Source organism: Columba livia, unplaced genomic scaffold (genome assembly GCF_036013475.1).
Source record: "Columba livia isolate bColLiv1 breed racing homer unplaced genomic scaffold, bColLiv1.pat.W.v2 Scaffold_107, whole genome shotgun sequence".
NCBI classification, from domain to species: domain Eukaryota; kingdom Metazoa; phylum Chordata; class Aves; order Columbiformes; family Columbidae; genus Columba; species Columba livia.
In genome coordinates this window covers 492,212-563,417 of record NW_027043012.1, presented here as the reverse complement: position 1 = coordinate 563,417, position 71,206 = coordinate 492,212, and positions in this window count along the sequence as shown.

The window sequence follows — 71,206 nt, the reverse complement described above, 5'->3', positions numbered from 1 at the left end:
CAGGAGAGTGAGAGAAAAGGAAAGAAGAGACATGCAGCCAGACGAGGGGTTGGTGAGAGAGGATGGGACAGAGAACAGGATGAGAAGGACATAAGGCAAGGCTGTGACAGGCAAGGACAGGCAAGGCAAGGCTAGGCTGCAGGACATGTTTTTGCTTCATAGTTTCTAGCACATTCGTCTTCAGACGAGGAGGAATGCCATAAGACCGTATGGATTAGGCCCAAGCAAAAACCCCAGCTACTTGAGACACTTAGACTAAGCCTAAAATACCAAGATCTCTCCATAAGGATGGTTTTTATACTGTACTTCCACAATCTGCTGGCAGTACAAAAAAATAAGCTGCAGATCTCCTTAGGCTGAGTCATGGTGCTTTGGGGCAGGGACCATGCATATCATGGGAATATTTCACAGTTTCTGCTCTGTTTTCAGTGTGTGACACCAAAACACCCACGTGATGACATCCTTTCAAGAGCAAAGGCAGCAATTTGCAGAATTCCGCTTCTTAGGGGAAGTGAGAAATTGCTGAGCTGACACCAAGTCCTGCAGTGTCCCTGTCACCTGCAGAGTCACCGCATCCTCGCGACGGTAGCGGGCATTGTGACAAAGGTTCTATGTCAGCTGGGTGTGGCAGCCATGCGCCCCCTATGGAATGGGGAGCCTGTTAGCCCCGGGCCTGTCACTGCCTGGTGTCCCTGCTGCCACCAGCCAATCCTCTGAAAACTTGTCAAACCATGCCCAGACTTGGGGCCAGTTTGGCCCAAAGTCTGCAAGAGACAAGTCGGGAAGAAAGATATGGGACAGAGGGAGAAAGCGAAGGGAGCAGGAGAAAGGGAAGGAAGAATAAAAAGTAGTGTTGGGCTGCAGGAGTGAGATGGAGGAATTGCAAGAAAAGAGGCAGGAAGCTGGAGAGTGAGAGAAAAGGAAAGAAGAGACATGCAGCCAGACGAGGGCTTAGTGAGAGAGGATGGGATAGAGAACAGGATGAAAAGGAAATAAGGCAAGGCTAGGACAAGCAAGGACAGGCAAGGCAAGGCTAGGCTGCCGGACATGTTTTTGCTTTATAGTTTCTAGCACATTCGTCTTCAGACTAGGAGGAAAGCCATAAGACCGTATGGATTAGGCCCAAGCAAAAACCCCAGCTACTTGAGACACTTAGACTAGGCCTAAAATACCAAGATCTCTCCATAAGGATGGCTTTTATACTGTACTTCCACAATCTGCTGGCAGTACAAAAAAATAAGCTGCAGATCTCCTTAGGCTGAGTCATGGTGCTTTGGGGCAGGGACCATGCCTTTCATGGGAATATTTCACAGTTTCTGGTCTGTTTTCAGTGTGTGACACCAAAACACCCACGTGATGACATCCTTTCAAGAGCAAAGGCAGCAATTTGCAGAATTCCGCTTCTTAGGGGAAGTGAGAAATTGCTGAGCTGACACCAAGTCCTGCAGTGTCCCTGTCACCTGCAGAGTCACCGCATCCTCGCGACGGTAGCGGGCATTGTGACAAAGGTTCTATGTCAGCTGGGTGTGGCAGCCATGCGCCCCCTAGGGAATGGGGAGCCTGTCAGCCCCGGGCCTGTCACTGCCTGGTGTCCCTGCTGCCACCAGCCAGGCCTCTGAAAACTTGTCAAACCATGCCCAGACTTGGGGCCAGTTTGGCCCAAAGTCTGCAAGAGACAAGTCTGCAAAGTCTGCAAGAGACAAGTCGGGAAGAAAGATATGGGACAGAGGGAGAAAGCGAAGGGAGCAGGAGAAAGGGAAATAAGAATAAAAAGTAGTGTTGGGCTGCAGGAGTGAGATGGAGGAATTGCAAGAAAAGAGGCAGGAAGCAGGAGAGTGAGAGAAAAGGAAAGAAGAGACATGCAGCCAGACGAGGGGTTGGTGAGAGAGGATGGGACAGAGAACAGGATGAGAAGGACATAAGGCAAGGCTGTGACAGGCAAGGACAGGCAAGGCAAGGCTAGGCTGCAGGACATGTTTTTGCTTCATAGTTTCTAGCACATTCGTCTTCAGACGAGGAGGAAAGCCATAAGACCGTATGGATTAGGCCCAAGCAAAAACCCCAGCTACTTGAGACACTTAGACTAAGCCTAAAATACCAAGATCTCTCCATAAGGATGGTTTTTATACTGTACTTCCACAATCTGCTGGCAGTACAAAAAAATAAGCTGCAGATCTCCTTAGGCTGAGTCATGGTGCTTTGGGGCAGGGACCATGCATATCATGGGAATATTTCACAGTTTCTGCTCTGTTTTCAGTGTGTGACACCAAAACACCCACGTGATGACATCCTTTCAAGAGCAAAGGCAGCAATTTGCAGAATTCCGCTTCTTAGGGGAAGTGAGAAATTGCTGAGCTGACACCAAGTCCTGCAGTGTCCCTGTCACCTGCAGAGTCACCGCATCCTCGAGACGGTAGCGGGCATTGTGACAAAGGTTCTATGTCAGCTGGGTGTGGCAGCCATGCGCCCCCTAGGGAATGGGGAGCCTCTTAGCCCCGGGCCTGTCACTGCCTGGTGTCCCTGCTGCCACCAGCCAGGCCTCTGAAAACTTGTCAAACCATGCCCAGACTTGGGGCCAGTTTGGCCCAAAGTCTGCAAGAGACAAGTCGGGAAGAAAGATATGGGACAGAGGGAGAAAGCGAAGGGAGCAGGAGAAAGGGAAGGAAGAATAAAAAGTAGTGTTGGGCTGCAGGAGTGAGATGGAGGAATTGCAAGAAAAGAGGCAGGAAGCTGGAGAGTGAGAGAAAAGGAAAGAAGAGACATGCAGCCAGACGAGGGCTTAGTGAGAGAGGATGGGATAGAGAACAGGATGAAAAGGAAATAAGGCAAGGCTAGGACAAGCAAGGACAGGCAAGGCAAGGCTAGGCTGCCGGACATGTTTTTGCTTTATAGTTTCTAGCACATTCGTCTTCAGACTAGGAGGAAAGCCATAAGACCGTATGGATTAGGCCCAAGCAAAAACCCCAGCTACTTGAGACACTTAGACTAGGCCTAAAATACCAAGATCTCTCCATAAGGATGGCTTTTATACTGTACTTCCACAATCTGCTGGCAGTACAAAAAAATAAGCTGCAGATCTCCTTAGGCTGAGTCATGGTGCTTTGGGGCAGGGACCATGCCTTTCATGGGAATATTTCACAGTTTCTGGTCTGTTTTCAGTGTGTGACACCAAAACACCCACGTGATGACATCCTTTCAAGAGCAAAGGCAGCAATTTGCAGAATTCCGCTTCTTAGGGGAAATGAGAAATTGCTGAGCTGACACCAAGTCCTGCAGTGTCCCTGTCACCTGCAGAGTCACCGCATCCTCGCGACGGTAGCGGGCATTGTGACAAAGGTTCTATGTCAGCTGGGTGTGGCAGCCATGCGCCCCCTAGGGAATGGGGAGCCTGTCAGCCCCGGGCCTGTCACTGCCTGGTGTCCCTGCTGCCACCAGCCAGGCCTCTGAAAACTTGTCAAACCATGCCCAGACTTGGGGCCAGTTTGGCCCAAAGTCTGCAAGAGACAAGTCTGCAAAGTCTGCAAGAGACAAGTCGGGAAGAAAGATATGGGACAGAGGGAGAAAGCGAAGGGAGCAGGAGAAAGGGAAATAAGAATAAAAAGTAGTGTTGGGCTGCAGGAGTGAGATGGAGGAATTGCAAGAAAAGAGGCAGGAAGCAGGAGAGTGAGAGAAAAGGAAAGAAGAGACATGCAGCCAGACGAGGGGTTGGTGAGAGAGGATGGGACAGAGAACAGGATGAGAAGGACATAAGGCAAGGCTGTGACAGGCAAGGACAGGCAAGGAAAGGCTAGGCTGCAGGACATGTTTTTGCTTCATAGTTTCTAGCACATTCGTCTTCAGACGAGGAGGAATGCCATAAGACCGTATGGATTAGGCCCAAGCAAAAACCCCAGCTACTTGAGACACTTAGACTAAGCCTAAAATACCAAGATCTCTCCATAAGGATGGTTTTTATACTGTACTTCCACAATCTGCTGGCAGTACAAAAAAATAAGCTGCAGATCTCCTTAGGCTGAGTCATGGTGCTTTGGGGCAGGGACCATGCATATCATGGGAATATTTCACAGTTTCTGCTCTGTTTTCAGTGTATGACACCAAAACACTCACCTGATGACATCCTATCAAGAGCAAAGGCAGCAATTTGCAGAATTCCGCTTCTTAGGGGAAGTGAGAAATTGCTGAGCTGACACCAAGTCCTGCAGTGTCCCTGTCACCTGCAGAGCCACCGCATCCTCGCCACGGTAGCGGGCATTGTGACAAAGGTTCTATGTCAGCTGGGTGTGGCAGCCAGGCGCCCCCTAGGGGATGGGGAGCCTGTCAGCCCCGGGCCTGTCACTGCCTGGTGTCCCTGCTGCCACCAGCCAGGCCTCTGAAAACTTGTCAAACCATGCCCAGACTTGGGGCCAGTTTGGCCCAAAGTCTGCAAGAGACAAGTCTGCAAAGTCTGCAAGAGACAAGTCGGGAAGAAAGATATCTGACAGAGGGAGAAAGCGAAGGGAGCAGGAGAAAGGGAAATAAGAATAAAAAGTAGTGTTGGGCTGCAGGAGTGAGATGGAGGAATTGCAAGAAAAGAGGCAGGAAGCAGGAGAGTGAGAGAAAAGGAAAGAAGAGACATGCAGCCAGACGAGGGGTTGGTGAGAGAGGATGGGACAGAGAACAGGATGAGAAGGACATAAGGCAAGGCTAGGACAGGCAAGGACAGGCAAGGCAAGGCTAGGCTGCAGGATATGTTTTTGCTTCATAGTTTCTAGCACATTCGTCTTCAGACGAGGAGGAATGCCATAAGACCGTGTGGATTAGGCCCAAGCAAAAACCCCAGCTACTTGAGACACTTAGACTAAGCCTAAAATACCAAGATCTCTCCATAAGGATGGTTTTTATACTGTACTTCCACAATCTGCTGGCAGTACAAAAAAATAAGCTGCAGATCTCCTTAGGCTGAGTCATGGTGCTTTGGGGCAGGGACCATGCATATCATGGGAGTATTTCACAGTTTCTGCTCTGTTTTCAGTGTATGACACCAAAACACCCACGTGATGACATCCTTTCAAGAGCAAAGGCAGCAATTTGCAGAATCCCGCTTCTTAGGGGAAGTGAGAAATTGCTGAGCTGACACCAAGTCCTGCAGTGTCCCTGTCACCTGCAGAGCCACCGCATCCTCTCCACGGTAGCGGGCATTGTGACAAAGGTTCTATGTCTGCAGGGTGTGGCAGCCAGGCGCCCCCTAGGGGATGGGGAGCCTGTCAGCCCCGGGCCTGTCACTGCCTGGTGTCCCTGCTGCCACCAGCCAGGCCTCTGAAAACTTGTCAAACCATGCCCAGACTTGGGGCCAGTTTGGCCCAAAGTCTGCAAGAGACAAGTCGGGAAGAAAGATATGGGACAGAGGGAGAAAGCGAAGGGAGCAGGAGAAAGGGAAGGAAGAATAAAAAGTAGTGTTGGGCTGCAGGAGTGAGATGGAGGAATTGCAAGAAAAGAGGCAGGAAGCAGGAGAGTGAGAGAAAAGGAAAGAAGAGACATGCAGCCAGACGAGGGCTTAGTGAGAGAGGATGGGACAGAGAACAGGATGAAAAGGAAATAAGGCAAGGCTAGGACAAGCAAGGACAGGCAAGGCAAGGCTAGGCTGCAGGACATGTTTTTGCTTTATAGTTTCTAGCACATTCGTCTTCAGACTAGGAGGAAAGCCATAAGACCGTATGGATTAGGCCCAAGCAAAAACCCCAGCTACTTGAGACACTTAGACTAGGCCTAAAATACCAAGATCTCTCCATAAGGATGGCTTTTATACTGTACTTCCACAATCTGCTGGCAGTACAAAAAAATAAGCTGCAGATCTCCTTAGGCTGAGTCATGGTGCTTTGGGGCAGGGACCATGCATATCATGGGAATATTTCACAGTTTCTGCTCTGTTTTCAGTGTATGACACCAAAACACCCACCTGATGACATCCTTTCAAGAGCAAAGGCAGCAATTTGCAGAATTCCGCTTCTTAGGGGAAGTGAGAAATTGCTGAGCTGACACCAAGTCCTGCAGTGTCCCTGTCACCTGCAGAGCCACCGCATCCTCTCCACGGTAGCGGGCATTGTGACAAAGGTTCTATGTCTGCAGGGTGTGGCAGCCAGGCGCCCCCTAGGGGATGGGGAGCCTGTTAGCCCCGGGCCTGTCACTGCCTGGTGTCCCTGCTGCCACCAGCCAGGCCTCTGAAAACTTGTCAAACCATGCCCAGACTTGGGGCCAGTTTGGCCCAAAGTCTGCAAGAGACAAGTCGGGAAGAAAGATATGGGACAGAGGGAGAAAGCGAAGGGAGCAGGAGAAAGGGAAGGAAGAATAAAAAGTAGTGTTGGGCTGCAGGAGTGAGATGGAGGAATTGCAAGAAAAGAGGCAGGAAGCTGGAGAGTGAGAGAAAAGGAAAGAAGAGACATGCAGCCAGACGAGGGCTTAGTGAGAGAGGATGGGATAGAGAACAGGATGAAAAGGAAATAAGGCAAGGCTAGGACAAGCAAGGACAGGCAAGGCAAGGCTAGGCTGCCGGACATGTTTTTGCTTTATAGTTTCTAGCACATTCGTCTTCAGACTAGGAGGAAAGCCATAAGACCGTATGGATTAGGCCCAAGCAAAAACCCCAGCTACTTGAGACACTTAGACTAGGCCTAAAATACCAAGATCTCTCCATAAGGATGGCTTTTATACTGTACTTCCACAATCTGCTGGCAGTACAAAAAAATAAGCTGCAGATCTCCTTAGGCTGAGTCATGGTGCTTTGGGGCAGGGACCATGCATATCATGGGAATATTTCACAGTTTCTGCTCTGTTTTCAGTGTATGACACCAAAACACCCACCTGATGACATCCTTTCAAGAGCAAAGGCAGCAATTTGCAGAATTCCGCTTCTTAGGGGAAGTGAGAAATTGCTGAGCTGACACCAAGTCCTGCAGTGTCCCTGTCACCTGCAGAGCCACCGCATCCTCGCCACGGTAGCGGGCATTGTGACAAGGGTTCTATGTCAGCTGGGTGTGGCAGCCAGGCGCCCCCTAGGGGATGGGGAGCCTGTCAGCCCCGGGCCTGTCACTGCCTGGTGTCCCTGCTGCCACCAGCCAGGCCTCTGAAAACTTGTCAAACCATGCCCAGACTTGGGGCCAGTTTGGCCCAAAGTCTGCAAGAGACAAGTCGGGAAGAAAGATATGGGACAGAGGGAGAAAGCGAAGGGAGCAGGAGAAAGGGAAGGAAGAATAAAAAGTAGTGTTGGGCTGCAGGAGTGAGATGGAGGAATTGCAAGAAAAGAGGCAGGAAGCAGGAGAGTGAGAGAAAAGGAAAGAAGAGACATGCAGCCAGACGAGGGCTTAGTGAGAGAGGATGGGACAGAGAACAGGATGAAAAGGAAATAAGGCAAGGCTAGGACAAGCAAGGACAGGCAAGGCAAGGCTAGGCTGCAGGACATGTTTTTGCTTTATAGTTTCTAGCACATTCGTCTTCAGACTAGGAGGAAAGCCATAAGACCGTATGGATTAGGCCCAAGCAAAAACCCCAGCTACTTGAGACACTTAGACTAGGCCTAAAATACCAAGATCTCTCCATAAGGATGGTTTTTATACTGTACTTCCACAATCTGCTGGCAGTACAAAAAAATAGGCTGCAGATCTCCTTAGGCTGAGTCATGCTGCTTTGAGGCAGGGACCATGCATATCATGGGAATATTTCACAGTTTCTGCTCTGTTTTCAGTGTATGACACCAAAACACCCACCTGATGACATCCTTTCAAGAGCAAAGGCAGCAATTTGCAGAATTCCGCTTCTTAGGGGAAGTGAGAAATTGCTGAGCTGACACCAAGTCCTGCAGTGTCCCTGTCACCTGCAGAGCCACCGCATCCTCGCCACGGTAGCGGGCATTGTGACAAAGGTTCTATGTCTGCAGGGTGTGGCAGCCAGGCGCCCCCTAGGGGATGGGGAGCCTGTCAGCCCCGGGCCTGTCACTGCCTGGTGTCCCTGCTGCCACCAGCCAGACCTCTGAAAACTTGTCAAACCATGCCCAGACTTGGGGCCAGTTTGGCCCAAAGTCTGCAAGAGACAAGTCGGGAAGAAAGATATGGGACAGAGGGAGAAAGCGAAGGGAGCAGGAGAAAGGGAAGGAAGAATAAAAAGTAGTGTTGGGCTGCAGGAGTGAGATGGAGGAATTGCAAGAAAAGAGGCAGGAAGCAGGAGAGTGAGAGAAAAGGAAAGAAGAGACATGCAGCCAGACGAGGGCTTAGTGAGAGAGGATGGGACAGAGAACAGGATGAAAAGGAAATAAGGCAAGGCTAGGACAAGCAAGGACAGGCAAGGCAAGGCTAGGCTGCAGGACATGTTTTTGCTTTATAGTTTCTAGCACATTCGTCTTCAGACTAGGAGGAAAGCCATAAGACCGTATGGATTAGGCCCAAGCAAAAACCCCAGCTACTTGAGACACTTAGACTAGGCCTAAAATACCAAGATCTCTCCATAAGGATGGCTTTTATACTGTACTTCCACAATCTGCTGGCAGTACAAAAAAATAAGCTGCAGATCTCCTTAGGCTGAGTCATGGTGCTTTGGGGCAGGGACCATGCATATCATGGGAATATTTCACAGTTTCTGCTCTGTTTTCAGTGTATGACACCAAAACACCCACCTGATGACATCCTTTCAAGAGCAAAGGCAGCAATTTGCAGAATTCCGCTTCTTAGGGGAAGTGAGAAATTGCTGAGCTGACACCAAGTCCTGCAGTGTCCCTGTCACCTGCAGAGCCACCGCATCCTCGCCACGGTAGCGGGCATTGTGACAAAGGTTCTATGTCAGCTGGGTGTGGCAGCCAGGCGCCCCCTAGGGGATGGGGAGCCTGTCAGCCCCGGGCCTGTCACTGCCTGGTGTCCCTGCTGCCACCAGCCAGGCCTCTGAAAACTTGTCAAACCATGCCCAGACTTGGGGCCAGTTTGGCCCAAAGTCTGCAAGAGACAAGTCGGGAAGAAAGATATGGGACAGAGGGAGAAAGCGAAGGGAGCAGGAGAAAGGGAAGGAAGAATAAAAAGTAGTGTTGGGCTGCAGGAGTGAGATGGAGGAATTGCAAGAAAAGAGGCAGGAAGCAGGAGAGTGAGAGAAAAGGAAAGAAGAGACATGCAGCCAGACGAGGGCTTAGTGAGAGAGGATGGGACAGAGAACAGGATGAAAAGGAAATAAGGCAAGGCTAGGACAAGCAAGGACAGGCAAGGCAAGGCTAGGCTGCAGGACATGTTTTTGCTTTATAGTTTCTAGCACATTCGTCTTCAGACTAGGAGGAAAGCCATAAGACCGTATGGATTAGGCCCAAGCAAAAACCCCAGCTACTTGAGACACTTAGACTAGGCCTAAAATACCAAGATCTCTCCATAAGGATGGTTTTTATACTGTACTTCCACAATCTGCTGGCAGTACAAAAAAATAAGCTGCAGATCTCCTTAGGCTGAGTCATGGTGCTTTGGGGCAGGGACCATGCATATCATGGGAATATTTCACAGTTTCTGCTCTGTTTTCAGTGTATGACACCAAAACACCCACCTGATGACATCCTTTCAAGAGCAAAGGCAGCAATTTGCAGAATTCCGCTTCTTAGGGGAAGTGAGAAATTGCTGAGCTGACACCAAGTCCTGCAGTGTCCCTGTCACCTGCAGAGCCACCGTATCCTCGCCACGGTAGTGGGCATTGTGGCAAAGGTTCTATGTCAGCTGGGTGTGGCAGCCAGGCGTGCCCTGGGGGATGGGGAGCCTGTCAGCCCCGGGCCTGTCACTGCCTGGTGTCCCTGCTGCCAGCAGCCAGGCCTCTGAAAACTTGTCAAACCATGCCCAGACTTGGGGCCAGTTTGGCCCAAAGTCTGCAAGAGACAAGTCGGGAAGAAAGATATGGGACAGAGGGAGAAAGCGAAGGGAGCAGGAGAAAGGGAAGGAAGAATAAAAAGTAGTGTTGGGCTGCAGGAGTGAGATGGAGGAATTGCAAGAAAAGAGGCAGGAAGCAGGAGAGTGAGAGAAAAGGAAAGAAGAGACATGCAGCCAGGTGAGGGCTTAGTGAGAGAGGATGGGACAGAGAACAGGATGAGAAGGAAATAAGGCAAGGCTAGGACAGGCAAGGACAGGCAAGGCAAGGCTAGGCTGCAGGACATGTTTTTGCCTTATAGTTTCTAGCACATTCGTCTTCAGACTAGCAGGAAAGCCATAAGACCGTATGGATTAGGCCCAAGCAAAAACCCCAGCTACTTGAGACACTTAGACTAAGCCTAAAATACCAAGATCTCTCCATAAGGATGGTTTTTATACTGTACTTCCACAATCTGATGGCAGTACAAAAAAATAAGCTGCAGATCTCCTTAGGCTGAGTCATGGTGCTTTGGGGCAGGGACCATGCATATCATGGGAATATTTCACAGTTTCTGCTCTGTTTTCAGTGTATGACACCAAAACACCCACCTGATGACATCCTTTCAAGAGCAAAGGCAGCAATTTGCAGAATTCCGCTTCTTAGGGGAAGTGAGAAATTGCTGAGCTGACACCAAGTCCTGCAGTGTCCCTGTCACCTGCAGAGCCACCGCATCCTCTCCACGGTAGCGGGCATTGTGACAAAGGTTCTATGTCTGCAGGGTGTGGCAGCCAGGCACCCCCTAGGGGATGGGGAGCCTGTCAGCCCCGGGCCTGTCACTGCCTGGTGTCCCTGCTGCCACCAGCCAGGCCTCTGAAAACTTGTCAAACCATGCCCAGACTTGGGGCCAGTTTGTCCCAAAGTCTGCAAGAGACAAGTCGGGAAGAAAGATATGGGACAGAGGGAGAAAGCGAAGGGAGCAGGAGAAAGGGAAGGAAGAATAAAAAGTAGTGTTGGGCTGCAGGAGTGAGATGGAGCAATTGCAAGAAAAGAGGCAGGAAGCAGGAGAGTGAGAGAAAAGGAAAGAAGAGACATGCAGCCAGACAAGGGGTTAGTGAGAGAGGATGGGACAGAGAACAGGATGAGAAGGACATAAGGCAAGGCTAGGACAAGCAAGGACAGGCAAGGCAAGGCTAGGCTGCAGGACATGTTTTTGCTTTATAGTTTCTAGCACATTCGTCTTCAGACTAGGAGGAAAGCCATAAGACCGTATGGATTAGGCCCAAGCAAAAACCCCAGCTACTTGAGACACTTAGACTAAGCCTAAAATACCAACATCTCTCCATAAGGATGGTTTTTATACTGTACTTCCACAATCTGATGGCAGTACAAAAAAAGAAGCTGCAGATCTCCTTAGGCTGAGTCATGGTGCTTTGGGGCAGGGACCATGCATATCATGGGAATATTTCACAGTTTCTGCTCTGTTTTAAGTGTGTGACACCAAAACACCCACGTGATGACATCCTTTCAAGAGCAAAGGCAGCAATTTGCAGAATTCCGCTTCTTAGGGGAAGTGAGAAATTGCTGAGCTGACACCAAGTCCTGCAGTGTCCCTGTCACCTGCAGAGCCACCGCATCCTCGCGACGGTAGCGGGCATTGTGACAAAGGTTCTATGTCAGCTGGGTGTGGCAGCCATGCGCCCCCTAGGGAATGGGGAGCCTGTTAGCCCCGGGCCTGTCACTGCCTGGTGTCCCTGCTGCCACCAGCCAGGCCTCTGAAAACTTGTCAAACCATGCCCAGACTTGGGGCCAGTTTGGCCCAAAGTCTGCAAGAGACAAGTCGGGAAGAAAGATATGGGACAGAGGGAGAAAGCGAAGGGAGCAGGAGAAAGGGAAGGAAGAATAAAAAGTAGTGTTGGGCTGCAGGAGTGAGATGGAGGAATTGCAAGAAAAGAGGCAGGAAGCTGGAGAGTGAGAGAAAAGGAAAGAAGAGACATGCAGCCAGACGAGGGCTTAGTGAGAGAGGATGGGATAGAGAACAGGATGAAAAGGAAATAAGGCAAGGCTAGGACAAGCAAGGACAGGCAAGGCAAGGCTAGGCTGCCGGACATGTTTTTGCTTTATAGTTTCTAGCACATTCGTCTTCAGACTAGGAGGAAAGCCATAAGACCGTATGGATTAGGCCCAAGCAAAAACCCCAGCTACTTGAGACACTTAGACTAGGCCTAAAATACCAAGATCTCTCCATAAGGATGGCTTTTATACTGTACTTCCACAATCTGCTGGCAGTACAAAAAAATAAGCTGCAGATCTCCTTAGGCTGAGTCATGGTGCTTTGGGGCAGGGACCATGCCTTTCATGGGAATATTTCACAGTTTCTGGTCTGTTTTCAGTGTGTGACACCAAAACACCCACGTGATGACATCCTTTCAAGAGCAAAGGCAGCAATTTGCAGAATTCCGCTTCTTAGGGGAAGTGAGAAATTGCTGAGCTGACACCAAGTCCTGCAGTGTCCCTGTCACCTGCAGAGTCACCGCATCCTCGCGACGGTAGCGGGCATTGTGACAAAGGTTCTATGTCAGCTGGGTGTGGCAGCCATGCGCCCCCTAGGGAATGGGGAGCCTGTCAGCCCCGGGCCTGTCACTGCCTGGTGTCCCTGCTGCCACCAGCCAGGCCTCTGAAAACTTGTCAAACCATGCCCAGACATGGGGCCAGTTTGGCCCAAAGTCTGCAAGAGACAAGTCTGCAAAGTCTGCAAGAGACAAGTCGGGAAGAAAGATATGGGACAGAGGGAGAAAGCGAAGGGAGCAGGAGAAAGGGAAATAAGAATAAAAAGTAGTGTTGGGCTGCAGGAGTGAGATGGAGGAATTGCAAGAAAAGAGGCAGGAAGCAGGAGAGTGAGAGAAAAGGAAAGAAGAGACATGCAGCCAGGCGAGGGCTTAGTGAGAGACGATGGGACAGAGAACAGGATGAGAAGGAAATAAGGCAAGGCTAGGACAGGCAAGGACAGGCAAGGCAAGGCTAGGCTGCAGGACATGTTTTTGCCTTATAGTTTCTAGCACATTCGTCTTCAGACTAGGAGGAAAGCCATAAGACCGTATGGATTAGGCCCAAGCAAAAACCCCAGCTACTTGAGACACTTAGACTAGGCCTAAAATACCAAGATCTCTCCATAAGGATGGCTTTTATACTGTACTTCCACAATCTGCTGGCAGTACAAAAAAATAAGCTGCAGATCTCCTTAGGCTGAGTCATGGTGCTTTGGGGCAGGGACCATGCATATCATGGGAATATTTCACAGTTTCTGCTCTGTTTTCAGTGTATGACACCAAAACACCCACCTGATGACATCCTTTCAAGAGCAAAGGCAGCAATTTGCAGAATTCCGCTTCTTAGGGGAAGTGAGAAATTGCTGAGCTGACACCAAGTCCTGCAGTGTCCCTGTCACCTGCAGAGCCACCACATCCTCGCCACGGTAGCGGGCATTGTGACAAGGGTTCTATGTCAGCTGGGTGTGGCAGCCAGGCGCCCCCTAGGGGATGGGGAGCCTGTCAGCCCAGGGCCTGTCACTGCCTGCTGTCCCTGCTGCCACCAGCCAGGCCTCTGAAAACTTGTCAAACCATGCCCAGACTTGGGGCCAGTTTGGCCCAAAGTCTGCAAGAGACAAGTCGGGAAGAAAGATATGGGACAGAGGGAGAAAGCGAAGGGAGCAGGAGAAAGGGAAGGAAGAATAAAAAGTAGTGTTGGGCTGCAGGAGTGAGATGGAGGAATTGCAAGAAAAGAGGCAGGAAGCAGGAGAGTGAGAGAAAAGGAAAGAAGAGACATGCAGCCAGACGAGGGCTTAGTGAGAGAGGATGGGACAGAGAACAGGATGAAAAGGAAATAAGGCAAGGCTAGGACAAGCAAGGACAGGCAAGGCAAGGCTAGGCTGCAGGACATGTTTTTGCTTTATAGTTTCTAGCACATTCGTCTTCAGACTAGGAGGAAAGCCATAAGACCGTATGGATTAGGCCCAAGCAAAAACCCCAGCTACTTGAGACACTTAGACTAAGCCTAAAATACCAAGATCTCTCCATAAGGATGGTTTTTATACTGTACTTCCACAATCTGCTGGCAGTACAAAAAAATAGGCTGCAGATCTCCTTAGGCTGAGTCATGCTGCTTTGAGGCAGGGACCATGCATATCATGGGAATATTTCACAGTTTCTGCTCTGTTTTCAGTGTATGACACCAAAACACCCACCTGATGACATCCTTTCAAGAGCAAAGGCAGCAATTTGCAGAATTCCGCTTCTTAGGGGAAGTGAGAAATTGCTGAGCTGACACCAAGTCCTGCAGTGTCCCTGTCACCTGCAGAGCCACCGCATCCTCGCCACGGTAGCGGGCATTGTGACAAAGGTTCTATGTCTGCAGGGTGTGGCAGCCAGGCGCCCCCTAGGGGATGGGGAGCCTGTCAGCCCCGGGCCTGTCACTGCCTGGTGTCCCTGCTGCCACCAGCCAGACCTCTGAAAACTTGTCAAACCATGCCCAGACTTGGGGCCAGTTTGGCCCAAAGTCTGCAAGAGACAAGTCGGGAAGAAAGATATGGGACAGAGGGAGAAAGCGAAGGGAGCAGGAGAAAGGGAAGGAAGAATAAAAAGTAGTGTTGGGCTGCAGGAGTGAGATGGAGGAATTGCAAGAAAAGAGGCAGGAAGCAGGAGAGTGAGAGAAAAGGAAAGAAGAGACATGCAGCCAGACGAGGGCTTAGTGAGAGAGGATGGGACAGAGAACAGGATGAAAAGGAAATAAGGCAAGGCTAGGACAAGCAAGGACAGGCAAGGCAAGGCTAGGCTGCAGGACATGTTTTTGCTTTATAGTTTCTAGCACATTCGTCTTCAGACTAGGAGGAAAGCCATAAGACCGTATGGATTAGGCCCAAGCAAAAACCCCAGCTACTTGAGACACTTAGACTAGGCCTAAAATACCAAGATCTCTCCATAAGGATGGTTTTTATACTGTACTTCCACAATCTGCTGGCAGTACAAAAAAATAAGCTGCAGATCTCCTTAGGCTGAGTCATGGTGCTTTGGGGCAGGGACCATGCATATCATGGGAATATTTCACAGTTTCTGCTCTGTTTTCAGTGTATGACACCAAAACACCCACCTGATGATATCCTTTCAAGAGCAAAGGCAGCAATTTGCAGAATTCCGCTTCTTAGGGGAAGTGAGAAATTGCTGAGCTGACACCAAGTCCTGCAGTGTCCCTGTCACCTGCAGAGCCACCGCATCCTCGCCACGGTAGCGGGCATTGTGACAAAGGTTCTATGTCAGCTGGGTGTGGCAGCCAGGCGCCCCCTAGGGGATGGGGAGCCTGTCAGCCCCGGGCCTGTCACTGCCTGGTGTCCCTGCTGCCACCAGCCAGGCCTCTGAAAACTTGTCAAACCATGCCCAGACTTGGGGCCAGTTTGGCCCAAAGTCTGCAAGAGACAAGTCGGGAAGAAAGATATGGGACAGAGGGAGAAAGCGAAGGGAGCAGGAGAAAGGGAAGGAAGAATAAAAAGTAGTGTTGGGCTGCAGGAGTGAGATGGAGCAATTGCAAGAAAAGAGGCAGGAAGCAGGAGAGTGAGAGAAAAGGAAAGAAGAGACATGCAGCCAGACAAGGGGTTAGTGAGAGAGGATGGGACAGAGAACAGGATGAGAAGGACATAAGGCAAGGCTAGGACAAGCAAGGACAGGCAAGGCAAGGCTAGGCTGCAGGACATGTTTTTGCTTTATAGTTTCTAGCACATTCGTCTTCAGACGATGAGGAAAGCCATAAGACCGTATGGATTAGGCCCAAGCAAAAACCCCAGCTACTTGAGACACTTAGACTAAGCCTAAAATACCAAGATCTCTCCATAAGGATGGTTTTTATACTGTACTTCCACAATCTGCTGGCAGTACAAAAAAATAAGCTGCAGATCTCCTTAGGCTGAGTCATGGTGCTTTGGGGCAGGGACCATGCATATCATGGGAATATTTCACAGTTTCTGCTCTGTTTTCAGTGTATGACACCAAAACACCCACGTGATGACATCCTTTCAAGAGCAAAGGCAGCAATTTGCAGAATTCCGCTTCTTAGGGGAAGTGAGAAATTGCTGAGCTGACACCAAGTCCTGCAGTGTCCCTGTCACCTGCAGAGCCACCGCATCCTCGCCACGGTAGCGGGCATTGTGACAAAGGTTCTATGTCTGCAGGGTGTGGCAGCCAGGCACCCCCTAGGGGATGGGGAGCTGTCAGCCCCGGGCCTGTCACTGCCTGCTGTCCCTGCTGCCACCAGCCAGGCCTCTGAAAACTTGTCAAACCATGCCCAGACTTGGGGCCAGTTTGGCCCAAAGACTCCAAGAGACAAGTCGGGAAGAAAGATATGGGACAGAGGGAGAAAGCGAAGGGAGCAGGAGAAAGGGAAGGAAGAATAAAAAGTAGTGTTGGGCTGCAGGAGTGAGATGGAGGAATTGCAAGAAAAGAGGCAGGAAGCAGGAGAGTGAGAGAAAAGGAAAGAAGAGACATGCAGCCAGGCGAGGGCTTAGTGAGAGAGGATGGGACAGAGAACAGGATGAGAAGGAAATAAGGCAAGGCTAGGACAGGCAAGGACAGGCAAGGCAAGGCTAGGCTGCAGGACATGTTTTTGCCTTATAGTTTCTAGCACATTCGTCTTCAGACTAGCAGGAAAGCCATAAGACAGTTTGGATTAGGCCCAAGCAAAAACCCCAGCTACTTGAGACACTTAGACTAAGCCTAAAATACCAAGATCTCTCCATAAGGATGGTTTTTATACTGTACTTCCACAATCTGCTGGCAGTACAAAAAAATAAGCTGCAGATCTCCTTAGGCTGAGTCATGGTGCTTTGGGGCAGGGACCATGCATATCATGGGAATATTTCACAGTTTCTGCTCTGTTTTCAGTGTATGACACCAAAACACCCACCTGATGACATCCTTTCAAGAGCAAAGGCAGCAATTTGCAGAATTCCGCTTCTTAGGGGAAGTGAGAAATTGCTGAGCTGACACCAAGTCCTGCAGTGTCCCTGTCACCTGCAGAGCCACCGTATCCTCGCCACGGTAGCGGGCATTGTGGCAAAGGTTCTATGTCAGCTGGGTGTGGCAGCCAGGCGTGCCCTGGGGGATGGGGAGCCTGTCAGCCCCGGGCCTGTCACTGCCTGGTGTCCCTGCTGCCAGCAGCCAGGCCTCTGAAAACTAGTCAAACCATGCCCAGACTTGGGGCCAGTTTGGCCCAAAGTCTGCAAGAGACAAGTCGGGAAGAAAGATATGGGACAGAGGGAGAAAGCGAAGGGAGCAGGAGAAAGGGAAGGAAGAATAAAAAGTAGTGTTGGGCTGCAGGAGTGAGATGGAGGAATTGCAAGAAAAGAGGCAGGAAGCAGGAGAGTGAGAGAAAAGGAAAGAAGAGACATGCAGCCAGGCGAGGTCTTAGTGAGAGACGATGGGACAGAGAACAGGATGAGAAGGAAATAAGGCAAGGCTAGGACAGGCAAGGACAGGCAAGGCAAGGCTAGGCTGCAGGACATGTTTTTGCCTTATAGTTTCTAGCACATTCGTCTTCAGACTAGCAGGAAAGCCATAAGACAGTTTGGATTAGGCCCAAGCAAAAACCCCAGCTACTTGAGACACTTAGACTAAGCCTAAAATACCAAGATCTCTCCATAAGGATGGTTTTTATACTGTACTTCCACAATCTGCTGGCAGTACAAAAAAATAAGCTGCAGATCTCCTTAGGCTGAGTCATGGTGCTTTGGGGCAGGGACCATGCATATCATGGGAATATTTCACAGTTTCTGCTCTGTTTTCAGTGTATGAGACCAAAACACTCACCTGATGACATCCTTTCAAGAGCAAAGGCAGCAATTTGCAGAATTCCGCTTCTTAGGGGAAGTGAGAAATTGCTGAGCTGACACCAAGTCCTGCAGTGTCCCTGTCACCTGCAGAGCCACCGTATCCTCGCCACGGTAGCGGGCATTGTGGCAAAGGTTCTATGTCAGCTGGGTGTGGCAGCCAGGCGTGCCCTGGGGGATGGGGAGCCTGTCAGCCCCGGGCCTGTCACTGCCTGCTGTCCCTGCTGCCAGCAGCCAGGCCTCTGAAAACTTGTCAAACCATGCCCAGACTTGGGGCCAGTTTGGCCCAAAGTCTGCAAGAGACAAGTCGGGAAGAAAGATATGGGACAGAGGGAGAAAGCGAAGGGAGCAGGAGAAAGGGAAGGAAGAATAAAAAGTAGTGTTGGGCTGCAGGAGTGAGATGGAGGAATTGCAAGAAAAGAGGCAGGAAGCTGGAGAGTGAGAGAAAAGGAAAGAAGAGACATGCAGCCAGACGAGGGCTTGGTGAGAGAGGATGGGACAGAGAACAGGATGAAAAGGAAATAAGGCATATCTAGGACAAGCAAGGACAGGCAAGGCAAGGCTAGGCTGCAGGACATGTTTTTGCTTTATAGTTTCTAGCACATTCGTCTTCAGACTAGGAGGAAAGCCATAAGACCGTATGGATTAGGCCCAAGCAAAAACCCCAGCTACTTGAGACACTTAGACTAGGCCTAAAATACCAAGATCTCTCCATAAGGATGGCTTTTATACTGTACTTCCACAATCTGCTGGCAGTACAAAAAAAGAAGCTGCAGATCTCCTTAGGCTGAGTCATGGTGCTTTGGGGCAGGGACCATGCATATCATGGGAATATTTCACAGTTTCTGCTCTGTTTTCAGTGTATGACACCAAAACACCCACCTGATGACATCCTTTCAAGAGCAAAGGCAGCAATTTGCAGAATTCCGCTTCTTAGGGGAAGTGAGAAATTGCTGAGCTGACACCAAGTCCTGCAGTGTCCCTGTCACCTGCAGAGCCACCGTATCCTCGCCACGGTAGCGGGCATTGTGGCAAAGTTTCTATGTCAGCTGGGTGTGGCAGCCAGGCGTGCCCTGGGGGATGGGGAGCCTGTCAGCCCCGGGCCTGTCACTGCCTGGTGTCCCTGCTGCCAGCAGCCAGGCCTCTGAAAACTTGTCAAACCATGCCCAGACTTGGGGCCAGTTTGGCCCAAAGTCTGCAAGAGACAAGTCGGGAAGAAAGATATGGGACAGAGGGAGAAAGCGAAGGGAGCAGGAGAAAGGGAAGGAAGAATAAAAAGTAGTTTTGGGCTGCAGGAGTGAGATGGAGCAATTGCAAGAAAAGAGGCAGGAAGCAGGAGAGTGAGAGAAAAGGAAAGAAGAGACATGCAGCCAGGTGAGGGCTTAGTGAGAGAGGATGGGACAGAGAACAGGATGAGAAGGAAATAAGGCAAGGCTAGGACAGGCAAGGACAGGCAAGGCAAGGCTAGGCTGCAGGACATGTTTTTGCCTTATAGTTTCTAGCACATTCGTCTTCAGACTAGCAGGAAAGCCATAAGACCGTATGGATTAGGCCCAAGCAAAAACCCCAGCTACTTGAGACACTTAGACTAAGCCTAAAATACCAAGATCTCTCCATAAGGATGGTTTTTATACTGTACTTCCACAATCTGATGGCAGTACAAAAAAATAAGCTGCAGATCTCCTTAGGCTGAGTCATGGTGCTTTGGGGCATGGACCATGCATATCATGGGAATATTTCACAGTTTCTGCTCTGTTTTCAGTGTATGACACCAAAACACCCACCTGATGACATCCTTTCAAGAGCAAAGGCAGCAATTTGCAGAATTCCGCTTCTTAGGGGAAGTGAGAAATTGCTGAGCTGACACCAAGTCCTGCAGTGTCCCTGTCACCTGCAGAGCCACCGCATCCTCTCCACGGTAGCGGGCATTGTGACAAAGGTTCTATGTCTGCAGGGTGTGGCAGCCAGGCGCCCCCTAGGGGATGGGGAGCCTGTCAGCCCTGGGACTGTCACTGCCTGGTGTCCCTGCTGCCACCAGCCAGGCCTCTGAAAACTTGTAAAACCATGCCCAGACTTGGGGCCAGTTTGGCCCAAAGTCTGCAAGAGACAAGTCGGGAAGAAAGATATGGGACAGAGGGAGAAAGCGAAGGGAGCAGGAGAAAGGGAAGGAAGAATAAAAAGTAGTTTTGGGCTGCAGGAGTGAGATGGAGCAATTGCAAGAAAAGAGGCAGGAAGCAGGAGAGTGAGAGAAAAGGAAAGAAGAGACATGCAGCCAGACGAGGGCTTAGTGAGAGAGGATGGGACAGAGAACAGGATGAAAAGGAAATAAGGCAAGGCTAGGACAAGCAAGGACAGGCAAGGCAAGGCTAGGCTGCAGGACATGTTTTTGCTTTATAGTTTCTAGCACATTCGTCTTCAGACTAGGAGGAAAGCCATAAGACCGTATGGATTAGGCCCAAGCAAAAACCCCAGCTACTTGAGACACTTAGACTAGGCCTAAAATACCAAGATCTCTCCATAAGGATGGCTTTTATACTGTACTTCCACAATCTGCTGGCAGTACAAAAAAAGAAGCTGCAGATCTCCTTAGGCTGAGTCATGGTGCTTTGGGGCAGGGACCATGCATATCATGGGAATATTTCACAGTTTCTGCTCTGTTTTCAGTGTATGACACCAAAACACCCACCTGATGACATCCTTTCAAGAGCAAAGGCAGCAATTTGCAGAATTCCGCTTCTTAGGGGAAGTGAGAAATTGCTGAGCTGACACCAAGTCCTGCAGTGTCCCTGTCACCTGCAGAGCCACCGTATCCTCGCCACGGTAGCGGGCATTGTGGCAAAGTTTCTATGTCAGCTGGGTGTGGCAGCCAGGCGTGCCCTGGGGGATGGGGAGCCTGTCAGCCCCGGGCCTGTCACTGCCTGGTGTCCCTGCTGCCAGCAGCCAGGCCTCTGAAAACTTGTCAAACCATGCCCAGACTTGGGGCCAGTTTGGCCCAAAGTCTGCAAGAGACAAGTCGGGAAGAAAGATATGGGACAGAGGGAGAAAGCGAAGGGAGCAGGAGAAAGGGAAGGAAGAATAAAAAGTAGTTTTGGGCTGCAGGAGTGAGATGGAGCAATTGCAAGAAAAGAGGCAGGAAGCAGGAGAGTGAGAGAAAAGGAAAGAAGAGACATGCAGCCAGGTGAGGGCTTAGTGAGAGAGGATGGGACAGAGAACAGGATGAGAAGGAAATAAGGCAAGGCTAGGACAGGCAAGGACAGGCAAGGCAAGGCTAGGCTGCAGGACATGTTTTTGCCTTATAGTTTCTAGCACATTCGTCTTCAGACTAGCAGGAAAGCCATAAGACCGTATGGATTAGGCCCAAGCAAAAACCCCAGCTACTTGAGACACTTAGACTAAGCCTAAAATACCAAGATCTCTCCATAAGGATGGTTTTTATACTGTACTTCCACAATCTGATGGCAGTACAAAAAAATAAGCTGCAGATCTCCTTAGGCTGAGTCATGGTGCTTTGGGGCATGGACCATGCATATCATGGGAATATTTCACAGTTTCTGCTCTGTTTTCAGTGTATGACACCAAAACACCCACCTGATGACATCCTTTCAAGAGCAAAGGCAGCAATTTGCAGAATTCCGCTTCTTAGGGGAAGTGAGAAATTGCTGAGCTGACACCAAGTCCTGCAGTGTCCCTGTCACCTGCAGAGCCACCGCATCCTCTCCACGGTAGCGGGCATTGTGACAAAGGTTCTATGTCTGCAGGGTGTGGCAGCCAGGCGCCCCCTAGGGGATGGGGAGCCTGTCAGCCCTGGGACTGTCACTGCCTGGTGTCCCTGCTGCCACCAGCCAGGCCTCTGAAAACTTGTAAAACCATGCCCAGACTTGGGGCCAGTTTGGCCCAAAGTCTGCAAGAGACAAGTCGGGAAGAAAGATATGGGACAGAGGGAGAAAGCGAAGGGAGCAGGAGAAAGGGAAGGAAGAATAAAAAGTAGTTTTGGGCTGCAGGAGTGAGATGGAGCAATTGCAAGAAAAGAGGCAGGAAGCAGGAGAGTGAGAGAAAAGGAAAGAAGAGACATGCAGCCAGACGAGGGCTTAGTGAGAGAGGATGGGACAGAGAACAGGATGAAAAGGAAATAAGGCAAGGCTAGGACAAGCAAGGACAGGCAAGGCAAGGCTAGGCTGCAGGACATGTTTTTGCTTTATAGTTTCTAGCACATTCGTCTTCAGACTAGGAGGAAAGCCATAAGACCGTATGGATTAGGCCCAAGCAAAAACCCCAGCTACTTGAGACACTTAGACTAAGCCTAAAATACCAAGATCTCTCCATAAGGATGGTTTTCATACTGTACTTCCACAATCTGCTGGCAGTACAAAAATATAAGCTGCAGATCTCCTTAGGCTGAGTCATGGTGCTTTGGGGCAGGGACCATGCATATCATGGGAATATTTCACAGTTTCTGCTCTGTTTTCAGTGTATGACACCAAAACACCCACCTGATGACATCCTTTCAAGAGCAAAGGCAGCAATTTGCAGAATTCCGCTTCTTAGGGGAAGTGAGAAATTGCTGAGCTGACACCAAGTCCTGCAGTGTCCCTGTCACCTGCAGAGCCACCGCATCCTCGCCACGGTAGCGGGCATTGTGACAAAGGTTCTATGTCAGCTGGGTGTGGCAGCCAGGCGCCCCCTAGGGGATGGGGAGCCTGTCAGCCCCGGGCCTGTCACTGCCTGGTGTCCCTGCTGCCACCAGCCAGGCCTCTGAAAACTTGTCAAACCATGCCCAGACTTGGGGCCAGTTTGGCCCAAAGACTCCAAGAGACAAGTCGGGAAGAAAGGTATGGAACAGAGGGAGAAAGCGAAGGGAGAAGGAGAAAGGGAAGGAAGAATAAAAAGTAGTGTTGGGCTGCAGGAGTGAGATGGAGGAATTGCAAGAAAAGAGGCAGGAAGCAGGAGAGTGCGAGAAAAGGAAAGAAGAGACATGCAGCCAGACGAGGGTTTAGTGAGAGAGGATGGGACAGAGAACAGGATGAGAAGGACATAAGGCAAGGCTAGGACAGGCAAGGACAGGCAAGGCAAGGCTAGGCTGCAGGACATGTTTTTGCTTTATAGTTTCTAGCACATTCGTCTTCAGACTAGGAGGAAAGCCATAAGACCGTATGGATTAGGCCCAAGCAAAAACCCCAGCTACTTGAGACACTTAGACTAAGCCTAAAATACCAAGATCTCTCCATAAGGATGGTTTTCATACTGTACTTCCACAATCTGCTGGCAGTACAAAAATATAAGCTGCAGATCTCCTTAGGCTGAGTCATGGTGCTTTGGGGCAGGGACCATGCATATCATGGGAATATTTCACAGTTTCTGCTCTGTTTTCAGTGTATGACACCAAAACACCCACCTGATGACATCCTTTCAAGAGCAAAGGCAGCAATTTGCAGAATTCCGCTTCTTAGGGGAAGTGAGAAATTGCTGAGCTGACACCAAGTCCTGCAGTGTCCCTGTCACCTGCAGAGCCACCGCATCCTCGCCACGGTAGCGGGCATTGTGACAAAGGTTCTATGTCAGCTGGGTGTGGCAGCCAGGCGCCCCCTAGGGGATGGGGAGCCTGTCAGCCCCGGGCCTGTCACTGCCTGGTGTCCCTGCTGCCACCAGCCAGGCCTCTGAAAACTTGTCAAACCATGCCCAGACTTGGGGCCAGTTTGGCCCAAAGACTCCAAGAGACAAGTCGGGAAGAAAGGTATGGAACAGAGGGAGAAAGCGAAGGGAGCAGGAGAAAGGGAAGGAAGAATAAAAAGTAGTGTTGGGCTGCAGGAGTGAGATGGAGGAATTGCAAGAAAAGAGGCAGGAAGCAGGAGAGTGCGAGAAAAGGAAAGAAGAGACATGCAGCCAGACGAGGGGTTAGTGAGAGAGGATGGGACAGAGAACAGGATGAGAAGGACATAAGGCAAGGCTAGGACAAGCAAGGACAGGCAAGGCAAGGCTAGGCTGCAGGACATGTTTTTGCTTTATAGTTTCTAGCACATTCGTCTTCAGACGAGGAGGAAAGCCATAAGACCGTATGGATTAGGCCCAAGCAAAAACCCCAGCTACTTGAGACACTTAGACTAAGCCTAAAATACCAACATCTCTCCATAAGGATGGTTTTTATACTGTACTTCCACAATCTGCTGGCAGTACAAAAAAAGAAGCTGCAGATCTCCTTAGGCTGAGTCATGGTGCTTTGGGGCAGGGACCATGCATATCATGGGAATATTTCACAGTTTCTGCTCTGTTTTCAGTGTATGACTCCAAAACACCCACCTGATGACATCCTTTCAAGAGCAAAGGCAGCAATTTGCAGAATTCCGCTTCTTAGGGGAAGTGAGAAATTGCTGAGCTGACACCAAGTCCTGCAGTGTCCCTGTCACCTGCAGAGCCACCGCATCCTCGCCACGGTAGCGGGCATTGTGACAAAGGTTCTATGTCAGCTGGGTGTGGCAGCCAGGCGCCCCCTAGGGGATGGGGAGCCTGTCAGCCCCGGGCCTGTCACTGCCTGGTGTCCCTGCTGCCACCAGCCAGGCCTCTGAAAACTTGTCAAACCATGCCCAGACTTGGGGCCAGTTTGGCCCAAAGACTCCAAGAGACAAGTCGGGAAGAAAGGTATGGAACAGAGGGAGAAAGCGAAGGGAGCAGGAGAAAGGGAAGGAAGAATAAAAAGTAGTGTTGGGCTGCAGGAGTGAGATGGAGGAATTGCAAGAAAAGAGGCAGGAAGCAGGAGAGTGCGAGAAAAGGAAAGAAGAGACATGCAGCCAGACGAGGGGTTAGTGAGAGAGGATGGGACAGAGAACAGGATGAGAAGGACATAAGGCAAGGCTAGGACAAGCAAGGACAGGCAAGGCAAGGCTAGGCTGCAGGACATGTTTTTGCTTTATAGTTTCTAGCACATTCGTCTTCAGACGAGGAGGAAAGCCATAAGACCGTATGGATTAGGCCCAAGCAAAAACCCCAGCTACTTGAGACACTTAGACTAAGCCTAAAATACCAACATCTCTCCATAAGGATGGTTTTTATACTGTACTTCCACAATCTGCTGGCAGTACAAAAAAAGAAGCTGCAGATCTCCTTAGGCTGAGTCATGGTGCTTTGGGGCAGGGACCATGCATATCATGGGAATATTTCACAGTTTCTGCTCTGTTTTCAGTGTATGACTCCAAAACACCCACCTGATGACATCCTTTCAAGAGCAAAGGCAGCAATTTGCAGAATTCCGCTTCTTAGGGGAAGTGAGATATTGCTGAGCTGACACCAAGTCCTGCAGTGTCCCTGTCACCTGCAGAGCCACCGCATCCTCGCCACGGTAGCGGGCATTGTGATAAAGGTTCTATGTCAGCTGGGTGTGGCAGCCAGGCGCCCCCTAGGGGATGGGGAGCCTGTCAGCCCCGGGCCTGTCACTGCCTGGTGTCCCTGCTGCCACCAGCCAGGCCTCTGAAAACTTGTCAAACCATGCCCAGACTTGGGGCCAGTTTGGCCCAAAGTCTGCAAGAGACAAGTCGGGAAGAAAGATATGGGACAGAGGGAGAAAGCGAAGGGAGCAGGAGAAAGGGAAGGAAGAATAAAAAGTAGTGCTGGGCTTCAGGAGTGAGATGGAGGAATTGCAAGAAAAGAGGCAGGAAGCAGGAGAGTGAGAGAAAAGGAAAGAAGAGACATGCAGCCAGACGAGGGCTTAGTGAGAGAGGATGGGACAGAGAACAGGATGAAAAGGAAATAAGGCAAGGCTAGGACAAGCAAGGACAGGCAAGGCAAGGCTAGGCTGCAGGACATGTTTTTGCTTTATAGTTTCTAGCACATTCGTCTTCAGACTAGGAGGAAAGCCATAAGACCGTATGGATTAGGCCCAAGCAAAAACCCCAGCTACTTGAGACACTTAGACTAAGCCTAAAATACCAAGATCTCTCCATAAGGATGGTTTTCATACTGTACTTCCACAATCTGCTGGCAGTACAAAAATATAAGCTGCAGATCTCCTTAGGCTGAGTCATGGTGCTTTGGGGCAGGGACCATGCATATCATGGGAATATTTCACAGTTTCTGCTCTGTTTTCAGTGTATGACACCAAAACACCCACCTGATGACATCCTTTCAAGAGCAAAGGCAGCAATTTGCAGAATTCCGCTTCTTAGGGGAAGTGAGAAATTGCTGAGCTGACACCAAGTCCTGCAGTGTCCCTGTCACCTGCAGAGCCACCGCATCCTCGCCACGGTAGCGGGCATTGTGACAAAGGTTCTATGTCAGCTGGGTGTGGCAGCCAGGCGCCCCCTAGGGGATGGGGAGCCTGTCAGCCCCGGGCCTGTCACTGCCTGGTGTCCCTGCTGCCACCAGCCAGGCCTCTGAAAACTTGTCAAACCATGCCCAGACTTGGGGCCAGTTTGGCCCAAAGACTCCAAGAGACAAGTCGGGAAGAAAGGTATGGAACAGAGGGAGAAAGCGAAGGGAGAAGGAGAAAGGGAAGGAAGAATAAAAAGTAGGGTTGGGCTGCAGGAGTGAGATGGAGGAATTGCAAGAAAAGAGGCAGGAAGCAGGAGAGTGCGAGAAAAGGAAAGAAGAGACATGCAGCCAGACGAGGGTTTAGTGAGAGAGGATGGGACAGAGAACAGGATGAGAAGGACATAAGGCAAGGCTAGGACAGGCAAGGACAGGCAAGGCAAGGCTAGGCTGCAGGACATGTTTTTGCTTTATAGTTTCTAGCACATTCGTCTTCAGACTAGGAGGAAAGCCATAAGACCGTATGGATTAGGCCCAAGCAAAAACCCCAGCTACTTGAGACACTTAGACTAAGCCTAAAATACCAAGATCTCTCCATAAGGATGGTTTTCATACTGTACTTCCACAATCTGCTGGCAGTACAAAAATATAAGCTGCAGATCTCCTTATGCTGAGTCATGGTGCTTTGGGGCAGGGACCATGCATATCATGGGAATATTTCACAGTTTCTGCTCTGTTTTCAGTGTATGACACCAAAACACCCACCTGATGACATCCTTTCAAGAGCAAAGGGAGCAATTTGCAGAATTCCGCTTCTTAGGGGAAGTGAGAAATTGCTGAGCTGACACCAAGTCCTGCAGTGTCCCTGTCACCTGCAGAGCCACCGCATCCTCGCCACGGTAGCGGGCATTGTGACAAAGGTTCTATGTCAGCTGGGTGTGGCAGCCAGGCGCCCCCTAGGGGATGGGGAGCCTGTCAGCCCCGGGCCTGTCACTGCCTGGTGTCCCTGCTGCCACCAGCCAGGCCTCTGAAAACTTGTCAAACCATGCCCAGACTTGGGGCCAGTTTGGCCCAAAGACTCCAAGAGACAAGTCGGGAAGAAAGATATGGGACAGAGGGAGAAAGCGAAGGGAGCAGGAGAAAGGGAAGGAAGAATAAAAAGTAGTGTTGGGCTGCAGGAGTGAGATGGAGGAATTGCAAGAAAAGAGGCAGGAAGCAGGAGAGTGAGAGAAAAGGAAAGAAGAGACATGCAGCCAGACGAGGGCTTAGTGAGAGAGGATGGGACAGAGAACAGGATGAAAAGGAAATAAGGCAAGGCTAGGACAAGCAAGGACAGGCAAGGCAAGGCTAGGCTGCAGGACATGTTTTTGCTTTATAGTTTCTAGCACATTCGTCTTCAGACTAGGAGGAAAGCCATAAGACCGTATGGATTAGGCCCAAGCAAAAAGCCCAGCTACTTGAGACACTTAGACTAAGCCTAAAATACCAAGATCTCTCCATAAGGATGGTTTTTATACTGTACTTCCACAATCTGCTGGCAGTAAAAAAAATAAGCTGCAGATCTCCTTAGGCTGAGTCATGGTGCTTTGGGGCAGGGACCATGCATATCATGGGAATATTTCACAGTTTCTGCTCTGTTTTCAGTGTATGACACCAAAACACCCACCTGATGACATCCTTTCAAGAGCAAAGGCAGCAATTTGCAGAATTCCGCTTCTTAGGGGAAGTGAGAAATTGCTGAGCTGACACCAAGTCCTGCAGTGTCCCTGTCACCTGCAGAGCCACCGCATCCTCGCCACGGTAGCGGGCATTGTGACAAAGGTTCTATGTCTGCAGGGTGTGGCAGCCAGGCGCCCCCTAGGGGATGGGGAGCCTGTCAGCCCCGGGCCTGTCACTGCCTGGTGTCCCTGCTGCCACCAGCCAGGCCTCTGAAAACTTGTCAAACCATGCCCAGACTTGGGGCCAGTTTGGCCCAAAGACTCCAAGAGACAAGTCGGGAAGAAAGGTATGGAACAGAGGGAGAAAGCGAAGGGAGAAGGAGAAAGGGAAGGAAGAATAAAAAGTAGTGTTGGGCTGCAGGAGTGAGATGGAGGAATTGCAAGAAAAGAGGCAGGAAGCAGGAGAGTGAGAGAAAAGGAAAGAAGAGACATGCAGCCAGACGAGGGCTTAGTGAGAGAGGATGGGACAGAGAACAGGATGAGAAGGACATAAGGCAAGGCAAGGACAAGCAAGGACAGGCAAGGCAAGGCTAGGCTGCAGGACATGTTTTTGCTTTATAGTTTCTAGCACATTCGTCTTCAGACTAGGAGGAAAGCCATAAGACCGTATGGATTAGGCCCAAGCAAAAACCCCAGCTACTTGAGACACTTAGACTAAGCCTAAAATACCAAGATCTCTCCATAAGGATGGTTTTCATACTGTACTTCCACAATCTGCTGGCAGTACAAAAATATAAGCTGCAGATCTCCTTAGGCTGAGTCATGGTGCTTTGGGGCAGGGACCATGCATATCATGGGAATATTTCACAGTTTCTGCTCTGTTTTCAGTGTATGACACCAAAACACCCACCTGATGACATCCTTTCAAGAGCAAAGGCAGCAATTTGCAGAATTCCGCTTCTTAGGGGAAGTGAGAAATTGCTGAGCTGACACCAAGTCCTGCAGTGTCCCTGTCACCTGCAGAGCCACCGCATCCTCGCCACGGTAGCGGGCATTGTGACAAAGGTTCTATGTCAGCTGGGTGTGGCAGCCAGGCGCCCCCTAGGGGATGGGGAGCCTGTCAGCCCCGGGCCTGTCACTGCCTGGTGTCCCTGCTGCCACCAGCCAGGCCTCTGAAAACTTGTCAAACCATGCCCAGACTTGGGGCCAGTTTGTCCCAAAGTCTGCAAGAGACAAGTCGGGAAGAAAGATATGGGACAGAGGGAGAAAGCGAAGGGAGCAGGAGAAAGGGAAGGAAGAATAAAAAGTAGTGTTGGGCTGCAGGAGTGATGGAGGAATTGCAAGAAAAGAGGCAGGAAGCAGGAGAGTGAGAGAAAAGGAAAGAAGAGACATGCAGCCAGACGAGGGCTTAGTGAGAGAGGATGGGACAGAGAACAGGATGAGAAGGACATAAGGCAAGGCAAGGACAGGCAAGGACAGGCAAGGCAAGGCTAGGCTGCAGGACATGTTTTTGCTTTATAGTTTCTAGCACATTCGTCTTCAGACTAGGAGGAAAGCCATAAGACCGTATGGATTAGGCCCAAGCAAAAACCCCAGCTACTTGAGACACTTAGACTAAGCCTAAAATACCAAGATCTCTCCATAAGGATGGTTTTCATACTATACTTCCACAATCTGCTGGCAGTACAAAAAAATAAGCTGCAGATCTCCTTAGGCTGAGTCATGGTGCTTTGGGGCAGGGACCATGCATATCATGGGAATATTTCACAGTTTCTGCTCTGTTTTCAGTGTATGACACCAAAACACCCACCTGATGACATCCTTTCAAGAGCAAAGGCAGCAATTTGCAGAATTCCGCTTCTTAGGGGAAGTGAGAAATAGCTGAGCTGACACCAAGTCCTGCAGTGTCCCTGTCACCTGCAGAGCCACCGCATCCTCGCCACGGTAGCGGGCATTGTGACAAAGGTTCTATGTCAGCTGGGTGTGGCAGCCAGGCGCCCCCTAGGGGATGGGGAGCCTGTCAGCCCCGGGCCTGTCACTGCCTGCTGTCCCTGCTGCCACCAGCCAGGCCTCTGAAAACTTGTCAAACCATGCCCAGACTTGGGGCCAGTTTGGCCCAAAGACGCCAAAAGACAAGTCGGGAAGAAAGGTATGGAACAGAGGGAGAAAGCGAAGGGAGAAGGAGAAAGGGAAGGAAGAATAAAAAGTAGTGTTGGGCTGCAGGAGTGAGATGGAGGAATTGCAAGAAAAGAGGCAGGAAGCAGGAGAGTGCGAGAAAAGGAAAGAAGAGACATGCAGCCAGACGAGGGTTTAGTGAGAGAGGATGGGACAGAGAACAGGATGAGAAGGACATAAGGCAAGGCTAGGACAGGCAAGGACAGGCAAGGCAAGGCTAGGCTGCAGGACATGTTTTTGCTTTATAGTTTCTAGCACATTCGTCTTCAGACTAGGAGGAAAGCCATAAGACCGTATGGATTAGGCCCAAGCAAAAACCCCAGCTACTTGAGACACTTAGACTAAGCCTAAAATACCAAGATCTCTCCATAAGGATGGTTTTTATACTGTACTTCCACAATCTGCTGGCAGTACAAAAATATAAGCTGCAGATCTCCTTAGGCTGAGTCATGGTGCATTGGGGCAGGGACCATGCATATCATGTGAATATTTCACAGTTACTGCTCTGTTTTCAGTGTATGACACCAAAACACCCACCTGATGACATCCTTTCAAGAGCAAAGGCAGCAATTTGCGGAATTCCGCTTCTTAGGGGAAGTGAGAAATTGCTGAGCTGACACCAAGTCCTGCAGTGTCCCTGTCACCTGCAGAGCCACCGCATCCTCGCCACGGTAGCGGGCATTGTGACAAAGGTTCTATGTCAGCTGGGTGTGGCAGCCAGGCGCCCCCTAGGGGATGGGGAGCCTGTCAGCCCCGGGCCTGTCACTGCCTGGTGTCCCTGCTGCCACCAGCCAGGCCTCTGAAAACTTGTCAAACCATGCCCAGACTTGGGGCCAGTTTGGCCCAAAGACTCCAAGAGACAAGTCGGGAAGAAAGGTATGGAACAGAGGGAGAAAGCGAAGGGAGAAGGAGAAAGGGAAGGAAGAATAAAAAGTAGTGTTGGGCTGCAGGAGTGAGATGGAGGAATTGCAAGAAAAGAGGCAGGAAGCAGGAGAGTGCGAGAAAAGGAAAGAAGAGACATGCAGCCAGACGAGGGTTTAGTGAGAGAGGATGGGACAGAGAACAGGATGAGAAGGACATAAGGCAAGGCTAGGACAGGCAAGGACAGGCAAGGCAAGGCTAGGCTGCAGGACATGTTTTTGCTTTATAGTTTCTAGCACATTCGTCTTCAGACTAGGAGGAAAGCCACAAGACCGTATGGATTAGGCCCAAGCAAAAACCCCAGCTACTTGAGACACTTAGACTAAGCCTAAAATACCAACATCTCTCCATAAGGATGGTTTTTATACTGTACTTCCACAATCTGCTGGCAGTACAAAAATATAAGCTGCAGATCTCCTTAGGCTGAGTCATGGTGCTTTGGGGCAGGGACCATGCATATCATGTGAATATTTCACAGTTACTGCTCTGTTTTCAGTGTATGACACCAAAACACCCACCTGATGACATCCTTTCAAGAGCAAAGGCAGCAATTTGCGGAATTCTGCTTCTTAGGGGAAGTGAGAAATTGCTGAGCTGACACTAAGTCCTGCAGTGTCCCTGTCACCTGCAGAGCCACCGCATCCTCGCCACGGTAGCGGGCATTGTGACAAAGGTTCTATGTCAGCTGGGTGTGGCAGCCAGGCGCCCCCTAGGGGATGGGGAGCCTGTCAGCCCCGGGCCTGTCACTGCCTGGTGTCCCTGCTGCCACCAGCCAGGCCTCTGAAAACTTGTCAAACCATGCCCAGACTTGGGGCCAGTTTGGCCCAAAGACTCCAAGAGACAAGTCGGGAAGAAAGGTATGGAACAGAGGGAGAAAGCGAAGGGAGAAGGAGAAAGGGAAGGAAGAATAAAAAGTAGTGTTGGGCTGCAGGAGTGAGATGGAGGAATTGCAAGAAAAGAGGCAGGAAGCAGGAGAGTGAGAGAAAAGGAAAGAAGAGACATGCAGCCAGACGAGGGCTTAGTGAGAGAGGATGGGACAGAGAACAGGATGAGAAGGACATAAGGCAAGGCAAGGACAGGCAAGGACAGGCAAGGCAAGGCTAGGCTGCAGGACATGTTTTTGCTTTATAGTTTCTAGCACATTCGTCTTCAGACTAGGAGGAAAGCCATAAGACCGTATGGATTAGGCCCAAGCAAAAACCCCAGCTACTTGAGACACTTAGACTAAGCCTAAAATACCAAGATCTCTCCATAAGGATGGTTTTCATACTATACTTCCACAATCTGCTGGCAGTACAAAAAAATAAGCTGCAGATCTCCTTAGGCTGAGTCATGGTGCTTTGGGGCAGGGACCATGCATATCATGGGAATATTTCACAGTTTCTGCTCTGTTTTCAGTGTATGACACCAAAACACCCACCTGATGACATCCTTTCAAGAGCAAAGGCAGCAATTTGCAGAATTCCGCTTCTTAGGGGAAGTGAGAAATAGCTGAGCTGACACCAAGTCCTGCAGTGTCCCTGTCACCTGCAGAGCCACCGCATCCTCGCCACGGTAGCGGGCATTGTGACAAAGGTTCTATGTCAGCTGGGTGTGGCAGCCAGGCGCCCCCTAGGGGATGGGGAGCCTGTCAGCCCCGGGCCTGTCACTGCCTGGTGTCCCTGCTGCCACCAGCCTGGCCTCTGAAAACTTGTCAAACCATGCCCAGACTTGGGGCCAGTTTGGCCCAAAGACTCCAAAAGACAAGTCGGGAAGAAAGGTATGGAACAGAGGGAGAAAGCGAAGGGAGAAGGAGAAAGGGAAGGAAGAATAAAAAGTAGTGTTGGGCTGCAGGAGTGAGATGGAGGAATTGCAAGAAAAGAGGCAGGAAGCAGGAGAGTGCGAGAAAAGGAAAGAAGAGACATGCAGCCAGACGAGGGTTTAGTGAGAGAGGATGGGACAGAGAACAGGATGAGAAGGACATAAGGCAAGGCTAGGACAGGCAAGGACAGGCAAGGCAAGGCTAGGCTGCAGGACATGTTTTTGCTTTATAGTTTCTAGCACATTCGTCTTCAGACTAGGAGGAAAGCCATAAGACCGTATGGATTAGGCCCAAGCAAAAACCCCAGCTACTTGAGACACTTAGACTAAGCCTAAAATACCAAGATCTCTCCATAAGGATGGTTTTTATACTGTACTTCCACAATCTGCTGGCAGTACAAAAATATAAGCTGCAGATCTCCTTAGGCTGAGTCATGGTGCTTTGGGGCAGGGACCATGCATATCATGTGAATATTTCACAGTTACTGCTCTGTTTTCAGTGTATGACACCAAAACACCCACCTGATGACATCCTTTCAAGAGCAAAGGCAGCAATTTGCGGAATTCCGCTTCTTAGGGGAAGTGAGAAATTGCTGAGCTGACACCAAGTCCTGCAGTGTCCCTGTCACCTGCAGAGCCACCGCATCCTCGCCACGGTAGCGGGCATTGTGACAAAGGTTCTAGGTCAGCTGGGTGTGGCAGCCAGGCGCCCCCTAGGGGATGGGGAGCCTGTCAGTCCCGGGCCTGTCACTGCCTGGTGTCCCTGCTGCCACCAGCCAGGCCTCTGAAAACTTGTCAAACCATGCCCAGACTTGGGGCCAGTTTGGCCCAAAGACTCCAAGAGACAAGTCGGGAAGAAAGGTATGGAACAGAGGGAGAAAGCGAAGGGAGAAGGAGAAAGGGAAGGAAGAATAAAAAGTAGTGTTGGGCTGCAGGAGTGAGATGGAGGAATTGCAAGACAAGAGGCAGGAAGCAGGAGTGTGCGAGAAAAGGAAAGAAGAGACATGCAGCCAGACGAGGGTTTAGTGAGAGAGGATGGGACAGAGAACAGGATGAGAAGGACATAAGGCAAGGCTAGGACAGGCAAGGACAGGCAAGGCTAGGCTGCAGGACATGTTTTTGCTTTATAGTTTCTAGCACATTCGTCTTCAGACTAGGAGGAAAGCTATAAGACCGTATGGATTAGGCCCAAGCAAAAACCCCAGCTACTTGAGACACTTAGACTAAGCCTAAAATACCAACATCTCTCCATAAGGATGGTTTTTATACTGTACTTCCACAATCTGCTGGCAGTACAAAAATATAAGCTGCAGATCTCCTTAGGCTGAGTCATGGTGCTTTGGGGCAGGGACCATGCATATCATGTGAATATTTCACAGTTACTGCTCTGTTTTCAGTGTATGACACCAAAACACCCACCTGATGACATCCTTTCAAGAGCAAAGGCAGCAATTTGCGGAATTCCGCTTCTTAGGGGAAGTGAGAAATTGCTGAGCTGACACCAAGTCCTGCAGTGTCCCTGTCACCTGCAGAGCCACCGCATCCTCGCCACGGTAGCGGGCATTGTGACAAAGGTTCTAGGTCAGCTGGGTGTGGCAGCCAGGCGCCCCCTAGGGGATGGGGAGCCTGTCAGTCCCGGGCCTGTCACTGCCTGGTGTCCCTGCTGCCACCAGCCAGGCCTCTGAAAACTTGTCAAACCATGCCCAGACTTGGGGCCAGTTTGGCCCAAAGACTCCAAGAGACAAGTCGGGAAGAAAGGTATGGAACAGAGGGAGAAAGCGAAGGGAGAAGGAGAAAGGGAAGGAAGAATAAAAAGTAGTGTTGGGCTGCAGGAGTGAGATGGAGGAATTGCAAGACAAGAGGCAGGAAGCAGGAGAGTGCGAGAAAAGGAAAGAAGAGACATGCAGCCAGACGAGGGTTTAGTGAGAGAGGATGGGACAGAGAACAGGATGAGAAGGACATAAGGCAAGGCTAGGACAGGCAAGGACAGGCAAGGCTAGGCTGCAGGACATGTTTTTGCTTTATAGTTTCTAGCACATTCGTCTTCAGACTAGGAGGAAAGCTATAAGACCGTATGGATTAGGCCCAAGCAAAAACCCCAGCTACTTGAGACACTTAGACTAAGCCTAAAATACCAAGATCTCTCCATAAGGATGGTTTTTATACTGTACTTCCACAATCTGCTGGCAGTACAAAAAAATAAGCTGCAGATGTCCTTAGGCTGAGTCATGGTGCTTTGGGGCAGGGACCATGCATATCATGTGAATATTTCACAGTTACTGCTCTGTTTTCAGTGTATGACACCAAAACACCCACCTGATGACATCCTTTCAAGAGCAAAGGCAGCAATTTGCGGAATTCCGCTTCTTAGGGGAAGTGAGAAATTGCTGAGCTGACACCAAGTCCTGCAGTGTCCCTGTCACCTGCAGAGCCACCGCATCCTCGCCACGGTAGCGGGCATTGTGACAAAGGTTCTATGTCAGCTGGGTGTGGCAGCCAGGCGCCCCCTAGGGGATGGGGAGCCTGTCAGCCCCGGGCCTGTCACTGCCTGGTGTCCCTGCTGCCACCAGCCAGGCCTCTGAAAACTTGTCAAACCATGCCCAGACTTGGGGCCAGTTTGTCCCAAAGTCTGCAAGAGACAAGTCGGGAAGAAAGATATGGGACAGAGGGAGAAAGCGAAGGGAGCAGGAGAAAGGGAAGGAAGAATAAAAAGTAGTGTTGGGCTGCAGGAGTGAGATGGAGGAATTGCAAGAAAAGAGGCAGGAAGCAGGAGAGTGAGAGAAAAGGAAAGAAGAGACATGCAGCCAGACGAGGGCTTAGTGAGAGAGGATGGGACAGAGAACAGGATGAGAAGGACATAAGGCAAGGCTAGGACAAGCAAGGACAGGCAAGGCAAGGCTAGGCTGCAGGACATGTTTTTGCTTTATAGTTTCTAGCACATTCGTCTTCAGACGAGGAGGAAAGCCATAAGACCGTATGGATTAGGCCCAAGCAAAAACCCCAGCTACTTGAGACACTTAGACTAAGCCTAAAATACCAAGATCTCTCCATAAGGATGGTTTTTATACTGTACTTCCACAATCTGCTGGCAGTACAAAAAAATAAGCTGCAGATGTCCTTAGGCTGAGTCATGGTGCTTTGGGGCAGGGACCATGCATATCATGGGAATATTTCACAGTTTCTGCTCTGTTTTCAGTGTATGACACCAAAACACCCACCTGATGACATCCTTTCAAGAGCAAAGGCAGCAATTTGCAGAATTCCGCTTCTTAGGGGAAGTGAGAAATTGCTGAGCTGACACCAAGTCCTGCAGTGTCCCTGTCACCTGCAGAGCCACCTCATCCTCGCCACGGTAGCGGGCATTGTAACAAAGGTTCTATGTCAGCTGGGTGGGGCAGCCAGGCGCCCCCTAGGGGGTGGGGAGCCTGTCAGCCCCGGGCCTGTCACTACCTGGTGTCCCAGCTGCCACCAGCCAGGCCTCTGAAAACTTGTCAAACCATGCCCAGACTTGGGGCCAGTTTGGCCCAAAGTCTGCAAGAAACAAGTCTGCAAAGTCTGCAAGAGACAAGTCGGGAAGAAAGATATGGGACAGAGGGAGAAAGCGAAGGGAGCCGGAGAAAGGGAAGGAAGAATAAAAAGTAGTGTTGGGCTGCAGGAGTGAGATGGAGCATTTGCAAGAAAAGAAGCAGGAAGCAGGAGAGTGAGAGAAAAGGAAAGAAGAGACATGCAGCCAGACGAGGGCTTAGTGAGAGACGATGGGACAGAGAACAGGATGAGAAGGACATAAGGCAAGGCTAGGACAGGCAAGGACAGGCAAGGCAAGGCTAGGCTGCAGGACATGTTTTTGCTTTATAGATTCTAGCACATTCGTCTTCAGACGAGGAGGAAAGCCATAAGACCGTATGGATTAGGCCCAAGCAAAAACCCCAGCTACTTGAGACACTTAGACTAAGCCTAAAATACCAAGATCTCTCCATAAGGATGGTTTTTATACTGTACTTCCACAATCTGCTGGCAGTACAAAAAAATAAGCTGCAGATCTCCTTAGGGTGAGTCATGGTGCTTTGGGGCAGGGACCATGCATATCATGGGAATATTTCACAGTTTCTGCTCTGTTTTCAGTGTATGACACCAAAACACCCACCTGATGACATCCTATCAGGAGCAAAGGCAGCAATTTGCAGAATTCCGCTTCTTAGGGGAAGTGAGAAATTGCTGAGCTGACACCAAGTCCTGCAGTGTCCCTGTCACCTGCAGAGCCACCACATCCTCGCCACGGTAGCGGGCATTGTGACAAAGGTTCTATGTCAGCTGGGTGTGACAGCCAGGCGCCCCCTAGGGGATGGGGAGCCTGTCAGCCCCGGGCCTGTCACTGCCTGGTGTCCCTGCTGCCACCAGCCTGGCCTCTGAAAACTTGTCAAACCATGCCCAGACTTGGGGCCAGTTTGGCCCAAAGTCTGCAAGAGACAAGTCTGCAAAGTCTGCAAGAGACAAGTCGGGAAGAAAGATATGGGACAGAGGGAGAAAGCGAAGGGAGCCGGAGAAAGGGAAGGAAGAATAAAAAGTAGTGTTGGGCTGCAGGAGTGAGATGGAGCAATTGCCAGAAAAGAAGCAGGAAGCAGGAGAGTGAGAGAAAAGGAAAGAAGAGACATGCAGCCAGACGAGGGCTTAGTGAGAGACGATGGGACAGAGAACAGGATGAGAAGGACATAAGGCAAGGCTAGGACAGGCAAGGACAGGAAAGGCAAGGCTAGGCTGCAGGACATGTTTTTGCTTTACAGATTCTAGCACATTCGTCTTCAGACGAGGAGGAAAGCCATAAGACCGTATGGATTAGGCCCAAGCAAAAACCCCAGCTACTTGAGACACTTAGAGTAAGCCTAAAATACCAAGATCTCTCCATAAGGATGGTTTTTATACTGTACTTCCACAATCTGCTGGCAGTACAAAAAAATAAGTTGCAGATCTCCTTAGGCTGAGTCATGGTGCTTTGGGGCAGGGACCATGCATATCATGGGAATATTTCACAGTTTCTGCTCTGTTTTCAGTGTATGACACCAAAACACCCACCTGATGACATCCTTTCAAGAGCAAAGGCAGCAATTTGCAGAATTCCGCTTCTTAGGGGAAGTGAGAAATTGCTGAGCTGACACCAAGTCCTGCAGTGTCCCTGTCACCTGCAGAGCCACCTCATCCTCGCCACGGTAGCGGGCATTGTAACAAAGGTTCTATGTAAGCTGGGTGGGGCAGCCAGGCGCCCCCTAGGGGGTGGGGAGCCTGTCAGCCCCGGGCCTGTCACTACCTGGTGTCCCAGCTGCCACCAGCCAGGCCTCTGAAAACTTGTCAAACCATGCCCAGACTTGGGGCCAGTTTGGCCCAAAGTCTGCAAGAAACAAGTCTGCAAAGTCTGCAAGAGACAAGTCGGGAAGAAAGATATGGGACAGAGGGAGAAAGCGAAGGGAGCCGGAGAAAGGGAAGGAAGAATAAAAAGTAGTGTTAGGCTGCAGGAGTGAGATGGAGCAATTGCAAGAAAAGAAGCAGGAAGCAGGAGAGTGAGAGAAAAGGAAAGAAGAGACATGCAGCCAGACGAGGGCTTAGTGAGAGACGATGGGACAGAGAACAGGATGAGAAGGACATAAGGCAAGGCTAGGACAGGCAAGGACAGGAAAGGCAAGGCTAGGCTGCAGGACATGTTTTTGCTTTATAGATTCTAGCACATTCGTCTTCAGACGAGGAGGAAAGCCATAAGACCGTATGGATTAGGCCCAAGCAAAAACCCCAGCTACTAGAGACACTTAGACTAAGCCTAAAATACGAAGATCTCTCCATAAGGATGGTTTTTATACTGTACTTCCACAATCTGCTGGCAGTACAAAAAAATAAGCTGCAGATCTCCTTAGGCTGAGTCATGGTGCTTTGGGGCAGGGACCATGCATATCATGGGAATATTTCACAGTTTCTGCTCTGTTTTCAGTGTATGACACCAAAACACCCACCTGATGACATCCCTTCAAGAGCAAAGGCAGCAATTTGCAGAATTCCGCTTCTTAGGGGAAGTGAGAAATTGCTGAGCTGACACCAAGTCCTGCAGTGTCCCTGTCACCTGCAGAGCCACTGCATCCTCGCCACGGTAGCGGGCATTGTGAAAAAAGGTTCTATGTCAGCTGGGTGTGGCAGCCAGGCGCCCCCTAGGGGATGGGGAGCCTGTCAGCCCCGGGCCTGTCACTGCCTGGTGTCCCTGCTGCCACCAGCCAGGCCTCTGAAAACTTGTCAAACCATGCCCAGACTTGGGGCCAGTTTGGCCCAAAGTCTGCAAGAGACAAGTCGGGAAGAAATATATGGGGCAGAGGGAGAAAGCGAAGGGAGCAGGTGAAAGGGAAGGAAGAATAAAAAGTAGTGTTGGGCTGCAGGAGTGAGATGGAGGAATTGCAAGAAAAGAGGCAGGAAGCAGGAGAGTGAGAGAAAAGGAAAGAAGAGATATGCAGCCAGACGAGGGCTTAGTGAGAGAGGATGGGACAGAGAACAGGATGAGAAGGACATCAGGCAAGGCTAGGACAGGCAAGGACAGGCAAGGCAAGGCTAGGCTGCAGGACATGTTTTTGCTTTATAGTTTCTAGCACATTCGTCTTCAGACGAGGAGGAAAGCCATAAGACCGTATGGATTAGGCCCAAGCAAAAACCCCAGCTACTTGAGACACTTAGACTAAGCCTAAAATACCAAGATCTCTCCATAAGGATGGTTTTTATACTGTACTTCCACAATCTGCTGGCAGTACAAAAAAATAAGCTGCAGATCTCCTTAGGCTGAGTCATGGTGCTTTGGGGCAGGGACCATGCATATCATGGGAATATTTCACAGTTTCTGCTCTGTTTTCAGTGTATGACACCAAAACACCCACCTGATGACATCCTTTCAAGAGCAAAGGCAGCAATTTGCAGAATTCCGCTTCTTAGGGGAAGTGAGAAATTGCTGAGCTGACACCAAGTCCTGCAGTGTCCCTGTCACCTGCAGAGCCACCGCATCCTCGCCACGGTAGCGGGCATTGTGACAAAGGTTCTATGTCAGCTGGGTGTGGCAGCCAGGTGCCCCCTAGGGGATGGGGAGCCTGTAAGCCCCGGGCCTGTCGCTGCCTGGTGTCCCTGCTGCCACCAGCCAGGCCTCTGAAAACTTGTCAAACCATGCCCAGACTTGGGGCCAGTTTGTCCCAAAGTCTGCAAGAGACAAGTCGGGAAGAAAGATAAGGGACAGAGGGAGAAAGCGAAGGGAGCAGGAGAAAGGGAAGGAAGAATAAAAAGTAGTGTTGGGCTGCAGGAGTGAGATGGAGGAATTGCAAGAAAAGAGGCAGGAAGCAGGAGAGTGAGAGAAAAGGAAAGAAGAGACATGCAGCCAGACGAGGGCTTAGTGAGAGAGGATGGGACAGAGAACAGGATGAGAAGGAAATAAGGCAAGGCTAGGACAGGCAAGGACAGGCAAGGCAAGGCTAGGCTGCAGGACATGTTTTTGCTTTATAGTTTCTAGCACATTCGTCTTCAGACGAGGAGGAAAGCCATAAGACCGTATGGATTAGGCCCAAGCAAAAACCCCAGCTACTTGAGACACTTAGACTAAGCCTAAAATACCAAGATCTCTCCATAAGGATGGTTTTTATACTGTACTTCCACAATCTGCTAGCAGTACAAAAAAATAAGCTGCAGATCTCCTTAGGCTGAGTCATGGTGCTTTGGGGCAGGGAACATGCATATCATGGGAATATTTCACAGTTAATGCTCTGTTTTCAGTGTATGACACCAAAACACCCACCTGATGACATCCCTTCAAGAGCAAAGGCAGCAATTTGCAGAATTCCGCTTCTTAGGGGAAGTGAGAAATTGCTGAGCTGACACCAAGTCCTGCAGTGTCCCTGTCACCTGCAGAGCCACCGTATCCTCACCACGGTAGCGGGCATTGTGACAAAGGTTCCATGTCAGCTGGGTGTGGCAGCCAGGCGCCCCCTAGGGGATGGGGAGCCTGTCAGCCCCGGGCCTGTCACTGCCTGGTGTCCCTGCTGCCACCAGCCAGGCCTCTGAAAACTTGTCAAACCATGCCCAGACTTGGGGCCAGTTTGGCCCAAAGTCTGCAAGAGACAAGTCGGGAAGAAAGATATGGGACAGAGGGAGAAAGCGAAGGGAGCAGGAGAAAGGGAAGGAAGAATAAAAAGTAGAGTTGGGCTGCAGGAGTGAGATGGAGGAATTGCAAGAAAAGAGGCAGGAAGCAGGAGAGTGAGAGAAAAGGAAAGAAGAGACATGCAGCCAGACGAGGGCTTAGTGAGAGAGGATGGGACAGAGAACAGGATGAGAAGGACATAAGGCAAGGCTAGGACAGGCAAGGACAGGCAAGGCAAGGCTAGGCTGCAGGACATGTTTTTGCTTTATAGTTTCTAGCACATTCGTCTTCAGACGAGGAGGAAAGCCATAAGACCGTATGGATTAGGCCCAAGCAAAAACCCCAGCTACTTGAGACACTTAGACTAAGCCTAAAATACCAAGATCTCTCCATAAGGATGGTTTTTATACTGTACTTCCACAATCTGCTGGCAGTACAAAAAAATAAGCTGCAGATCTCCTTAGGCTGAGTCATGGTGCTTTGGGGCAGGGACCATGCATATCATGGGAATATTTCACAGTTTCTGCTCTGTTTTCAGTGTATGACACCAAAACACCCACCTGATGACATCCTTTCAAGAGCAAAGGCAGCAATTTGCAGAATTCCGCTTCTTAGGGGAAGTGAGAAATTGCTGAGCTGACACCAAGTCCTGCAGTGTCCCTGTCACCTGCAGAGCCACCGTATCCTCACCACGGTAGCGGGCATTGTGACAAAGGTTCCATGTCAGCTGGGTGTGGCAGCCAGGCGCCCCCTAGGGGATGGGGAGCCTGTCAGCCCCGGGCCTGTCACTGCCTGGTGTCCCTGCTGCCACCAGCCAGGCCTCTGAAAACTTGTCAAACCATGCCCAGACTTGGGGCCAGTTTGGCCCAAAGTCTGCAAGAGACAAGTCGGGAAGAAAGATATGGGACAGAGGGAGAAAGCGAAGGGAGCAGGAGAAAGGGAAGGAAGAATAAAAAGTAGTGTTGGGCTGCAGGAGTGAGATGGAGGAATTGCAAGAAAAGAGGCAGGAAGCAGGAGAGTGAGAGAAAAGGAAAGAAGAGACATGCAGCCAGACGAGGGCTTAGTGAGAGAGGATGGGACAGAGAACAGGATGAGAAGGACATAAGGCAAGGCTAGGACAGGCAAGGACAGGCAAGGCAAGGCTAGGCTGCAGGACATGTTTTTGCTTTATAGTTTCTAGCACATTCGTCTTCAGACGAGGAGGAAAGCCATAAGACCGTATGGATTAGGCCCAAGCAAAAACCCCAGCTACTTGAGACACTTAGACTAAGCCTAAAATACCAAGATCTCTCCATAAGGATGGTTTTTATACTGTACTTCCACAATCTGCTGGCAGTACAAAAAAATAAGCTGCAGATCTCCTTAGGCTGAGTCATGGTGCTTTGGGGCAGGGACCATGCATATCATGGGAATATTTCACAGTTTCTGCTCTGTTTTCAGTGTATGACACCAAAACACCCACCTGATGACATCCTTTCAAGAGCAAAGGCAGCAATTTGCAGAATTCCGCTTCTTAGGGGAAGTGAGAAATTGCTGAGCTGACACCAAGTCCTGCAGTGTCCCTGTCACCTGCAGAGCCACCGCATCCTCGCCACGGTAGCGGGCTTTGTGACAAAGGTTCTATGTCAGCTGGGTGTGGCAGCCAGGCGCCCCCTAGGGGATGGGGAGCCTGTCAGCCCCGGGCCTGTCACTGCCTGGTGTCCCTGCTGCCACCAGCCAGGCCTCTGAAAACTTGTCAAACCATGCCCAGACTTGGGGCCAGTTTGGCCCAAGGTCTGCAAGAGACAAGTCGGGAAGAAAGATATGGGACAGAGGGAGAAAGCGAAGGGAGCAGGAGAAAGGGAAGGAAGAATAAAAAGTAGTGTTGGGCTGCAGGAGTGAGATGGAGGAATTGCAAGAAAAGAGGCAGGAAGCAGGAGAGTGAGAGAAAAGGAAAGAAGAGACATGCAGCCAGACGAGGGCTTAGTGAGAGAGGATGGGACAGAGAACAGGATGAGACGGACATAAGGCAAGGCTAGGACAGGCAAGGACAGGCAAGGCAAGGCTAGGCTGCAGGACATGTTTTTGCTTTATAGTTTCTAGCACATTCGTCTTCAGACGATGAGGAAAGCCATAAGACCGTATGGATTAGGCCCAAGCAAAAACCCCAGCTACTTGAGACACTTAGACTAAGCCAAAAATACCAAGATCTCTCCATAAGGATGGTTTTCATACTGTACTTCCACAATCTGCTGACAGTACAAAAAAATAAGCTGCAGATCTCCTTAGGCTGAATCATGGTGCTTTGGGGCAGGGACCATGCATATCATGGGAATATTTCACAGTTTCTGCTCTGTTTTCAGTGTATGACACCAAAACACCCACCTGATGACATCCCTTCAAGAGCAAAGGCAGCAATTTGCAGAATTCCGCTTCTTAGGGGAATTGAGGAATTGCTGAGCTGACACCAAGTCCTGCAGTGTCCCTGTCACCTGCAGAGCCACCGCATCCTCGCCACGGTAGCGGGCATTGTGACAAAGGTTCTATGTCAGCTGGGTGTGGCAGCCAGGCGCCCCCTAGGGGATGGGGAGCCTGTCAGCCCCGGGCCTGTCACTGCCTGGTGTCCCTGCTGCCACCAGCCAGGCCTCTGAAAACTTGTCAAACCATGCCCAGACTTGGGGCCAGTTTGGCCCAAGTCTGCAAGAGACAAGTCGGGAAGAAAGATATGGGACAGAGGGAGAAAGTGAAGGGAGCAGGAGAAAGGGAAGGAAGAATAAAAAGTAGTGTTGGGCTGCAGGAGTGAGATGGAGGAATTGCAAGAAAAGAGGCAGGAAGCAGGAGAGTGCGAGAAAAGGAAAGAAGAGACATGCAGCCAGACGAGGGTTTAGTGAGAGAGGATGGGACAGAGAACAGGATGAGAAGGACATAAGGCAAGGCTAGGACAGGCAAGGACAGGCAAGGCAAGGCTAGGCTGCAGGACATGTTTTTGCTTTATAGTTTCTAGCACATTCGTCTTCAGACTAGGAGGAAAGCCATAAGACCGTATGGATTAGGCCCAAGCAAAAACCCCAGCTACTTGAGACACTTAGACTAAGCCAAAAATACCAAGATCTCTCCATAAGGATGGTTTTCATACTGTACTTCCACAATCTGCTGACAGTACAAAAAAATAAGCTGCAGATCTCCTTAGGCTGAATCATGGTGCTTTGGGGCAGGGACCATGCATATCATGGGAATATTTCACAGTTTCTGCTCTGTTTTCAGTGTATGACACCAAAACACCCACCTGATGACATCCCTTCAAGAGCAAAGGCAGCAATTTGCAGAATTCCGCTTCTTAGGGGAATTGAGGAATTGCTGAGCTGACACCAAGTCCTGCAGTGTCCCTGTCACCTGCAGAGCCACCGCATCCTCGCCACGGTAGCGGGCATTGTGACAAAGGTTCTATGTCAGCTGGGTGTGGCAGCCAGGCGCCCCCTAGGGGATGGGGAGCCTGTCAGCCCCGGGCCTGTCACTGCCTGGTGTCCCTGCTGCCACCAGCCAGGCCTCTGAAAACTTGTCAAACCATGCCCAGACTTGGGGCCAGTTTGGCCCAAAGTCTCCAAGAGACAAGTCGGGAAGAAAGATATGGGACAGAGGGAGAAAGCGAAGGGAGCAGGAGAAAGGGAAGGAAGAATAAAAAGTAGTGTTGGGCTGCAGGAGTGAGATGGAGGAATTGCAAGAAAAGAGGCAGGAAGCAGGAGAGTGAGAGAAAAGGAAAGAAGAGACATGCAGCCAGATGAGGGGTTAGTGAGAGAGGATGGGACAGAGAACAGGATGAGACGGACATAAGGCAAGGCTAGAACAGGCAAGGACAGGCAAGGCAAGGCTAGGCTGCAGGACATGTTTTTGCTTTATAGTTTCTAGCACATTCGTCTTCAGACTAGGAGGAAAGCCATAAGACCGTATGGATTAGGCCCAAGCAGAAACCCCAGCTACTTGAGACACTTAGACTAAGCCTAAAATACCAAGATCTCTCCATAAGGATAGTTTTTATACTGTACTTCCACAATCTGCTAGCAGTACAAAAAAATAAGCTGCAGATCTCCTTAGGCTGAGTCATGGTGCTTTGGGGCAGGGACCATGCATATCATGGGAATATTTCACAGTTTCTGCTCTGTTTTCAGTGTATGACACCAAAACACCCACCTGATGACATCCTTTCAAGAGCAAAGGCAGCAATTTGCAGAATTCCGCTTCTTAGGGGAAGTGAGAAATTGCTGAGCTGACACCAAGTCCTGCAGTGTCCCTGTAACCTGCAGAGCCACCGCATCCTCGCCACGGTAGTGGGCATTGTGACAAAGGTTCTATGTCAGCTGGGTGTGGCAGCCAGGCGCCCCCTAGGGGATGGGGAGCCTGTCAGCCCCGGGCCTGTCACTGCCTGGTGTCCCTGCTGCCACCAGCCAGGCCTCTGAAAACTTGTCAAACCATGCCCAGACTTGGGGCCAGTTTGGCCCAAAGTCTCCAAGAGACAAGTCGGGAAGAAAGATATAGGACAGAGGGAGAAAGCGAAGGGAGCAGGAGAAAGGGAAGGAAGAATAAAAAGTAGTGTTCGGCTGCAGGAGTGAGATGAAGGAATTGCAAGAAAAGAGGCGGGAAGCAGGAGAGTGAGAGAAAAGGAAAGAAGAGACATGCAGCCAGACGAGGGCTTAGTGAGAGAGGATGGGACAGAGAACAGGATGAGACGGACATAAGGCAAGGCTGGGACAGGCAAGGACAGGCAAGGCAAGGCTAGGCTGCAGGACATGTTTTTGCTTTATAGTTTCTAGCACATTCGTCTTCAGACGAGGAGGAAAGCCATAAGACCGTATGGATTAGGCCCAAGCAAAAACCCCAGCTACTTGAGACACTTAGACTAAGCCTAAAATACCAAGATCTCTCCATAAGGATGGTTTTTATACTGTACTTCCACAATCTGCTGGCAGTACAAAAAAATAAGCTGCAGATCTCCTTAGGCTGAGTCATGGTGCTTTGGGGCAGGGACCATGCATATCATGGGAATATTTCACAGTTTCTGCTCTGTTTTCAGTGTATGACACCAAAACACCCACCTGATGACATCCTTTCAAGAGCAAAGGCAGCAATTTGCAGAATTCCGCTTCTTAGGGGAAGTGAGAAATTGCTGAGCTGACACCAAGTCCTGCAGTGTCCCTGTCACCTGCAGAGCCACCGCATCCTCTCCACGGTAGCGGGCATTGTGACAAAGGTTCTATGTCTGCAGGGTGTGGCAGCCAGGCGCCCCCTAGGGGATGGGGAGCCTGTCAGCCCCGGGCCTGTCACTGCCTGGTGTCCCTGCTGCCACCAGCCAGGCCTCTGAAAACTTGTCAAACCATGCCCAGACTTGGGGCCAGTTTGGCCCAAAGTCTCCAAGAGACAAGTCGGGAAGAAAGATATGGGACAGAGGGAGAAAGCGAAGGGAGCAGGAGAAAGGGAAGGAAGAATAAAAAGTAGTGTTGGGCTGCAGGAGTGAGATGGAGGAATTGCAAGAAAAGAGGCAGGAAGCAGGAGAGTGAGAGAAAAGGAAAGAAGAGACATGCAGCCAGACGAGGGGTTAGTGAGAGAGGATGGAACAGAGGACAGGATGAGAAGGACATAAGGCAAGGCTGGGACAGGCAAGGACAGGCAAGGCAAGGCTAGGCTGCAGGACATGTTTTTGCTTTATAGTTTCTAGCACATTCGTCTTCAGACGAGGAGGAAAGCCATAAGACCGTATGGATTAGGCCCAAGCAAAAACCCCAGCTACTTGAGACACTTAGACTAAGCCTAAAATACCAAGATCTCTCCATAAGGATAGTTTTTATACTGTACTTCCACAATCTGCTAGCAGTACAAAAAAATAAGCTGCAGATCTCCTTAGGCTGAGTCATGGTGCTTTGGGGCAGGGACCATGCATATCATGGGAATATTTCACAGTTTCTGCTCTGTTTTCAGTGTATGACACCAAAACACCCACCGGATGACATCCTTTCAAGAGCAAAGGCAGCAATTTGCAGAATTCCGCTTCTTAGGGGAAGTGAGAAATTGCTGAGCTGACACCAAGTCCTGCAGTGTCCCTGTAACCTGCAGAGCCACCGCATCCTCGCCACGGTAGTGGGCATTGTGACAAAGGTTCTATGTCAGCTGGGTGTGGCAGCCAGGCGCCCCCTAGGGGATGGGGAGCCTGTCAGCCCCGGGCCTGTCACTGCCTGGTGTCCCTGCTGCCACCAGCCAGGCCTCTGAAAACTTGTCAAACCATGCCCAGACTTGGGGCCAGTTTGGCCCAAAGTCTCCAAGAGACAAGTCGGGAAGAAAGATATGGGACAGAGGGAGAAAGCGAAGGGAGCAGGAGAAAGGGAAGGAAGAATAAAAAGTAGTGTTCGGCTGCAGGAGTGAGATGAAGGAATTGCAAGAAAAGAGGCGGGAAGCAGGAGAGTGAGAGAAAAGGAAAGAAGAGACATGCAGCCAGACGAGGGCTTAGTGAGAGAGGATGGGACAGAGAACAGGATGAGACGGACATAAGGCAAGGCTGGGACAGGCAAGGACAGGCAAGGCAAGGCTAGGCTGCAGGACATGTTTTTGCTTTATAGTTTCTAGCACATTCGTCTTCAGACGAGGAGGAAAGCCATAAGACCGTATGGATTAGGCCCAAGCAAAAACCCCAGCTACTTGAGACACTTAGACTAAGCCTAAAATACCAAGATCTCTCCATAAGGATGGTTTTTATACTGTACTTCCACAATCTGCTGGCAGTACAAAAAAATAAGCTACAGATCTCCTTAGGCTGAGTCATGGTGCTTTGGGGCAGGGACCATGCATATCATGGGAATATTTCACAGTTTCTGCTCTGTTTTCAGTGTATGACACCAAAACACCCACCTGATGACATCCTTTCAAGAGCAAAGGCAGCAATTTGCAGAATTCCGCTTCTTAGGGGAAGTGAGAAATTGCTGAGCTGACACCAAGTCCTGCAGTGTCCCTGTCACCTGCAGAGCCACCGCATCCTCGCCACGGTAGCGGGCATTGTGACAAAGGTTCTATGTCAGCTGGGAGTGGCAGCCAGGCGCCCCCTAGGGGATGGGGAGCCTGTCAGCCCCGGGCCTGTCACTGCCTGGTGTCCCTGCTGCCACCAGCCAGGCCTCTGAAAACTTGTCAAACCATGCCCAGACTTGGGGCCAGTTTGGCCCAAAGTCTCCAAGAGACAAGTCGGGAAGAAAGATATGGGACAGAGGGAGAAAGCGAAGGGAGCAGGAGAAAGGGAAGGAAGAATAAAAAGTAGTGTTGGGCTGCAGGAGTGAGATGGAGGAATTGCAAGAAAAGAGGCAGGAAGCAGGAGAGTGAGAGAAAAGGAAAGAAGAGACATGCAGCCAGACGAGGGCTTAGTGAGAGAGGATGGGACAGAGAACAGGATGAGAAGGACATAAGGCAAGGCTGGGACAGGCAAGTACAGGCAAGGCAAGGCTAGGCTGCAGGACATGTTTTTGCTTTATAGTTTCTAGCACATTCGTCTTCAGACGAGGAGGAAAGCCATAAGACCGTATGGATTAGGCCCAAGCAGAAACCCCAGCTACTTGAGACACTTAGACTAAGCCTAAAATACCAAGATCTCTCCATAAGGATAGTTTTTATACTGTACTTCCACAATCTGCTGGCAGTACAAAAAAATAAGCTGCAGATCTCCTTAGGCTGAGTCATGGTGCTTTGGGGCAGGGACCATGCATATCATGGGAATATTTCACAGTTTCTGCTCTGTTTTCAGTGTATGACACCAAAACACCCACCTGATGACATCCTTTCAAGAGCAAAGGCAGCAATTTGCAGAATTCCGCTTCTTAGGGGAAGTGAGAAATTGCTGAGCTGACACCAAGTCCTGCAGTGTCCCTGTCACCTGCAGAGCCACCGCATGCTCGCCACGGTAGCGGGCATTGTGACAAAGGTTCTATGTCAGCTGGGTGTGGCAGCCAGGCGCCCCTTAGGGGATGGGGAGCCTGTCAGCCCCGGGCCTTTCACTGCCTGGTGTCCCTGCTGCCAACAGCCAGGCCTCTGAAAACTTGTCAAACCATGCCCAGACTTGGGGCCAGTTTGGCCCAAAGTCTGCAAGAGACAAGTCGGGAAGAAAGATATGTGTCGGGGATTGGCTCAAGGAGCACAGACATGAGTCCACCAAGCAACTGTATGAGTAGAGCCCATTTTAGTTGACATAAGTAGGCCTTAGTTAGCTTGTCTATTAGGCCGTGGGAAAGGGGGGAACGGAAAAGTACTGACTAAAGCAGGGTCAGGATATTTTTGAAGAGATAAGAGTCAGAAGAATGTGGGATGCGCATAGCTAGCTAAACCCAAGTAGGTGGAGTAAGTAAATGTGCTTAGCCTATTAGATAGAGACAAGTATGCATAATTATGGTATTTAGTATAAATGCACGCCATCTCGGGCAATAAAGTTGAAGTATGCTTTATCACTCATATTGGGTCGGCCGCATTTCTTCCTCCGTCCGCTCGGGTCTGGAACTCTGATGGGACTTTTCTCTGCAATTGGCGCCCGAACCGGCGATCCGAAGCGGCGGATAGAAGCAAAAGGCGCCGGGAGAGCAGCGACCGGCGGGCAAGAGCGACCGAACACTGTGCTGCGGTGTGTCGACTCCGAAGCCTGAACCGACTGAAGTTCGCCAGTGCTGGGCTACAGGAAACAAGGGCTGCAAGAGGTCTCTTAATTTAGCAAGAGGTACCGTACTATAATGATGAATAACGGAGAAATAGATTAAAAATGATGAATAACGGAGAAATAGATTAAAAATGATGAATAACGGAGAAATAGATAACAGAGAAACGGATTAAAAGTGATAGATAATAGAGAAATGGATTAAAAGTGATAGATAACAGAGAAACGGATTAAAAGTGATAGATAATAGAGAAACGGGTTAAAAGTGATAAATAACGGAGAAACGGATTAAAAGTGATGAATAACGGAGAAACGGGTTAAAATGATGAATAACAGAGAAATGGATTTAGAAGTAGCCCTAGATTTATTACAAAGCTTTTTAGAAAAGCGAGGGGTTAATCATAGTTGCGTTAAACAGCTAGCTGGTCTAGTAGCAACGGGGAAAACTAAGGGGTGTTTTCAGGATCCTGATTTACTGTTTGATGAAGGAGAGTGGAGGAAATTAGGGGACGTGTTGTGGGATATGGTCATAGACGAGGATAAAACAGCTAAGAAACTGATGAAACCGTGGAGGGAAGTAATTAATAATATTAAGCGTCATAAAGTGAAAAAGAATTTAGCCGCGGTAGCTTCACAGAAACTCGGCAAAATGGAGCCTTACGCTCCGCCGATGGAAACGGGCATATCTGCGTTATCAGCGAAGAACCTTAAAAGACTATTAACTTGGTGCAGAGACAATAGGTATCCTGCTGACCTGTCAGGAGTTTTTCAAATAGAGACTTGGAAAAAGATGGGAACTGTGTTGTGGAAGGCAATTAGTCACCGCGAAAGATATATTCTCGGCCTTGTAACCATCTGGAAACTGATAAATACTACAGTGAAGCAATTAAAACCTGAAAAGACTGTTACGAGCATTAGTGACTCAAAACTTGAACTTTGGGTGAGAACAGCAAGTCCAGAGGATTGGTGTCAGACAACTTACTCAAAGAACCTGTGAAAGCTGAGAATGCTAAAGTCGTAAACACGTGTACTATCAGTTCTTTTACCAATTTTACCAATCTGCTTTTCCTGCATTTTAACCCTCTAACTTCCACAAGAGAACAGAAGAAGTCACTGAAAATAGAACTGGACAACAGAACTGTATGACAGATTAGATCAGCTAATAGCAAGTGAATCTGACAGTCGGCAATGTGGTCATGATAATCGTGACGGGAAACGGGGTGCTTCTGGGGACTCGGGGTATAAAACTTAGAAGTTAAGGAAGCACTGGTTTTGGAATTGGCAGTAGAGAATGCTAAAGTTTGCTATCAACATGTTATTTGTGAGTTTTACAGTGCATATTATGTGCTGCTGTTTATTGCCTCTCTGAAAGTCAAGCAGCTTGTCAGGAATGTGAGTTAATTGTTTTACTGGTTGTTGTTAGAATTGTTTCTTTGTGGTATAAGTGCACCGTAAAACTTTGTCTCCACTTTTCCCACTCACGCCGTAAGCAGCCCTGTGCTTTTCCGTGGGGTCAGAAATTACTGTTTTCAGTCGTGTTCATAAAAAATCGGTATTGGGAGGTGTTTCAAAACATAGGGAAGCACTTGGAAATATGAGGAAAGAAGATCTTGTAAAATATTGTAATTAATGGTGGCTGCTGTATAAGTTAAATGATTGGGAAAAGTGTCCGGGGAATAGAATCTTGAAGTATAACACCTTATTGCAATTAATGTTGTTTTTAGGGCGAGAAGAGTAAGACAAAATAAATCCCTACCAGAGATCATTAAATCATTTCAGACAGCTGAGAGAGAGTTAACTGATAACACGCAGGTCACAGTAAACTTGCCGAAGTCTGCACAATGTTTTCCTTATTAGCCTGTTTTCTTTTTGGGTATCTGTTTAAGCATGTTGCAATTTTGGTAGGTCTTTGTTATATGGTACAGTAGGTTCACAGAGACTCATGAAAATCGGTTGACTCAAAAGGTGCGTTTTGTGATAGTATAAAAGATCATGAGTAATTTAGTTCCTTACTGCGTGAACGTGATGTTAAGATTTTATGTGTAGTAGCTGTTATATTTTTTCCTAGAGTACTAGCTTTATTCCAATATCCAGACTTGCGCAACTCTGTGACAGGCTGTCTCTCATCTCGGTGCACTAAATTTGGCCTTTTTGTATGCACATCAAGTGAAGAATCATGGTTTTAGAATAACAGTTGTAGCGCACCAGATGAGACACTATTAAAAAAAAAAAAAAAAAAAAAAAAAAAAAAAAAAAGGCCTTGCCCAGTCCAGCTTGCTGCGGGGCGGGGGAATGCCAAATGGGCCTCCAGCGCGCACTGACCCATTTTGTCAGGGAGACCCAGAGGTATCTCCACCTGGCTGAGCAGTAAGCGGTTCAAGGTGCAATGCAAAAAATTGAGATATTGTCTTAAATTGGTGTAAGTGTGATCCATCTGCTTATTTGAACTTGGTATATGGTTTTCGTATCTGAGCTCAGTATTTTAGTTTGTATATTCATATTTGGTACCAAAAGAATCTTGCTTGGGGAGATAATTACAAAACGGGAACCGGTTCCACTGTTAAAATTCCACCTTGCTCCCCCTTAGGATGCATCCTTACACATTAAAGTAATCGCTTATATTGTTAGAAAAGCATTTAAATTGTTAAAATACTATGATAGATGTGAACTTGGGGTATTGTATGAAGTTATGAAGTTGTATTTAAAGGTTGCTGGAATGTGAACTGATTTGGATCTAGGACAATAGAATAATGGATTTATGTTTATTATACTGGTTTATACTCTAAATTGTAAAAGGTAAATGGAGCTAAGGAATGTGACTATTGCTGAGCTACTTGAAATTGCATATAAAGTGTATTATGGCTGGAATGAAATGGGAAAACAAAAGAGCAAAATATCCCAGGCCTGTGTGCAGCTCATTGTAACTGAGAAGTTTCCCAGAGCCTCCTACTTCGTACCAGCCAGTATGCCAGCTGCGTGACCTTGGTTATATCTACACTGCACAGAAAGAAAAAACAACTGGAAAAACCTGGCTGCCCGCTTTTAAAGCAGTGAAAGGGGGGTTCTCTCTCCCCCCACTGCAGCGATGTAATACTGAATGGAGCAGTCCGAGGGTGAAGTTTAAAGGCATCCTGAGCAGACCCGTAGTTCTAATGAAACTGGACAATTAAACCAAAAATTTGTTGATAGACTTATCCTATGGTAATTAATTGTACGAGACTTCTTAGTAAATTCACCATGCTAGTTTTTGAGGGCATGGGAGACAACGAAAGAAAGGCCATTTTTTGAGACAAATGGAATGCCAGATTTGGAACAAAGTTTTAATACATGAATTCTTGTATTTGCCCAAAAGTCCTATACCTCTCTTGGGTCAGGATTTGTTAAGTAAATTGTAAGCTCAAATAACGTTTTCTGAGAATTCTGTTTAGTTGCATATCCTACAAGAAGGTGCTTGGATGGTGCAGATCTGCTTGTGCAAGTGAGAAATCTTCAAGGAACTTAGCAGCCAATGTTTTTGATAAAGCAAATACTACACTGAGAAATCTGAAACAGGACTTCAATCCGGTAAGGGAAAACAATATCCAATAAATATGACAGCCAAAATGGAGTTAGAAACTTTGAGGAATGAATTTATGACAGCTTTACAGGATGACTGCATTTGATTGGACTTACAGATTTGTCTGTGAAACAACCTGTGGCTATTGTGGGACAGTATGATGAGAATGCTAACAGACTAATATACCAATTGTCACTCTGATCAAGAAAATGCAGGGAATGAATTTAAGGCCATGATCCTTTTGTCATATATGTACCATTTGCTAAATTTAAGGAACCTCTGAATTTGATTTGCGATTTTGAATATGTAGTCAAGATCCAACGCACGTATCTGATTCTGAACCGTGTTTTTGTTTTGTTTTGTTTGTTTTGTTTTGTTTTGTTTTTTAAACAAAAAGGGGAATTGTCAGGGGGGTTGTGTGTGGTGAGTCACTTGTATCTAAGTGGTGCAGCCTGGGTTTGCCCTGTGATGAAACGCTTTGTGACTGTGACCCGGAGCCATGCTGGGTCGGAGGGGGCCTGCATTGGTTGTGGTCGGGTCACTGGTTGGCGTTCAGTGGAGGGGGCCGCACCGGTTGATAACCTGGGGGAGAGGTTGTTCTTGTGTTTTTGCAGATCGGGAGCTGCGGTGGTTGCCGGCGCGAGGCGTGGGACCTGTGTTGTCTTCCTGACAGTGATTGTTGCAGCTGCTGTGTTTTGGATGCCTGCGCAGACAGGGACTAGCATGTGGATTACTTTGGCCAACATGACTGACCATCTATGTGCCTGGCTGCGATGTCTCTGGAAAGGGCGTTCCACACATGCTTGGTTGGTGTCTTCCTTGATGACTACAGCAGCATCACACGACTGTTTCAAATAGTGGTTGATGCAGAGGCATTGCAACGAACTGTAATAATACTAACACGGCACTTTGGATTAATTGCCACCTGGAAGCAGACATCGAACCACAGGAACTGGAATTGCTGGCATCTATGCCCATGGATGCTTGTATTCAGCCGGTTTGTGAAAAGTGTCAGAACAGTATACAAGAACATGAATGGACAAAACTACAAAATGTTAATGCTACTCTTGGTGACTACAGAAATGAAACTCGACGGTGTAATGCTTCACAGAAGAATGCAAGGGATGTCATTGACAGCGACCCTAAAACCTCCTGTATGGTGTATTCTTGATCTGTGAAGATAGAGCCTGACCAGGAATTCCTTCTAACGCTGTTGGAGGACTGTGTATTTTGGGACTATTAACTCTCTTAACGTCCAATGTATCTATGATAATAGATCACAAAAGAGCAAGACGAGAAAAACACTTTTATGGATTTACAGAATAAGTCGAGATTCATCCACGAGGAGATTAAACAACTTACGGACCATTCACAGAAGATCAGAGAGGATGTGGGCCTCTTTGGCTTAGAGGGCCTCATGAACTGGTTTGGACTAGGAGGATGGGTAAAATGGCTTTTGCAGAGTGCTCTGGCTATCTTAATCATAGTAGTAGTTGCATTAATATGCTTGAGTTGTGCTATATCATGTATTAAGAAGATTTTAGAGCAGACACTTGGGCAGGCTCTGCTCATTAATAAAAGAAAAGGGGGGAGATGTCGGGGATTGGCTCAAGGAGCACAGACATGAGTCCACCAAGCAACTGTACGAGCAGAGCCCATTTTAGTTGACATAAGTAGGCCTTAGTTAGCTTGTCTATTAGGCCGTGGGAAAGGGGGGAACGGAAAAGTACTGACTAAAGCAGGGTCAGGATATTTTTGAAGAGATAAGAGTCAGAAGAATGTGGGATGCGCATAGCTAGCTAAACCCAAGTAGGTGGAGTAAGTAAATGTGCTTAGCCTATTAGATAGAGACAAGTATGCATAATTATGGTATTTGGTATAAATGCACGCCATCTCGGGCAATAAAGTTGAAGTATGCTTTATCACTCATATTGGGTCGGCCGCATTTCTTCCTCCGTCCGCTCGGGTCTGGAACTCTGATGGGACTTTTCTCTGCAGATATGGGACAGAGGGAGAAAGCGAAGGGAGCAGGAGAAAGGGAGGGAAGAATAAAAAGTAGTGTTGGGCTGCAGGAGTGAGATGGAGGAATTGCAAGAAAAGAGGCAGGAAGCAGGAGAGTGAGAGAAAAGGAAAGAAGAGACATGCAGCCAGACGAGGGCTTAGTGAGAGAGGATGGGACAGAGAACAGGATGAGACGGACATAAGGCAAGGCTAGGACAGGCAAGGACAGGCAAGGCAAGGCTAGGCTGCAGGACATGTTTTTGCTTTATAGTTTCTAGCACATTCGTCTTCAGACCAGGAGGAAAGCCATAAGACCGTATGGATTAGGCCCAAGCAGAAACCCCAGCTACTTGAGACACTTAGACTAAGCCTAAAATACCAAGATCTCTCCATAAGGATGGTTTTTATACTGTACTTCCACAATCTGCTGGCAGTACAAAAAAATAAGCTGCAGATCTCCTTAGGCTGAGTCATGGTGCTTTGGGGCAGGGACCATGCATATCATGGGAATATTTCACAGTTTCTGCTCTGTTTTCAGTGTATGACACCAAAACACCCACCTGATGACATCCTTTCAAGAGCAAAGGCAGCAATTTGCAGAATTCCGCTTCTTAGGGGAAGTGAGAAATTGCTGAGCTGACACCAAGTCCTGCAGTGTCCCTGTCACCTGCAGAGCCACCGCATCCTCGCCACGGTAGCGGGCATTGTGACAAAGGTTCTATGTCAGCTGGGTGTGGCAGCCAGGCGCCCCCTAGGGGATGGGGAGCCTGTCAGCCCCGGGCCTGTCACTGCCTGGTGTCCCTGCTGCCACCAGCCAGGCCTCTGAAAACTTGTCAAACCATGCCCAGACTTGGGGCCAGTTTGGCCCAAAGTCTGCAAGAGACAAGTCGGGAAGAAAGATATGGGACAGAGGGAGAAAGCGAAGGGAGCAGGAGAAAGGGAAGGAAGAATAAAAAGTAGTGTTGGGCTGCAGGAGTGAGATGGAGGAATTGCAAGAAAAGAGGCGGGAAGCAGGAGAGTGAGAGAAAAGGAAAGAAGAGACATGCAGCCAGACGAGGGCTTAGTGAGAGAGGATGGGACAGAGAACAGGATGAGAAGGACATAAGGCAAGGCTAGGACAGGCAAGGACAGGCAAGGCAAGGCTAGGCTGCAGGACATGTTTTTGCTTTATAGTTTCTAGCACATTCGTCTTCAGACGAGGAGGAAAGCCATAAGACCGTATGGATTAGGCCCAAGCAAAAACCCCAGCTACTTGAGACACTTAGACTAAGCCTAAAATACCAAGATCTCTCCATAAGGATGGTTTTTATACTGTACTTCCACAATCTGCTGGCAGTACAAAAAAATAAGCTGCAGATCTCCTTAGGCTGAGTCATGGTGCTTTGGGGCAGGGACCATGCATATCATGGGAATATTTCACAGTTTCTGCTCTGTTTTCAGTGTATGACACCAAAACACCCACCTGATGACATCCTTTCAAGAGCAAAGGCAGCAATTTGCAGAATTCCGCTTCTTAGGGGAAGTGAGAAATTGCTGAGCTGACACCAAGTCCTGCAGTGTCCCTGTCACCTGCAGAGCCACCGCATCCTCGCCAGGGTAGCGGGCATTGTGACAAAGGTTCTATGTCAGCTGGGTGTGGCAGCCAGGCGCCCCCTAGGGGATGGGCAGCCTGTCAGCCCCGGGCCTGTCACTGCCTGGTGTCCCTGCTGCCACCAGCCAGGCCTCTGAAAACTTGTAAAACCATGCCCAGACTTGGGGCCAGTTTGGCCCAAAGTCTCCAAGAGACAAGTCGGGAAGAAAGATATGGGACAGAGGGAGAAAGCGAAGGGAGCAGGAGAAAGGGAAGGAAGAATAAAAAGTAGTGTTGGGCTGCAGGAGTGAGATGGAGGAATTGCAAGAAAAGAGGCAGGAAGCAGGAGAGTGAGAGAAAAGGAAAGAAGAGACATGCAGCCAGACGAGGGCTTAGTGAGAGAGGATGGGACAGAGAACAGGATGAGAAGGACATAAGGCAAGGCTAGGACAGGCAAGGACAGGCAAGGCAAGGCTAGGCTGCAGGACATGTTTTTGCTTTATAGTTTCTAGCACATTCGTCTTCAGACGAGGAGGAAAGCCATAAGACCGTATGGATTAGGCCCAAGCAGAAACCCCAGCTACTTGAGACACTTAGACTAAGCCTAAAATACCAAGATCTCTCCATAAGGATGATTTTTATACTGTACTTCCACAATCTGCTGGCAGTACAAAAAAATAAGCTGCAGATGTCCTTAGGCTGAGTCATGGTGCTTTGGGGCAGGGACCATGCATATCATGGGAATATTTCACAGTTTCTGCTCTGTTTTCAGTGTATGACACCAAAACACCCACCTGATGACATCCTTTCAAGAGCAAAGGCAGCAATTTGCAGAATTCCTCTTCTTAGGGGAAGTGAGAAATTGCTGAGCTGACACCAAGTCCTGCAGTGTCCCTGTCACCTGCAGAGCCACCGCATCCTCGCCACGGTAGCGGGCATTGTGACAAAGGTTCTATGTCAGCTGGGTGTGGCAGCCAGGCGCCCCCTAGGGGATGGGGAGCCTGTCAGCCCCGGGCCTGTCACTGCCTAGTGTCCCTGCTGCCACCAGCCAGGCCTCTGAAAACTTGTCAAACCATGCCCAGACGTGGGGCCAGTTTGGCCCAAGGTCTGCAAGAGACAAGTCGGGAAGAAAGATATGGGACAGAGGGAGAAAGCGAAGGGAGCAGGAGAAAGGGAAGGAAGAATAAAAAGTAGTGTTGGGCTGCAGGAGTGAGATGGAGGAATTGCAAGAAAAGAGGCGGGAAGCAGGAGAGTGAGAGAAAAGGAAAGAAGAGACATGCAGCCAGACGAGGGCTTAGTGAGAGAGGATGGGACAGAGAACAGGATGAGAAGGACATAAGGCAAGGCTAGGACAGGCAAGGACAGGCAAGGCAAGGCTAGGCTGCAGGACATGTTTTTGCTTTATAGTTTCTAGCACATTCGTCTTCAGACGAGGAGGAAAGCCATAAGACCGTATGGATTAGGCCCAAGCAAAAACCCCAGCTACTTGAGACACTTAGACTAAGCCTAAAATACCAAGATCTCTCCATAAGGATGGTTTTTATACTGTACTTCCACAATCTGCTGGCAGTACAAAAAAATAAGCTGCAGATCTCCTTAGGCTGAGTCATGGTGCTTTGGGGCAGGGACCATGCATATCATGGGAATATTTCACAGTTTCTGCTCTGTTTTCAGTGTATGACACCAAAACACCCACCTGATGACATCCTTTCAAGAGCAAAGGCAGCAATTTGCAGAATTCCGCTTCTTAGGGGAAGTGAGAAATTGCTGAGCTGACACCAAGTCCTGCAGTGTCCCTGTCACCTGCAGAGCCACCGCATCCTCGCCACGGGAGCGGGCATTGTGACAAAGGTTCTATGTCAGCTGGGTGTGGCAGCCAGGCGCCCCCTAGGGGATGGGCAGCCTGTCAGCCCCGGGCCTGTCACTGCCTGGTGTCCCTGCTGCCACCAGCCAGGCCTCTGAAAACTTGTAAAACCATGCCCAGACTTGGGGCCAGTTTGGCCCAAAGTCTCCAAGAGACAAGTCGGGAAGAAAGATATGGGACAGAGGGAGAAAGCGAAGGGAGCAGGAGAAAGGGAAGGAAGAATAAAAAGTAGTGTTGGGCTGCAGGAGTGAGATGGAGGAATTGCAAGAAAAGAGGCAGGAAGCAGGAGAGTGAGAGAAAAGGAAAGAAGAGACATGCAGCCAGACGAGGGCTTAGTGAGAGAGGATGGGACAGAGAACAGGATGAGAAGGACATAAGGCAAGGCTAGGACAGGCAAGGACAGGCAAGGCAAGGCTAGGCTGCAGGACATGTTTTTGCTTTATAGTTTCTAGCACATTCGTCTTCAGACGAGGAGGAAAGCCATAAGACCGTATGGATTAGGCCCAAGCAGAAACCCCAGCTACTTGAGACACTTAGACTAAGCCTAAAATACCAAGATCTCTCCATAAGGATGGTTTTTATACTGTACTTCCACAATCTGCTGGCAGTACAAAAAAATAAGCTGCAGATGTCCTTAGGCTGAGTCATGGTGCTTTGGGGCAGGGACCATGCATATCATGGGAATATTTCACAGTTTCTGCTCTGTTTTCAGTGTATGACACCAAAACACCCACCTGATGACATCCTTTCAAGAGCAAAGGCAGCAATTTGCAGAATTCCGCTTCTTAGGGGAAGTGAGAAATTTCTGAGCTGACACCAAGTCCTGCAGTGTCCCTGTCACCTGCAGAGCCACCGCATCCTCGCCACGGTAGCGGGCATTGTGACAAAAGTTCTATGTCAGCTGGGTGTGGCAGCCAGGCGCCCCCTAGGGGATGGGGAGCCTGTCAGCCCCGGGCCTGTCACTGCCTGGTGTCCCTGCTGCCACCAGCCAGGCCTCTGAAAACTTGTCAAACCATGCCCAGACTTGGGGCCAGTTTGGCCCAAGGTCTGCAAGAGACAAGTCGGGAAGAAAGATATGGGACAGAGGGAGAAAGCGAAGGGAGCAGGAGAAAGGGAAGGAAGAATAAAAAGTAGTGTTGGGCTGCAGGAGTGAGATGGAGGAATTGCAAGAAAAGAGGCAGGAAGCAGGAGAGTGAGAGAAAAGGAAAGAAGAGACATGCAGCCAGACGAGGGCTTAGTGAGAGAGGATGGGACAGAGAACAGGATGAGAAGGACATAAGGCAAGGCTAGGACAGGCAAGGACAGGCAAGGCAAGACTAGGCTGCAGGACATGTTTTTGCTTTATAGTTTCTAGCACATTCGTCTTCAGACGAGGAGGAAAGCCATAAGACCGTATGGATTAGGCCCAAGCAAAAACCCCAGCTACTTGAGACACTTAGACTAAGCCTAAAATACCAAGATCTCTCCATAAGGATGGTTTTTATACTGTACTTCCACAATCTGCTGGCAGTACAAAAAAATAAGCTGCAGATCTCCTTAGGCTGAGTCATGGTGCTTTGGGGCAGGGACCATGCATATCATGGGAATATTTCACAGTTTCTGCTCTGTTTTCAGTGTATGACACCAAAACACACACCTGATGACATCCTTTCAAGAGCAAAGGCAGCAATTTGCAGAATTCCGCTTCTTAGGGGAAGTGAGAAATTGCTGAGCTGACACCAAGTCCTGCAGTGTCCCTGTCACCTGCAGAGCCACCGCATCCTCGCCAGGGTAGCGGGCATTGTGACAAAGGTTCTATGTCAGCTGGGTGTGGCAGCCAGGCGCCCCCTAGGGGATGGGGAGCCTGTCAGCTCCGGGCCTGTCACTGCCTGGTGTCCCTGCTGCCACCAGCCAGGCCTCTGAAAACTTGTAAAACCATGCCCAGACTTGGGGCCAGTTTGGCCCAAAGTCTGCAAGAGACAAGTCGGGAAGAAAGATATGGGACAGAGGGAGAAAGCGAAGGGAGCAGGAGAAAGGGAAGGAAGAATAAAAAGTAGTGTTGGGCTGCAGGAGTGAGATGGAGGAATTGCAAGAAAAGAGGCAGGAAGCAGGAGAGTGAGAGAAAAGGAAAGAAGACACATGCAGCCAGACGAGGGCTTAGTGAGAGAGGATGGGACAGAGAACAGGATGAGAAGGACATAAGGCAAGGCTAGGACAGGCAAGGACAGGCAAGGCAAGGCTAGGCTGCAGGACATGTTTTTGCTTTGTAGTTTCTAGCACATTCGTCTTCAGACGAGGAGGAAAGCCATAAGACCGTATGGATTAGGCCCAAGCAGAAACCCCAGCTACTTGAGACACTTAGACTAAGCCTAAAATACCAAGATCTCTCCATAAGGATGGTTTTTATACTGTACTTCCACAATCTGCTGGCAGTACAAAAAAATAAGCTGCAGATCTCCTTAGGCTGAGTCATGGTGCTTTGGGGCAGGGACCATGCATATCATGGGAATATTTCACAGTTTCTGCTCTGTTTTCAGTGTATGACACCAAAACACCCACCTGATGACATCCTTTCAAGAGCAAAGGCAGCAATTTGCAGAATTCCGCTTCTTAGGGGAAGTGAGAAATTGCTGAGCTGACACCAAGTCCTGCAGTGTCCCTGTCACCTGCAGAGCCACCGCATCCTCGCCAGGGTAGCGGGCATTGTGACAAAGGTTCTATGTCAGCTGGGTGTGGCAGCCAGGCGCCCCCTAGGGGATGGGGAGCCTGTCAGCCCCGGGCCTGTCACTGCCTGGTGTCCCTGCTGCCACCAGCCAGGCCTCTGAAAACTTGTCAAACCATGCCCAGACTTGGGGCCAGTTTGGCCCAAGGTCTGCAAGAGACAAGTCGGGAAGAAAGATATGGGACAGAGGGAGAAAGCGAAGGGAGCAGGAGAAAGGGAAGGAAGAATAAAAAGTAGTGTTGGGCTGCAGGAGTGAGATGGAGGAATTGCAAGAAAAGAGGCGGGAAGCAGGAGAGTGAGAGAAAAGGAAAGAAGAGACATGCAGCCAGACGAGGGCTTAGTGAGAGAGGATGGGACAGAGAACAGGATGAGAAGCACATAAGGCAAGGCTAGGACAGGCAAGGACAGGCAAGGCAAGGCTAGGCTGCAGGACATGTTTTTGCTTTATAGTTTCTAGCACATTCGTCTTCAGACGAGGAGGAAAGCCATAAGACCGTATGGATTAGGCCCAAGCAGAAACCCCAGCTACTTGAGACACTTAGACTAAGCCTAAAATACCAAGATCTCTCCATAAGGATGGTTTTTATACTGTACTTCCACAATCTGCTGGCAGTACAAAAAAATAAGCTGCAGATCTCCTTAGGCTGAGTCATGGTGCTTTGGGGCAGGGACCATGCATATCATGGGAATATTTCACAGTTTCTGCTCTGTTTTCAGTGTATGACACCAAAACACCCACCTGATGACATCCTTTCAAGAGCAAAGTCAGCAATTTGCAGAATTCCGGTTCTTAGGGGAAGTGAGAAATTGCTGAGCTGACACCAAGTCCTACAGTGTCCCTGTCACCTGCAGAGCCACCGCATCCTCGCCACGGTAGCGGGCATTGTGACAAAGGTTCTATGTCAGCTGGGTGTGGCAGCCAGGCGCCCCCTAGGGGATGGGGAGCCTGTCAGCCCCGGGCCTGTCACTGCCTGATGTCCCTGCTGCCACCAGCCAGGCCTCTGAAAACTTGTCAAACCATGCCCAGACTTGGGGCCAGTTTGGCCCAAGGTCTGCAAGAGACAAGTCGGGAAGAAAGATATGGGACAGAGGGAGAAAGCGAAGGGAGCAGGAGAAAGGGAAGGAAGAATAAAAAGTAGTGTTGGGCTGCAGGAGTGAGATGGAGGAATTGCAAGAAAAGAGGCGGGAAGCAGGAGAGTGAGAGAAAAGGAAAGAAGAGACATGCAGCCAGACGAGGGCTTAGTGAGAGAGGATGGGACAGAGAACAGGATGAGAAGGACATAAGGCAAGGCTAGGACAGGCAAGGACAGGCAAGGCAAGGCTAGGCTGCAGGACATGTTTTTGCTTTATAGTTTCTAGCACATTCGTCTTCAGACGAGGAGGAAAGCCATAAGACCGTATGGATTAGGCCCAAGCAAAAACCCCAGCTACTTGAGACACTTAGACTAAGCCTAAAATACCAAGATCTCTCCATAAGGATGGTTTTTATACTGTACTTCCACAATCTGCTGGCAGTACAAAAAAATAAGCTGCAGATCTCCTTAGGCTGAGTCATGGTGCTTTGGGGCAGGGACCATGCATATCATGGGAATATTTCACAGTTTCTGCTCTGTTTTCAGTGTATGACACCAAAACACCCACCTGATGACATCCTTTCAAGAGCAAAGGCAGCAATTTGCAGAATTCCGCTTCTTAGGGGAATTGAGGAATTGCTGAGCTGACACCAAGTCCTGCAGTGTCCCTGTCACCTGCAGAGCCACCGCATCCTCGCCACGGTAGCGGGCATTGTGACAAAGGTTCTATGTCAGCTGGGTGTGGCAGCCAGGCGCCCCCTAGGGGATGGGGAGCCTGTCAGCCCCGGGCCTGTCACTGCCTGGTGTCCCTGCTGCCACCAGCCAGGCCTCTGAAAACTTGTCAAACCATGCCCAGACTTGGGGCCAGTTTGGCCCAAAGTCTCCAAGAGACAAGTCGGGAAGAAAGATATGGGACAGAGGGAGAAAGCGAAGGGAGCAGGAGAAAGGGAAGGAAGAATAAAAAGTAGTGTTGGGCTGCAGGAGTGAGATGGAGGAATTGCAAGAAAAGAGGCAGGAAGCAGGAGAGTGAGAGAAAAGGAAAGAAGAGACATGCAGCCAGACGAGGGGTTAGTGAGAGAGGATGGGACAGAGAACAGAATGAGAAGGACATAAGGCAAGGCTAGGACAGGCAAGGACAGGCAAGGCAAGGCTAGGCTGCAGGACATGTTTTTGCTTTGTAGTTTCTAGCACATTCGTCTTCAGACGAGGAGGAAAGCCATAAGACCGTATGGATTAGGCCCAAGCAGAAACCCCAGCTACTTGAGACACTTAGACTAAGCCTAAAATACCAAGATCTCTCCATAAGGATGGTTTTTATACTGTACTTCCACAATCTGCTGGCAGTACAAAAAAATAAGCTGCAGATCTCCTTAGGCTGAGTCATGGTGCTTTGGGGCAGGGACCATGCATATCATGGGAATATTTCACAGTTTCTGCTCTGTTTTCAGTGTATGACACCAAAACACCCACCGGATGACATCCTTTCAAGAGCAAAGGCAGCAATTTGCAGAATTCCGCTTCTTAGGGGAAGTGAGAAATTGCTGAGCTGACACCAAGTCCTACAGTGTCCCTGTCACCTGCAGAGCCACCGCATCCTCGCCACGGTAGCGGGCATTGTGACAAAGGTTCTATGTCAGCTGGGTGTGGCAGCCAGGCGCCCCCTAGGGGATGGGGAGCCTGTCAGCCCCGGGCCTGTCACTGCCTGATGTCCCTGCTGCCACCAGCCAGGCCTCTGAAAACTTGTCAAACCATGCCCAGACTTGGGGCCAGTTTGGCCCAAGGTCTGCAAGAGACAAGTCGGGAAGAAAGATATGGGACAGAGGGAGAAAGCGAAGGGAGCAGGAGAAAGGGAAGGAAGAATAAAAAGTAGTGTTGGGCTGCAGGAGTGAGATGGAGGAATTGCAAGAAAAGAGGCGGGAAGCAGGAGAGTGAGAGAAAAGGAAAGAAGAGACATGCAGCCAGACGAGGGCTTAGTGAGAGAGGATGGGACAGAGAACAGGATGAGAAGGACATAAGGCAAGGCTAGGACACGCAAGGACAGGCAAGGCAAGGCTAGGCTGCAGGACATGTTTTTGCTTTATAGTTTCTAGCACATTCGTCTTCAGATGAGGAGGAAAGCCATAAGACCGTATGGATTAGGCCCAAGCAAAAACCCCAGCTACTTGAGACACTTAGACTAAGCCTAAAATACCAAGATCTCTCCATAAGGATGGTTTTTATACTGTACTTCCACAATCTGCTGGCAGTACAAAAAAATAAGCTGCAGATCTCCTTAGGCTGAGTCATGGTGCTTTGGGGCAGGGACCATGCATATCATGGGAATATTTCACAGTTTCTGCTCTGTTTTCAGTGTATGACACCAAAACACCCACCTGATGACATCCTTTCAAGAGCAAAGGCAGCAATTTGCAGAATTCCGCTTCTTAGGGGAAGTGAGAAATCGCTGAGCTGACACCAAGTCCTGCAGTGTCCCTGTCATCTGCAGAGCCACCGCATCCTCGCCACGGTAGCGGGCATTGTGACAAAGGTTCTATGTCAGCTGGGTGTGGCAGCCAGGCGCCCCCTAGGGGATGGGGAGCCTGTCAGCCCCGGGCCTGTCACTGCCTGGTGTCCCTGCTGCCACCAGCCAGGCCTCTGAAAACTTGTCAAACCATGCCCAGACTTGGGGCCAGTTTGTCCCAAAGTCTGCAAGAGACAAGTCGGGAAGAAAGATATGGGACAGAGGGAGAAAGCGAAGGGAGCAGGAGAAAGGGAAGGAAGAATAAAAAGTAGTGTTGGGCTGCAGGAGTGAGATGGAGGAATTGCAAGAAAAGAGGCAGGAAGCAGGAGAGTGAGAGAAAAGGAAAGAAGAGACATGCAGCCAGACGAGGGGTTAGTGAGAGAGGATGGGACAGAGAACAGGATGAGAAGGACATAAGGCAAGGCTAGGACAGGCAAGGACAGGCAAGGCAAGGCTAGGCTGCAGGACATGTTTTTGCTTTGTAGTTTCTAGCACATTCGTCTTCAGACGAGGAGGAAAGCCATAAGACCGTATGGATTAGGCCCAAGCAGAAACCCCAGCTACTTGAGACACTTAGACTAAGCCTAAAATACCAAGATCTCTCCATAAGGATGGTTTTTATACTGTACTTCCACAATCTGCTGGCAGTACAAAAAAATAAGCTGCAGATCTCCTTAGGCTGAGTCATGGTGCTTTGGGGCAGGGACCATGCATATCATGGGAATATTTCACAGTTTCTGCTCTGTTTTCAGTGTATGACACCAAAACACCCACCTGATGACATCCTTTCAAGAGCAAAGGCAGCAATTTGCAGAATTCCTCTTCTTAGGGGAAGTGAGAAATTGCTGAGCTGACACCAAGTCCTGCAGTGTCCCTGTCACCTGCAGAGCCACCGCATCCTCGCCACGGTAGCGGGCATTGTGACAAAGGTTCTATGTCAGCTGGGTGTGGCAGCCAGGCGCCCCCTAGGGGATGGGGAGCCTGTCAGCTCCGGGCCTGTCACTGCCTGGTGTCCCTGCTGCCACCACCCAGGCCTCTGAAAACTTGTCAAACCATGCCCAGACTTGGGGCCAGTTTAGCCCAAAGTCTGCAAGAGACAAGTCGGGAAGAAAGATATGGGACAGAGGGAGAAAGCGAAGGGAGCAGGAGAAAGGGAAGGAAGAATAAAAAGTAGTGTTGGGCTGCAGGAGTGAGATGGAGGAATTGCAAGAAAAGAGGCGGGAAGCAGGAGAGTGAGAGAAAAGGAAAGAAGAGACATGCAGCCAGACGAGGGCTTAGTGAGAGAGAATGGGACAGAGAACAGGATGAGAAGGACATAAGGCAAGGCTAGGACAGGCAAGGACAGGCAAGGCAAGGCTAGGCTGCAGGACATGTTTTTGCTTTATAGTTTCTAGCACATTCGTCTTCAGATGAGGAGGAAAGCCATAAGACCGTATGGATTAGGCCCAAGCAAAAACCCCAGCTACTTGAGACACTTAGACTAAGCCTAAAATACCAAGATCTCTCCATAAGGATGGTTTTTATACTGTACTTCCACAATCTGCTGGCAGTACAAAAAAATAAGCTGCAGATCTCCTTAGGCTGAGTCATGGTGCTTTGGGGCAGGGACCATGCATATCATGGGAATATTTCACAGTTTCTGCTCTGTTTTCAGTGTATGACACCAAAACACCCACCGGATGACATCCTTTCAAGAGCAAAGGCAGCAATTTGCAGAATTCCGCTTCTTAGGGGAAGTGAGAAATTGCTGAGCTGACACCAAGTCCTGCAGTGTCCCTGTCACCTGCAGAGCCACCGCATCCTCGCCACGGTAGCGGGCATTGTGACAAAGGTTCTATGTCAGCTGGGTGTGGCAGCCAGGCGCCCCCTAGGGGATGGGGAGCCTGTCAGCCCCGGGCCTGTCACTGCCTGGTGTCCCAGCTGCCACCAGCCAGGCCTCTGAAAACTTGTCAAACCATGCCCAGACTTGGGGCCAGTTTGGCCCAAAGTCTCCAAGAGACAAGTCGGGAAGAAAGATATGGGACAGAGGGAGAAAGCGAAGGGAGCAGGAGAAAGGGAAGGAAGAATAAAAAGTAGTGTTGGGCTGCAGGAGTGAGATGGAGGAATTACAAGAAAAGAGGCGGGAAGCAGGAGAGTGAGAGAAAAGGAAAGAAGAGACATGCAGCCAGACGAGGGCTTAGTGAGAGAGGATGGGACAGAGAACAGGATGAGAAGGACATAAGGCAAGGCTAGGACAGGCAAGGACAGGCAAGGCAAGGCTAGGCTGCAGGATATGTTTTTGCTTTATAGTTTCTAGCACATTCGTCTTCAGACGAGGAGGAAAGCCATAAGACCGTATGGATTAGGCCCAAGCAAAAACCCCAGCTACTTGAGACACTTAGACTAAGCCTAAAATACCAAGATCTCTCCATAAGGATGGTTTTTATACTGTACTTCCACAATCTGCTGGCAGTACAAAAAAATAAGCTGCAGATCTCCTTAGGCTGAGTCATGGTGCTTTGGGGCAGGGACCATGCATATCATGGGAATATTTCACAGTTTCTGCTCTGTTTTCAGTGTATGACACCAAAACACCCACCTGATGACATCCTTTCAAGAGCAAAGGCAGCAATTTGCAGAATTCCTCTTCTTAGGGGAAGTGAGAAATTGCTGAGCTGACACCAAGTCCTGCAGTGTCCCTGTCACCTGCAGAGCCACCGCATCCTCGCCACGGTAGCGGGCATTGTGACAAAGGTTCTATGTCAGCTGGGTGTGGCAGCCAGGCGCCCCCTAGGGGATGGGGAGCCTGTCAGCCCCGGGCCTGTCACTGCCTGGTGTCCCTGCTGCCACCACCCAGGCCTCTGAAAACTTGTCAAACCATGCCCAGACTTGGGGCCAGTTTGGCCCAAAGTCTGCAAGAGACAAGTCGGGAAGAAAGATATGGGACAGAGGGAGAAAGCGAAGGGAGCAGGAGAAAGGGAAGGAAGAATAAAAAGTAGTGTTGGGCTGCAGGAGTGAGATGGAGGAATTGCAAGAAAAGAGGCGGGAAGCAGGAGAGTGAGAGAAAAGGAAAGAAGAGACATGCAGCCAGACGAGGGCTTAGTGAGAGAGAATGGGACAGAGAACAGGATGAGAAGGACATAAGGCAAGGCTAGGACAGGCAAGGACAGGCAAGGCAAGGCTAGGCTGCAGGACATGTTTTTGCTTTATAGTTTCTAGCACATTCGTCTTCAGATGAGGAGGAAAGCCATAAGACCGTATGGATTAGGCCCAAGCAAAAACCCCAGCTACTTGAGACACTTAGACTAAGCCTAAAATACCAAGATCTCTCCATAAGGATGGTTTTTATACTGTACTTCCACAATCTGCTGGCAGTACAAAAAAATAAGCTGCAGATCTCCTTAGGCTGAGTCATGGTGCTTTGGGGCAGGGACCATGCATATCATGGGAATATTTCACAGTTTCTGCTCTGTTTTCAGTGTATGACACCAAAACACCCACCGGATGACATCCTTTCAAGAGCAAAGGCAGCAATTTGCAGAATTCCGCTTCTTAGGGGAAGTGAGAAATTGCTGAGCTGACACCAAGTCCTGCAGTGTCCCTGTCACCTGCAGAGCCACCGCATCCTCGCCACGGTAGCGGGCATTGTGACAAAGGTTCTATGTCAGCTGGGTGTGGCAGCCAGGCGCCCCCTAGGGGATGGGGAGCCTGTCAGCCCCGGGCCTGTCACTGCCTGGTGTCCCAGCTGCCACCAGCCAGGCCTCTGAAAACTTGTCAAACCATGCCCAGACTTGGGGCCAGTTTGGCCCAAAGTCTCCAAGAGACAAGTCGGGAAGAAAGATATGGGACAGAGGGAGAAAGCGAAGGGAGCAGGAGAAAGGGAAGGAAGAATAAAAAGTAGTGTTGGGCTGCAGGAGTGAGATGGAGGAATTACAAGAAAAGAGACAGGAAGCAGGAGAGTGAGAGAAAAGGAAAGAAGAGACATGCAGCCAGACGAGGGTTTAGTGAGAGAGGATGGGACAGAGAACAGGATGAGAAGGACATAAGGCAAGGCTAGGACAGGCAAGGACAGGCAAGGCTAGGCTAGGCTGCAGGACATGTTTTTGCTTTGTAGTTTCTAGCACATTCGTGTTCAGACAAGGAGGAAAGCCATAAGACCGTATGGATTAGGCCCAAGCAGAAACCCCAGCTACTTGAGACACTTAGACTAAGCCTAAAATACCAAGATCTCTCCATAAGGATGGTTTTTATACTGTACTTCCACAATCTGCTGGCAGTACAAAAAAATAAGCTGCAGATCTCCTTAGGCTGAGTCATGGTGCTTTGGGGCAGGGACCATGCATATCATGGGAATATTTCACAGTTTCTGCTCTGTTTTCAGTGTATGACACCAAAACACCCACCTGATGACATCCTTTCAAGAGCAAAGGCAGCAATTTGCAGAATTCCTCTTCTTAGGGGAAGTGAGAAATTGCTGAGCTGACACCAAGTCCTGCAGTGTCCCTGTCACCTGCAGAGCCACCGCATCCTCGCCACGGTAGCGGGCATTGTGACAAAGGTTCTATGTCAGCTGGGTGTGGCAGCCAGGCGCCCCCTAGGGGATGGGGAGCCTGTCAGCCCCGGGCCTGTCACTGCCTGGTGTCCCTGCTGCCACCACCCAGGCCTCTGAAAACTTGTCAAACCATGCCCAGACTTGGGGCCAGTTTGGCCCAAAGTCTGCAAGAGACAAGTCGGGAAGAAAGATATGGGACAGAGGGAGAAAGCGAAGGGAGCAGGAGAAAGGGAAGGAAGAATAAAAAGTAGTGTTGGGCTGCAGGAGTGAGATGGAGGAATTGCAAGAAAAGAGGCGGGAAGCAGGAGAGTGAGAGAAAAGGAAAGAAGAGACATGCAGCCAGACGAGGGCTTAGTGAGAGAGAATGGGACAGAGAACAGGATGAGAAGGACATAAGGCAAGGCTAGGACAGGCAAGGACAGGCAAGGCAAGGCTAGGCTGCAGGACATGTTTTTGCTTTATAGTTTCTAGCACATTCGTCTTCAGATGAGGAGGAAAGCCATAAGACCGTATGGATTAGGCCCAAGCAAAAACCCCAGCTACTTGAGACACTTAGACTAAGCCTAAAATACCAAGATCTCTCCATAAGGATGGTTTTTATACTGTACTTCCACAATCTGCTGGCAGTACAAAAAAATAAGCTGCAGATCTCCTTAGGCTGAGTCATGGTGCTTTGGGGCAGGGACCATGCATATCATGGGAATATTTCACAGTTTCTGCTCTGTTTTCAGTGTATGACACCAAAACACCCACCGGATGACATCCTTTCAAGAGCAAAGGCAGCAATTTGCAGAATTCCGCTTCTTAGGGGAAGTGAGAAATTGCTGAGCTGACACCAAGTCCTGCAGTGTCCCTGTCACCTGCAGAGCCACCGCATCCTCGCCACGGTAGCGGGCATTGTGACAAAGGTTCTATGTCAGCTGGGTGTGGCAGCCAGGCGCCCCCTAGGGGATGGGGAGCCTGTCAGCCCCGGGCCTGTCACTGCCTGGTGTCCCAGCTGCCACCAGCCAGGCCTCTGAAAACTTGTCAAACCATGCCCAGACTTGGGGCCAGTTTGGCCCAAAGTCTCCAAGAGACAAGTCGGGAAGAAAGATATGGGACAGAGGGAGAAAGCGAAGGGAGCAGGAGAAAGGGAAGGAAGAATAAAAAGTAGTGTTGGGCTGCAGGAGTGAGATGGAGGAATTACAAGAAAAGAGACAGGAAGCAGGAGAGTGAGAGAAAAGGAAAGAAGAGACATGCAGCCAGACGAGGGTTTAGTGAGAGAGGATGGGACAGAGAACAGGATGAGAAGGACATAAGGCAAGGCTAGGACAGGCAAGGACAGGCAAGGCTAGGCTAGGCTGCAGGACATGTTTTTGCTTTGTAGTTTCTAGCACATTCGTGTTCAGACAAGGAGGAAAGCCATAAGACCGTATGGATTAGGCCCAAGCAGAAACCCCAGCTACTTGAGACACTTAGACTAAGCCTAAAATACCAAGATCTCTCCATAAGGATGGTTTTTATACTGTACTTCCACAATCTGCTGGCAGTACAAAAAAATAAGCTGCAGATCTCCTTAGGCTGAGTCATGGTGCTTTGGGGCAGGGACCATGCATATCATGGGAATATTTCACAGTTTCTGCTCTGTTTTCAGTGTATGACACCAAAACACCCACCGGATGACATCCTTTCAAGAGCAAAGGCAGCAATTTGCAGAATTCCGCTTCTTAGGGGAAGTGAGAAATTGCTGAGCTGACACCAAGTCCTGCAGTGTCCCTGTCACCTGCAGAGCCACCGCATCCTCGCCACGGTAGCGGGCATTGTGACAAAGGTTCTATGTCAGCTGGGTGTGGCAGCCAGGCGCCCCCTAGGGGATGGGGAGCCTGTCAGCCCCGGGCCTGTCACTGCCTGATGTCCCTGCTGCCACCAGCCAGGCCTCTGAAAACTTGCAAACCATGCCCAGACGTGGGGCCAGTTTGGCCCAAAGTCTCCAAGAGACAAGTCGGGAAGAAAGATATGGGACAGAGGGAGAAAGCGAAGGGAGCAGGAGAAAGGGAAGGAAGAATAAAAAGTAGTGTTGGGCTGCAGGAGTGAGATGGAGGAATTGCAAGAAAAGAGGCAGGAAGCAGGAGAGTGAGAGAAAAG